Below are 72089 nucleotides of genomic sequence, written 5' to 3' on the forward strand. Positions count from 1 at the left end.
AATGGGCGTTTCGTGGGCAAAGGGACTAAGAATAGGTTGGAAGTGGACAAATGGGCGTTTCGTGGACAAAGGGACGTAGTTTAGGTTGGAAGTGGACAAATAGGCTCTTCGTGGACAAAGGGACTAAGAATAGGTTGGAAGTGGACAAATGGGTGTTTCGTGGACAAAGGGACTAAGAATAGGTTGAAAGTGGATAGATAGGAGTTTCGTGGACAAAGGGACTAAGAATAGATTGGAAGGGGACAAATAGGGGTTTTGTGGACAAAGGGACTAAGAATTGATTGGAAGTGGACAAATGGGCGTTTCGTGGGCAAAGGGACTAAGAATAGGTTGGAAGTGGACAAATGGGCGTTTCGTGGACAAAGGGACGTAGTTTAGGTTGGAAGTGGACAAATAGGCTCTTCGTGGACAAAGGGACTAAGAATAGGTTGGAAGTGGACAAATAGGCTCTTCGTGGACAAAGGGACTAAGAATAGGTTGGAAGTGGACAAATAGGCGTTTCGTGGACAAAGGGACGTAGAATAGGTTGGAAGTGGACAAATAGGCTCTTCGTGGACAAAGTGACTAAGAATAGGTTTTTAGGGGGACAAATAGGCTCTTTGTGGACAAATCCAATCCAATCCACTTTATTTCTATAGCACATTTTATAAACAGGAAGTTTCCAAAGTGCTGCACAGAAGATTCAAACATACAGATCAATTAACATAAAAAAAAAAAAAAATTACAAAATAAGCACATCTCAATCCTAAAATACAGTAATACAATAAAACAATAAAAGACATCAGAGGACCACACAACTCACGCGGAGTTAAAAGCCAAGGAATAAAAATGTGTCTTTAGACGAGACTTAAAACTCTCAACTGTCGAGGCAGTTCGAACATGGAGGGGCAGAGCGTTCCAATGTTTTGGTCCCACCACAGAAAAAGCCCTGTCCCCTCGAGTTTTGAGTCTTGTCTTGGGAACCGCAAGCTGGAGCTGGCCCTCCGACCTCAGTGACCTCGCTGGCGCATAAATTTGAATGAGGTCCGCAATATATGTTGGGGCCAGTCCATTTACAGCTTTAAAAACAAACAATAAAATCTTAAAATCAATCCTAAAACGAACAGGAAGCCAGTGCAATGAGGTGAGAATTGGAGTTATATGTGTGCGCTTTTTGGTTCCTGTTAAAAGTCGTGCTGCAGAATGGTCACATAGGTGTCCAGAGGGACGAATAGGGTTTTTGTGGTCACACAGGCGGTAAGGGGGATGAATAGGCTGTTCGTGGTCACATAGGCGATCACTGGGACGAGTAGGCGGTTTGTGGTCACATAGGCGGTCAGTGGGACGAATAGGCTATTCCTGGTCACATAGGCGGTCAGTGGGATGAATAGGCTGTTAGTGGTCACAAAGGTGAGCAAGGGGGACGAATAGGCCGTTCGTGGTCACATAGGCCTTACGTGGTCACATAGGCGGTCAGGGGGATGAATAGGTCATTCATGGTCACATAGGCGGTCAGTGGGACGAATAGGATGTTAGTGTCATATAAGCGGTCAGGGGGACGAATAGGCCGTTCGTGGTCACATGGACGGTCAGGGGGACGAAAAGGCCGTTCGTGGTCACATAGGCCTTACATGGTCACATAGGCGGTCAGTGGGACGAATAGGCCGTTCGTGGTCACATAGGCGGTCAGTGGGACGAATAGGCCGTTCTTGGTCACATAGGCAGTCAGGGGGACGAATAGGCTTTACGTGGTCACATAGGCGGTCAGGCGGACAAATAGGCCGTTCGTGGTCACATAGGCCTTACATGGTCACATAGGCGGTCAGGGGGATGAATAGGTCATTCATGGTCACATAGGCGGTCAGTGGGACGAATAGGATGTTAGTGTCATATAAGCGGTCAGGGGGACGAATAGGCCGTTCGTGGTCACATGGACGGTCAGGGGGACGAATAGGCCGTTCGTGGTCACATAGGCCTTACATGGTCACATAGGCGGTCAGTGGGACGAATAGGCCGTTCGTGGTCACATAGGCGGTCAGTGGGACGAATAGGCCGTTCTTGGTCACATAGGCAGTCAGGGGGACGAATAGGCTTTACGTGGTCACATAGGCGGTCAGGCGGACAAATAGGCCGTTCGTGGTCACATAGGCCTTACATGGTCACATAGGCGGTCAGTGGAACGAATAGGCCGTTCTTGGTCACATAGGCGGTCAGTGGGACGAATAGGCTGTTCGTGGTCACATAGGCGTGCAGAAGGACGAATAGGCTTTTTGTGGTCACATAGGCGGTCAGTGGGACGAATAGGCTGTTCGTGGTCACATAGGCGGTCAGGGGGACGAATAGGCCGTTCCTGGTCACATAGGCGGTCAGTGGGACGAATAGGCTGTTCGTGGTCACATAGGCGGTCAGAGGGACGAATAGGCTGTTCGTGGTCACATAGGCGGTCAGTGGGACGAATAGGCTGTTCGGTGTCACATAGGCGGTCAGAGTGACGAATATGCTGTTCGTGGTCACATAGGCGGTCAGTGGGACGAATAGGCTGTTCCTGGTCACATAGGCGGTCAGTGGGACGAATAGGCTGTTCGGTGTCACATAGGCGGTCAGAGTGACGAATAGGCTGTTCGTGGTCACATAGGTAGTTAGTGGGACGAATAGGCTGTTCGTGGTCACATAGGCGGTCAGAGTGACGAATAGGCCGTTCGTGGTCTATTCGTCCCCCGGAACGCCTATGTGACCTCAACCCTCAGATGCAATGAACTGTGACTCTTCACCCCCATAACACACACGCACACACACACACACACACACACGCACGCACGCACACACACACACGCACGCACGCACGCACGCACGCACACACGCACGCACGCACGCACGCACACACACACACTTTTACAATTGCTGCTCTCTCTTCTTGCATACTGTTGTTCGCACTCTATAATGTAAACATATTTAAATTCTCATGTGCCTGAGGTTTTTCTTTTGTTTGTATTGTATTTTATATATATTTTTAATACTTGTCTGTGTTATGTTGGTGTTTTAAACCATGGGTCTGAGGGAAACTGAATTTCAATCCTCTGTATGTCCTGTACATATAGTAATATAGTAGAACTTAATGTATGTAATTTTATATTCAATAATATATAGATGCATATGTGATCAGATATGGTACTGTATGTGTAATATATTGCAGATGTATTTACTCATGCATTTTAAGAAAAATACATTCAGAAACATGTCATAAATTTCTTAATTTTTTTAATTATATACATTATATTCATATTTTAAAGCTACTTATCAAAAGCACAACAGTATGTTTGTACCGCAGTATAAAACAATAAAATTAGTACTATACTGATGTGAATAATGCGATTAACTTTAAATACAGAGATTAATATCTTGATGTGAAATAGGCCAATTTCACCCGAACCACAGGCTCGACTCTTCAGTACAATGGTAACCCCAAAATATCAGACATTCCAGAAAACCTTTTAAATTCCAAAATAATAGAACATTAAACACTAACAGATCTCCCCTGTATATTAATATTGAGCAAAACACATCAAATAACACTTAATTTTAACATTTGCTCTCCTTTAACAGTCTGAAGCAAAGCATGATGGGAACTAGATATCTGTTGTAACTCATTTAAAAAAATATGGTTAAAATATTACACGTAATCTTTTTGAGCAGTTAAGGCTTGATTTCTGTCATGGAATCTACCTAAATAAATCATGTAAAATGTCCTAAATTATTTAGTCTATGACACAATGAATTACATATTTTTAGTGAAAGACTACAAATCACACGGTTGATGTCGACTGAAGACTACCAATCAGTGACCAGAGATGCTGGGCTGTCTAGTGTATTCAGTTTGGCCTTCTGATTGGCCGAGAGTAGTTGACTCCGTCTGTAGACTACCAATCACACGGTCGATGTCGACTGTAGACTACCAATCAGTGACCAGAGATGCTGGGCTGTCTAGTGTATTCAGTTTGGCCTTCTGATTGGCCGAGAGTAGTAGACTCCGTCTGTAGACTACCAATCACACGGTCGATGTCGACTGAAGACTACCAATCAGAGACCACAACCGCTAATTCTGATGTGATTTGACATCTATCAGTTACGAGCGCAAGCATATTATCAAGTTGGATCGTAATTCTTTGTTTCTGCCTCTACAGACGGAAAATCTAGTGTGAAAAGACATTCAACACAAAAGTGAGAAAAAGGTAAGTCAGCTTCTGTTAATTGTCCACATCACATCTAGCTAGTAAATTGATGATGGCAGACAGTTAGCTACAGGCTAGGTTTGCTTTCCTTGTTTAAGGTGAAATAAAAAAGGGAAGATATTTGAAATGCTATCACATTGTGTAGCTACTATTAATATTAGCAATACAATGTAATATTACATTGTGCTTCTAAATAAACATTGAAGGACACAGTCAAAGTTTAGGTTTTTACAGACTGTAAGGACAATAGTACAAAAGGACCGTGTACAAAAGCTGAATTCAGAATTACTAAAGAATTCAAAACCAAAATATACTTAATATAACATTATACACCGTCTCTGATTTTTGAAGTTAACCTATTGCCAACTATTACATGGATTAGTAAAGCATACTTTAGTAGTTTAGGAATATTTAAATATAAAGATGAATGAGATTACATTAATCATCCTTTCATGATATTTCTATCGATAATAAGTTATTTTAAGTAATGACCTGCACATTACATACCTGTAATTTATAAGGCTTTGCATATGAACATTAGTAATGTTGATGTTTGTGATGTTTATTTATGAGGCTTAACTAATTGGCTGAAAGAGAATACATCGCAGGCTGGTGAATATAGAAATCTTACTATTATGAGTAAAATATAGTTACCTTTAATGTGGTGTTTTTATTTCTGTGTACCTTGATATGTCAACGCTGGTCATCCGTCTTCATAACCCCAGTGCTCCAGAGGGTCGTCAGCAGGCTACATTGGTGATGTTCCTACAGAGAGCGAAGGATGAGTTTTCCTCTGCCCGCTGCTCAGCACTTCAGGCTGATGGGGTCCCAGCAACAACACGACAGAACCAGTCCACTGCACTAGCCCTCGCTGAAGAGCACTTCACGCTGATGGGGTCCCAGCAACAACACGACAGAACCAGTCCACTGCACTAGCCCTCGCTGAAGAGCACTTCACGCTGATGGGGTCCCAGCAACAACACGACAGAACCAGTCCACTGCACTAGCCCTCGCTGAAGAGCACTTCACGCTGATGGGGTCCCAGCAACAACACGACAGAACCAGTCCACTGCACTAGCCCTCGCTGAAGAACACTTCACGCTGATGGGGTCCCAGCAACAACACGACAGAACCAGTCCACTGCACTAGCCCTCGCTGAAGAGCACTTCACGCTGATGGGGTCCCAGCAACAACACGACAGAACCAGTCCACTGCACTAGCCCTCGCTGAAGAGCACTTCAGGCTGATGGGGTCCCAGCAACAACACGACAGAACCAGTCCACTGCACTAGCCCTCACTGAAGAACACTTCACGCTGATGGGGTCCCAGCAACAACACGACAGAACCAGTCCACTGCACTAGCCCTCGCTGAAGAGCACTTCACGCTGATGGGGTCCCAGCAACAACACGACAGAACCAGTCCACTGCACTAGCCCTCGCTGAAGAGCACTTCACGCTGATGGGGTCCCAGCAACAACACGACAGAACCAGTCCACTGCACTAGCCCTCGCTGAAGAGCACTTCACGCTGATGGGGTCCCAGCAACAACACGACAGAACCAGTCCACTGCACTAGCCCTCGCTGAAGAGCACTTCAGGCTGATGGGGTCCCAGCAACAACACGACAGAACCAGTCCACTGCACTAGCCCTCGCTGAAGAGCACTTCACGCTGATGGGGTCCCAGCAACAACACGACAGAACCAGTCCACTGCACTATCCCTCGCTGAAGAGCACTTCACGCTGATGGGGTCCCAGCAACAACACGACAGAACCAGTCCACTGCACTAGCCCTCGCTGAAGAGCACTTCACGCTGATGGGGTCCCAGCACCAACACGACAGAACCAGTCCACTGCACTAGCCCTCGCTGAAGAGCACTTCACGCTGATGGGGTCCCAGCAGCAACACGACAGAACCAGTCCACTGCACTAGCCCTCGCTGAAGAGCACTTCACGCTGATGGGGTCCCAGCAACAACACGACAGAACCAGTCCACTGCACTAGCCCTCGCTGAAGAGCACTTCACGCTGATGGGGTCCCAGCAACAACACGACAGAACCAGTCCACTGCACTAGCCCTCGCTGAAGAGCACTTCACGCTGATGGGGTCCCAGCAACAACACGACAGAACCAGTCCACTGCACTAGCCCTCGCTGAAGAGCACTTCACGCTGATGGGGTCCCAGCAACAACACGACAGAACCAGTCCACTGCACTAGCCCTCGCTGAAGAACACTTCACGCTGATGGGGTCCCAGCAACAACACGACAGAACCAGTCCACTGCACTAGCCCTCGCTGAAGAGCACTTCATGCTGATGGGGTCCCAGCAACAACACGACAGAACCGGTCCACTGCACTAGCCCTCGCTGAAGAGCACTTCACGCTGATGGGGTCCCAGCAACAACACGACAGAACCAGTCCACTGCACTAGCCCTCGCTGAAGAGCACTTCACGCTGATGGGGTCCCAGCAACAACACGACAGAACCAGTCCACTGCACTAGCCCTCGCTGAAGAGCACTTCACGCTGATGGGGTCCCAGCAACAACACGACAGAACCAGTCCACTGCACTAGCCCTCGCTGAAGAGCACTTCACGCTGATGGGGTCCCAGCAACAACACGACAGAACCAGTCCACTGCACTAGCCCTCGCTGAAGAACACTTCACGCTGATGGGGTCCCAGCAACAACACGACAGAACCAGTCCACTGCACTAGCCCTCGCTGAAGAGCACTTCACGCTGATGGGGTCCCAGCAACAACACGACAGAACCAGTCCACTGCACTAGCCCTCGCTGAAGAAAACTTCACGCTGATGGGGTCCCAGCAACAACACGACAGAACCAGTCCACTGCACTAGCCCTCGCTGAAGAGCACTTCAGGCTGATGGGGTCCCAGCAACAACACGACAGAACCAGTCCACTGCACTAGCCCTCGCTGAAGAACACTTCACGCTGATGGGGTCCCAGCACCAACACGACAGAACCAGTCCACTGCACTAGCCCTCGCTGAAGAACACTTCACGCTGATGGGGTCCCAGCACCAACCCGACAGAACCAGTCCACTGCACTAGCCCTCGCTGAAGAGCACTTCACGCTGATGGGGTCCCAGCACCAACACGACAGAACCAGTCCACTGTACTAGCCCTCGCTGAAGAGCACTTCACGCTGATGGGGTCCCAGCACCAACCCGACAGAACCAGTCCACTGCACTAGCCCTCGCTGAAGAGCACTTCACGCTGATGGGGTCCCAGCAACAACACGACAGAACCAGTCCACTGTACTAGCCCTCGCTGAAGAACACTTCAGGCTGATGGGGTCCCAGCAACAACACGACAGAACCAGTCCACTGTACTAGCCCTCGCTGAAGAGCACTTCACGCTGATGGGGTCCCAGCACCAACCCGACAGAACCAGTCCACTGCACTAGCCCTCGCTGAAGAGCACTTCACGCTGATGGGGTCCCAGCAACAACACGACGGAACCAGTCCACTGCACTAGCCCTCGCTGAAGAGCACTTCACGCTGATGGGGTCCCAGCAACAACACGACAGAACCAGTCCACTGCACTAGCCCTCGCTGAAGAGCACTTCACGCTGATGGGGTCCCAGCACCATCACCACAGCAGTGTCTGGGCAAGCTGGTACTCACATTTGGCCAATACCTCAATGCCCCATTTCACTGGCTTTTGTCACATGATGTGGGATAGATGAAGTAGTAAGCATATTTTATTTAAGCTAAAGTTTTATTTAAGCTTAAAGGGTTAGTTCACCCAAAAATGAAAATGATGTCATTAATGACTCACCCTCATGTCGTTCCAAGCCCGTAAGACCTCCGTTCATCTTCGGAACACATTTTAAGACATTTTAGATTCAGTCCGAGAGCTTTTTGTCCCTCCATTGAAAATCTATGTGCGGTATACTGTCCTTGTCCAGAAAGGCAATAAAGACATCATCAAAGTAGTCCATGTGACCTCAGTGGGTTAGTTAGAATTTTTTGAGCATTGACAATACATTTTGTTCCAAAAATAACAAAAACGACGACTTTATTCAGCATTTTATTCTCTTCCGGTTCTGTTGTCAATCCGCTTTCATGAGTCCGCTGACGTAAGACGAGCTGACGTGTTATCTGGTGCGCCAGAGCTTCGTTTACAGTCTGAGGGAGACGCACGCTGTAAACAAAACAATCTTTGCAAACATGTCTAAGGATTTCCACACAGGGGAAGACTTGCATTTTTAACCAGACATATTTATTTGAACCCGAATACACAGATGCACCAGATAACACGTCAGCAGCGTCTTACGTCAGCAGCATCACTGGCGTCGCGAACGTGGATTGACAACAGAACCGGAAGAGAATACAATGCTGAATAAAGTCATCGTTTTTGTTATTTTTGGAACAAAATGTATTTTCGATGCTTCAAAAAATTCTAACTAACCCACTGAGGTCACATGGACTACTTTGATGATGCTACATTATGTTACATATTTATTTTGTGTGAAAACTTGCGCATTAGTTACTTATGGATTAAAAAGTACCGTTAGTGCTGCGCGAGCTCTCTCACAAACACAGACCGCGCGCACAGAGAGAGAAGAGAGAAGATAATTGTAAATTTACGGGCTAAGTTTAAATTTTTTTTCTGTCAAAATGTCAGAAAGCATTGTGTATTATCCATCCGTGTTTTTAAAATTCGTTAAAATTCGTTAAAAGACAGACGTTGTACTGTTAACACAACCCCATATTTCGGATTCATCTAAACTTATACTTGATATTCTTTTTAGAATAAGTGATTCGTTTTGCTATTATTGGTCATGTGACAGGACTCCTGTCTATTAATTGTCAACTATTTTCTAGAAATATGTTTGTATTGGCTAACGTTTATTCAGCTAATGCGTGTCCTGTTTAAAGGAGCATTTCACCCGTGGGAACATTCATCTTTATTGAAAGTGGGTCATATATGTAGTCGAAATATAATAACATTTTCGAATTTGGTGCCTTTTTGACCGAGTAAAGACAGAAAGTAAATTTAGGGCGCATTTGTAATTGATGCACCAGATAACACGTCAGCAGCGTCTTACGTCAGCAGCGTCACTGGCCTTGTGAACGCGGATTGACAACAGAACCGGAAGAGAATATAATGCTGAATAAAGTCGTCGTTTTTGTTATTTTTGGAACAAAATGTATTTTCGATGCTTCAAAAAATTCTAACTAACCCACTGAGGTCACGTGGACTACTTTGATGATGTCTTTATTGCCTTTCTGGACAAGGACAGTATACCATACATAGATTTTCAATGGAGGGACAAAAAGCTCTCGGACTGAATCTAAAATATCTTAAACTGTGTTCCGAAGATGAACGGAGGTCTTACGGGCTAGGAACGACATGAGGGTGAGTCATTAATGACATAATTTTCATTTTTGGGTGAACTAACCCTTTAAGTGATTATAAAAAAATAAATAAAGGTGAAAAGGAAATAATATTTTCATCTTTCCAAAGTTTCAATGCTAATTTTGCAATTGATCTATTGCAGTTTAGTTGACAAGCATAGAGAAGAACTCTGCAACAAACATGTAAAAGGTCAAAGTGCCTGGATTAGAGACTTTCTGGCAGAGTATGCAGAGAGCTTTCCACAACTGTCATCTGTCCTGGAGGCCAACATCCACCAATGTGCTTATGAACAGAAAGGGTTAGAGAACCATACTTTTCAGGAGATGTGGGATCTCTATAACCAGCATTCTGTCCAGAAGGCCAGGCAAGAGGATTTATCTTTGAGTGAGAGGGATTTGGTCAGGAAGGCTTTCAGCTCTGTCAGCCGGTGGCTCGATACACCTGTGACCAATATCACTAGTGTACAATTGAAAAGATTTAGGAAGTTTGTTTATGACAAGAATAATCAAGTAAGGTGTCTGAATCACAACATTAAATCAGTGTTTTAAAATTATTACAATTTCAGCACATTACTTCTTTCGTGATAAAAAAATGTTAATCAGGATGTTTTTGACTTTGTTACACAGAAATCAAGCTCTTCCATAAATGACCCCTCATGGCTGGATGGCACTCACTTATTAGAGGTAATAAAATCTGAGTCCACATCATCCTCAAAGACGTCCTCATCTACAGCATCATCTACAGCCACACACAGCATCATCTACACCATCCTCAAAGACATCCCCATCTACAGCATCATCTACACCATCCTCAAAGACGTCCTCATCTACAGCATCATCTACACCATCCTCATAGACGTCCTCATCTACAGCATCATCTACAGCCATCTACAGCATCATCTACACCATCCTCAAAGACATCCCCATCTACAGCATCATCTACACCATCCTCAAAGACGTCCTCATCTACAGCATCATCTACACCATCCTCAAAGACGTCCTCATCTACAGCATCATCTAAAGCCACACACAGCATCATCTACACCATCCTCAAAGACGTCCTCATCTAAAGCATAATCTACAGCCACACACAGCATCATCTACACCATCCTCAAAGACATCCCCATCTACAGCATCATCTACACCATCCTCAAAGACGTCCTCATCTACAGCATCATCTACACCATCCTCAAAGACGTCCTCATCTACAGCATCATCTACACCATCCTCATAGACGTCCTCATCTACAGCATCATCTACACCATCCTCAAAGACGTCCTCATCTAAAGCATCATCTACAGCCACACACAGCATCATCTACACCATCCTCAAAGACATCCCCATCTACAGCATCATCTACACCATCCTCAAAGACGTCCTCATCTACAGCATCATCTACACCATCCTCAAAGACGTCCTCATCTACAGCATCATCTACACCATCCTCAAAGACGTCCTCATCTAAAGCATCATCTACAGCCACACACAGCATCATCTACACCATCCTCAAAGACATCCCCATCTACAGCATCATCTACACCATCCTCAAAGACGTCCTCATCTACAGCATCATCTACACCATCCTCAAAGACGTCCTCATCTACAGCATCATCTACACCATCCTCATAGACGTCCTCATCCACAGCATCATCTACACCATCCTCAAAGACATCCTCATCTACAGCATCATCTACACCATCCTCATAGACGTCCTCATCCACAGCATCATCTACACCATCCTCAAAGACATCCTACTCTACAGCATCATCTACACCATCCTCAAAGACATCCCCATCTATAGCATCATCTACACCATCCTCATAGACGTCCTCATCTACAGCATCATCTACACCATCCTCAAAGACGTCCTCATCTACAGCATCATCTACACCATCCTCAAAGACGTCCTCATCTAAAGCATCATCTACAGCCACACACAGCATCATCTACACCATCCTCAAAGACATCCCCATCTACAGCATCATCTACACCATCCTCAAAGACGTCCTCATCTACAGCATCATCTACACCATCCTCAAAGACATCCTCATCTACAGCATCATCTACACCATCCTCATAGACGTCCTCATCCACAGCATCATCTACGCCATCCTCAAAGACGTCCTCATCTACAGCATCATCTACACCATCCTCAAAGACATCCCCATCTATAGCATCATCTACACCATCCTCAAAGACGTCCTCATCTACAGCATCATCTACACCATCCTCAAAGACATCCCCATCTACAGCATCATCTACACCATCCTCAAAGACGTCCTCATCTACAGCATCATCTACACCATCCTCAAAGACGTCCTCATCTACAGCATCATCTACAGCCACACACAGCATCATCTACACCATCCTCAAAGACGTCCTCATCTAAAGCATCATCTACACCATCCTCAAAGACGTCCTCATCTACAGCATCATCTACACCATCCTCAAAGACGTCCTCATCTACAGCATAATCTACACCATCCTCAAAGACGTCGTCATCTACAGCATCATCTACACCATCCTCATAGACGTCCTCATCTACAGCGTCATCTACACCATCCTCAAAGACGTCCTCATCTACAGCATCATCTACACCATCCTCATAGACGTCCTCATCTACAGCATCATCTACACCATCCTCAAAGACGTCCTCATCTACAGCATCATCTACAGCTTCATCTACAGCCACACACATTATCATCTACACCATCCTCAAAGACATCCTCATCTACAGCATCATCTACACCATCCTCATAGACGTCCTCATCTACAGCATCATCTACACCATCCTCATAGACGTCCTCATCTACAGCGTCATCTACACCATCCTCAAAGACGCCCTCATCTACAGCATCATCTACACCATCCTCATAGACGTCCTCATCTACAGCGTCATCTACACCATCCTCAAAGACGTCCTCATCTACAGCATCATCTACACCATCCTCAAAGACGTCCTCATCTACAGCATCATCTACAGCTTCATCTACAGCCACACACAGCATCATCTACACCATCCTCAAAGACATCCCCATCTACAGCATCATCTACACCATCCTCATAGACGTCCTCATCTACAGCATCATCTACAGCCACACACAGCATCATCTACACCATCCTCAAAGTGTTCCGAAGATGAGGACTCATCCCCATCTACAGCATCATCTACACCATCCTCAAAGACGTCCTCATCTACAGCATCATCTACAGCCACACACAGCATCATCTACACTATCCTCATTAAAAAATGCTCATCTACAGCATCATCTACACCATCCTCATAGACGTCCTCATCTACAGCATCATCTACACCATCCTCAAAGACGTCCTCATCTATAGCGTCATCTACACCATCCTCAAAGACGTCCTCATCTACAGCATCATCTACACCATACTCAAAGACGTCCTCATCTACAGCATCATCTACACCATCCTCAAAGACGTCCTCATCTACAGCGTCATCTACACCATCCTCAAAGACGTCCTCATCTACAGCATCATCTACACCATCCTCAAAGACATCCCCATCTACAGCATCATCTACACCATCCTCAAAGACGTCCTCATCTACAGCGTCATTTACACCATCCTCAAAGACGTCCTCATCTACAGCATCATCTACACCATCCTCATAGACGTCCTCATCCACAGCATCATCTACACCATCCTCAAAGACGTCCTCATCTACAGCGTCATTTACACCATCCTCAAAGACGTCCTCATCTACAGCATCATCTACACCATCCTCATAGACGTCCTCATCTACAGCATCATCTACACCATCCTCATAGACGTCCTCATCCAAAGCATCATCTACAGCCACACATAGCATCATCTACACCATCCTCAAAGACATCCCCATCTACAGCATCATCTACACCATCCTCAAAGACGTCCTCATCTACAGCATCATCTACACCAGAGGTCTTCAATCCTGCTCCTGGAGGGCCACTGTCCTGCAGAGTTTAGTTCCAACCTGCTTCAGCACACCTGCCTTTGTATATTCAAGCGATCCTGAAGAGCTTGATGAGCTGATTCAGGTGTGTTTGATTAGGGTTGGAACTAAACTCTGCAGGACAGCGGCCCTCCAGGAGCAGGATTGAAGACCTCTGATCTACACCATCCTCATAGACGTCCTCATCTACAGCATCATCTACACCATCCTCATAGACGTCCTCATCTACAGCATCATCTACACCATCCTCATAGACGTCCTCATCTACAGCATCATCTACACCATCCTCATAGACGTCCTCATCCATAGCCAAAGTTATCTTTCCTCTGCACAACCGTCTCTGAGTGACTCCCCGGTGAGTAATATTAGTATTAAACATAAATTATTATATGCATAATGTCACTGATGAAGACATGGTGCAGCTTCACCACGTCCGCAGGGTCACACTTGGTGCTCAGGAGACCTTTAGGCTTATCCAGATAGACATTGATGAGCTCAAAGGTCCTGCTGGGCTCGATGAAAGGGGAGTCAGCCTCTTCAAGTCACCAGGTATAGACAGTTGGTACTCAACCTGAATAATACTTTTATTAAAAGGAACTTAAATCGGGGTGTATTTGCTGCCTTTTACCGCTAAGAGGCGCTACAATCACAGACTTTGAAAAGTGTCAATTTATTCTCTCTATTGCGTAATCTGCCGCCGCGCCGCGGCTCATTCAGAGCGATTGAAAGCTGGTAGCAGATGAATTCAAGTGAAACATTGTAGTTAAACGAATTCAAAATCACAATACTGAAATTACTGAAATTAAATTGAATAAATAATGAAAACATTTCAACATAAAACATTGCAATAGAAACATATTAGGCTACATCAGTGAGGCTTTGCAAGAGCATAAGACGTTAACTTAACAGCGTTCAGACGTTAGCTCTGTGGTCAAAGCAACAACATGAGCTTCGCGGAGCTTCATGCCATCCGAGATCGAATCTCATTGTAGCCGACATGCTGTTAATCGATGACAGCGTTTATGTTTTACCGTTCTTGATGCTTAAATTGGTAACCGTTTATTAGCAAGTATATTAACTGTTTATTTATTTAAAGGAGCCGTATGTAGGATTGTGGCCAAAACTGGTACTGCAATCACTTTCAAATTACTGTAGAGCGTTTGATCCCCTTCCCCTCCTCCCTGACACGAGGTTGCCAGATAGGATGCAGGATCCAGCAGGAACGTAGGCTGCTACAAGAAGCTTCCAATGGCAAGTGACAAGTCCTACACAGTACGTTTTTCTTCTGTTAATTATGTTTATGCTTCAAATGAGAGATGTTTTGTAATTATATATCGCAAAAATTTACTAATGGCGAATTGGCGATTAGCCAAATATAATAAGTAAGTAAAGTACATTTATTTGTCCCTGTAAGGAACATTTGTTTGCATGGCTATCAAGTAGGCATTTCAACATACATCCTATTTCATACACCAAAAAGAGAACCTTTAAAAATACAAAGACACATACTAATACACTTAACACATATTTCCCCATACCCCGCACTTTACTACCGATTAAATTAGGCATACCAAACCAGCTGAGTATCCTACCTATTTAACTTACATGTTTAAAAACTTAATTGCTTGAGGCACAAATGAAGATTTAGATCTATTTTTGGTCAACAGAGGGAGGCAATATTGTCGCCCAGATGGCAGCAGTTCGAATGAAGGGGGTGCCTCTTGTCTCCCACAATAGTTTTTGCCTTGTTCATTACTCTTTCCCTGTAAACGCATTCCACACTTGGTAACTTGATCCCTAATAGTTTACTGGCCGTTTTTACTGTTTTTCTTACAGACTTCTTCTGTGCCTCAGTAGCATTACCAAACCAGCAGGTGATGCAGAAAGCCAAAACACTTTCAATAAAAGAACAATAGATCATCTGCAGCATTTTGTTGTGGACATTAAAGGATAACAGGTTCTTTAAAAAGTACATTCTTTGTTGTGTCTTAGTGCTGATGAGGTCAGACCACAGATCCCATTTAAGCTTCGTATCGTAAAGATGTACGCTCGTATGTGACAGTACATTGTTAGAACAGTAGCTGTTTGTATAACTTGTAACGGTAGGTATCTGTCATTAACGAAAGTACAAGCACAAGCCTCGGTCACTGTGTGTAATGGTTATCAAAGATAGCCTACAGCTATTCATTTAGCTGACGCTATAAGTGAAAGCGACCAGCTGTATTTTTTAACTTACCCTGCAGTACACATCCATAACGCTAAAATATGTGATGTGAAAGATTACATGTCATTCTATTATTTTTGGCTGTGGAACTTGCATGATAAACAAGTAGGCTGCAAAAGAAATAACTAGAAAAAGTTATTTTACCGTGGAATTGTGCCTAGTGCTTCTAATTCGATGACCCACCTCCTCCATATGAGCTAACGTAACGTTACTTTGCACGAACATGCATAACTTTGTTCGACTGTCATGAATATTTGAAATGTCCATTTACATCAACTACAAGTTAGCCAAACATAGATTAATCTTACCTGTCCAGGAGAAAATTAGCAACGTTGCCGTCTGTCTTCAAATTCTTCTCCGTTTTCAGCCGTTTCCATCTTTCAAAGGCATCTCCTATACAGATCCTTGTTTTATTTCGGACTCGAAGTATTTCTGATTCATAACAAGTTTTTTTTTTTGGTTTCGCAACGTTAGACATTTTTTTTTTATCCAATTCCGACACGTTTGTAGCTGCAGCTGTGGTAACTAGAGCAGAGCTGGCAGCCCGGATGCCGCAACACTACTGACTTCGTGATTGGTAGATAGGTGGAGGGTGGCGCATCAGACCAAAACACAACATGACAACATCAACATCAGTTGAGGGCTGCAACTTCACTTTTTAAATGACAATATCCTGGCCGGACTACTGTTGTCAGTGATATAAGTATTTGAAATGAACATGATTTCTTAATGTCTAGTGACATATCAGGGCCATTTTATGATTAATTGAAATAAATTTCTTACATACAGCTCCTTTAAAGTCAAGTGTTATGTTTAATTATCAATGGCACATTACAACATACATTTGCAACATTCCTGTAGAGCCGCTGCACAGACGACAAAACTGATGAAGGAAGACTGTCAGCCGATCGCGTCAGAAAATGAGAATGAAGAAGCTCGTCTTTAATCTGCTAAATTATTGTTTTGGGAATCATTCAGGAAATTGAGATGACTGACAGTGATACCCGGCCATAGCAACGGAAGAACTTTTTCAAAACAGGTCCATACATTGAACAAATCAGAAAAAGACTGATTTTGTTGACTTGGCTGCACAAAATAACAGACTAACTAAATAGTATTGCTTTCAATATAAAAACCAATGAAAATGTAAAAGAACACTAAAATTAATGAAGTTTGAAACCCCATCGCACATTTGAAGGTTTAAATAAAGTGTCGGGACAGTTTATTTATTTAAAACAGGGTTGCATCGAGTTTAGAGTTTATTTCCTTTGCGATGCAAAATAAGAAACACAGAATCTTATTCTTGCAATATTTTAAATTTGTATTGCAAAAGAAATTGCACCTAAATTAAACAATTAAATAGTCCAAAATGAAAATAGTCCAAAGGAACATAAATTAAGAACATGTGTTTTTCTTTGCCTCTCTCTCGCGCTGGATCTCTTTTTAGCAAGTTTATTCTGTCTCCCTCACTGCGCGCGCCGGGTCTCTCTCGAAATTAAACATTTCAGGGTAAAAACACATCATACAGCTGATAATACTGTATATGGCGCTGCGTGTCATCCATACAAATCATGGAAAAAACTGTAACAAATTATTTAGCCTTTGTTACTTCAAAGACACAGCATGCCTAGTTGAATTCACCTTACAATAAAACGAGGTTGATCGCGAATTAAAGAGCACTGTTTATACTACTATATATATTGTATATATTACACTGCTCACTCCCATTCGCATTTTGACCGCAAAGTACGGTGGTACGATTTGTCACTCTAAACTACGCAAAAACCTGATGACGCTTCTGTGCACGCGCAGTCCTCAAATCAAGCAACAGCAAAAGAAGTGGAGTTCGACCAATCATATATCAAGCAGCGATAATTGACAGATGCGTAAGGCCTATCATTAAAAAGAGACTGAAAATCGACAGCAATAAAGAATCCCGCTCAATCCTCTTCCACTCCCGCGGCCCGCAGATTGACTGAGTTCATCAGCAAGGACAGTAGGCCACAGTAGTCACAGCACTTCTGACTACTGAAGGTAAATGGGCTTGGGTGGATGTGGAAAGCTGAAATATTGTCTTTAGTTAACTTAATCTGGATTCGATGATCTCACGGGAGTGATCGCATGGATTATCTTAAAATACTCCGTCATTCACGGTCACTCAGATAAGAGGAAAACATCCTTCAGCCATGCAAATTATAAAATGCTTAAGCATTGATGAACAATAAATCTAAATAAAATTAAAATCGCTGTGGCTTAGTGATTATGAAAGTTCTGTGACTTGTGGATTACTGATAAACGTGAGGTGTTTATTTATTCATTCTCAGTGTTGAGAAACGTAGCCTGCATGTTACGTTATTGTGTTAATAATAACTAAAGTTCCTAATTATGTTACATAATTATTTTGTATGAAAACTAGCGCATTAGTTACTTATGGATTAAAAAGTACCGTATCAGTGCTGCGCGAGCTCTCTCACAAACACAGACCGCGCGCACAGAGAGAGAAGAGAGAAGATAATTGTAAATTGACGGGCTAAGTTTAACTTTTTTTTTTCTGTCAAAATGTCAGAAAGCATTGTGTATTATCCATCCGTGTTTTTAAAATTCGTTAAAAGACAGACGTTGTACTGTTAACACAACCCCATATTTCAGATTCATCTAAACTTATACTTGATATTCTTTTTAGAATAAGTGATTCGTTTTGCTATTATTGGTTATGTGACAGGACTCCTGTCTATTAATTGTCAACTATTTTCTAGAAATATGTTTGTATTGGCTAACGTTTATTCAGCTAATGCGTGTCCTGTTTAAAGGAGCATTTCACCCGTGGGAACATTCATCTTTATTGAAAGTGGGTCATGTATGTAGTCGAAATATAATAACATTTTCGAATTTGGTGCCTTTTTGACCGAGTAAAGACAGAAAGTAACTTTAGGGCGCATTTGTACTGAAAACCACAACTCCCACAATGCACCACATTGCACAGCTCCGCAAGCCACTCGCACTAATCCAGAACAACGCTGAGGAGGTATCCGCCTATCAGATTCAGAGAAAGCACTCTACCGTCTACAAGGCTGGGTGCCGCCAGAGTTTGAAATTCATTTCACAGAAAAAAAAATCTAGTTTGTTGCCGAAATCATTATTGAATTACTCCTCGTTTCTATTTATGTTGAATGTTCAGTCCGAACATTGTAATGCAATTTGGATTTGCAAAATAAGAATAAAAATATGTAGGCATGACCATTTTTGTTATCTATTATCATGTAAGGTAACAGTAGGTTAGTAACATTAGTTCCACTGATGGAATGTTGGTCGTCCAAATTTATTTAACATACACGTGGAATAAAACACTAATAAGGAACACAACGTAAATGTGATTATGTGAACCATTTATTTCAATAATGATATCAACAAAAATAATTATGTTAACAATAAAAGTTCAACAATACAATAGTAACAACAATAGTTCCTCCTGAGCTTCCTCAACTTACTGGTGCCGGCAGTACTGGCAATCTGGAGCTGGATATTTCAGTCGGATTGCCGACACGAGCGGGTAGAATGCGAAACTTACTTGTGCCGGCAGTACAGTGCCGATGCAGAAGACCTCCCTGTTACGGACGATACAGTTTTGAACGATGTAGGCTACTCTACTCTTATGTGTATGACCAAAAAATTACGGAGTGATTCAACGTGATAACGTAGTTCCCGGCACGTTGCAGATCAGCTCAGTCTGAACAATTGTACTTAAAAAGTATGTATGTGTATATGTATATATATATATATATATATATATATATATACACTGTATATATATATTTTTTTTTTAAATGACCTATCGTTTCGCTAGATAAGACTCTCTTCCTCAGCTGCGATCGTGCACAGCATGTGTTGAAGCACTTCAAAGACCTTTGAAACTGTATTGATTTGGACTTCAACACTCTGGTTGCCATTGAAGTCCATTATACAAAGAAAAATCCAGAAATGTTTTCCTCAAAAAACTTGTTTTCTCTTCCAATGAGGAAAGAAAGACATGGATATCTTGGATGGCATTGGGGTGAGTAAATTATTTTAAAAAAATCATTTTGAGGTGAACTAATCCTTTAAGAGGGACAGTGATGGAAACATTATTTACGGCAGGCCCAGATCATCCCGAAAACAAGCAGGTCAGATTTTTTTAAATTCATGTTAATTAAAATGTAGACTTTATCTCCAGATCTAGCTTTACATCTTGGAATGGTATACAACATGATCACAAGTCATGGGTCTGAATTAGAACAAATCTGAGGTTATTATTACACACCTGTGCCTAGCATCAGGTAAAGTTTGTGTCATTGAGTGTAAAAAGCAACAGATGTTTTGATACAGCAGGTCCCAGTCACAGCCAGAGTTGGAAGACTGGTGTCTCTCATGTCAGGGCTCCGGAAACCAGTGAGTAAGTGACCAGTGACTTTCCTTCTGTTACTGCAGGTGTGTTCTTTATTTTGACTGCACTGGTTCGAAACAGTATGTTCATTTATTATAAAATGACCATTGTTAATGCCATTCTCTTTTGTTATAATAAACTACTGTTATTTAAATATTGTGCATTGTTTCAACAGAGTCCTTCCTTCAAGAGCTTAAACGCTCACTGGGTGAGGACATACATGAGGATGAAATGGCACTTCAAGCCTCAACAGACTGGTCGACCCGAAAGAGCCTCATATCAGGGTGATGGGAGAAAGAGAGACCCCGACTGGTCAACACCATGGTGGCTCGACAACATGCGGCAACTCGGATCTGCCAACAGTGTGGAAACGGTCCAGCCGTTATCCGTTGTTGTGACTGCCGACCACACCCATTCTTCTGTGGCCAGTGTGATGTCAGGGTCCACCGAGGTCAAGTGTTCCACAACAGGGATTGAATGACACGTGCATTTTTTCATCCGTTGCCTGCCACAACTCGTGTTGTGGAGAGGGTTCTAACCCAGTGTGGTAAGATGTAGTTTTTGAAAGTCTCATTCTCAGACTTGTTAATTCCAGTTATCACCTGAAAAACTAAATACTGTTTTCTGATAGGTTGATGAAGCCATCAAGTACATCTGGTTTAAAAATAGTTGCCAGTAAATAAATATTTTATTCTTTAATTCTCATCCATGTGTTTTTGTTTTTTTCAAGAGCGTCTTGTACATTTGGAGATGCCAGAGACAATATGTGGTTGTCTACGAGGATCGTCCAGTGTCATCGCAGGGCAGTCCATAGTTGTGGTTACAATGAATGGTAAGAAGAACTTTATGGGTGGGGTGGGGTGGGGTGGGGGTCACTTCTGTAGAAGTGGCTGCAGAATTTCACCCACAGCTATTTGCTGATCACACCTCGTATATACTCCCTCTCACTTTCTGTCACAACCCTTATGAAAATCAACCATGGTTTTACTATAGTAAAACTGTAGTTAACTACGACTGTAGTAACCATGGTATTTTGGTGCGAACAATCGCTCTTAAAAACCATGGTTTTGGTACCATGGTTTTACTACAGTTATATTGTAGTAATACTATAGTAAAACTGCAGTTTTACTAAATTATCTTGAATTACATTTAAGCCATTTAGTTACAACCAGGCCAGCTGACAGTCTTGCCTGGGCCCGGGACAAGATAATCTTAGATGGACCCCCACCCCCCACGATTTATTTTTATTTTTATAAAACACCATATACTTTTACCCAAACTGAATAATAAAAACACGTTTAAATGGGTACATTTTCTATAAATGACTTCATTTTCTTTTCTGACATAGCCTACTACAGTTCTTGTTAAAACACAGACATGCAAAATCTGTGCATTTTGGGCACTTTTTGTGTGAAATCATATTTATTTTTTGTCCATCAAAAGTGTGCTTTCACTTTTAATTAAGCATGAGCAGTGCAGCAAAAATAGACTCGGATCCGGCCCATTATCTGTTCACCGATGATGACAGTGACGCATTTCAGCCGGCTTTTTATTTCTCATCTCCATAAATATTCAATTCAATTCAATTCAAATTTATTTGTATAGCGCTTTTCACAATACACATTGTCTCAAAGCAGCTTTACAGAAATTGCATTTCGGAAATGTACATAGAAAAATACAGTTAGTTAATCATGTATTAATTTATGGCATAACATATCGCCGGCTTTGAGTCGTCTCTTCACAGGCGTCGAGTCGTCTCTTCACAGGCGTTGGGGTATCTGAAGTCTCCGTGAGAGGCTGGATACAAACTGGAGCTGACGAACGCTATTTACCTCGGGACTAGCGTCCCGAGATAACAGCAGAAAGGCAGATGGGAAATAATTAGCATAGCTGATGTTCATAATGTTAATGCATTCGAACTGATTCAGCAGTAGTATCAAAGGTTAAGCATTAAGTGAATGCTTGGTTAAAGAGATGCGTCTTTAATCTAGTTTTAAACTGGGACAGCGAGTCTGAGTCTCGTACAATATCAGGAAGGCTATTCCAGAGTTTAGGAGCTAAATGCGAGAACGCCCTCCCTCCTTTAGTGGACTTAGATATCCTAGGAATGACCAGAAGCCTCGAATTTAGTGATCTTAAAGAGCGCGATGGATTGTATGGCGATAGAAGGTCTGTTAAATACACAGGAGCTAAACCCTTTAGGGCTTTATAGGTCAGTAGGAATACTTTGTAATTGATACGGAACTTAATAGGTAACCAGTGTAGAGATGATAAAATAGGTGTTATATGATCATATTTTCTTGATCTAGTAAGAACTCTAGCAGCTGCATTTTGCACTAACTGTAGCTATATATCTAGTAGTAAAGCTAATGCAAGGGCTGGAAATCAATTAATTCTTTGCTAATACTTCCTCGTCATCATGTAGAGCGCAGTTCGCACCGCTTTCTCCTTTCCACGAGCGCGTGCTCTCCCGTGGCGTCTGTCGTTGCTATGCAACAATGAACTTAGGCGCGCCTGTCAAAACGAGCGCGCCGCGTCGCTATTATGAGCTAATATCCAAAATATTTCCATATGTGGCTCTTTCCTCCTTTCTTATCAACAAGTGGATTTACAGCTACCACATCAGCAGCACCGCCGGTCTCAATGTCTCAGCACTTTTATGAAGAGGACGCAACTGCACGCGCTTCGGGCATGCACGCGCATCAAGTACCGGGTTTGAGAAAACCTGGTACTGTGGCGTGACGTTTAAAAAAAAAATAGTACCGACTTGGTACCGAAGTACCGGGTCTTCGACAACACTCAAAAACGTTGGCTGCGCTGTTTCTTACCTTGCTCTACGTTGACTTTACTAACGTTAGTTCCAGCTTCACAGTCACCACCTTTTTTAAAATATTTGTTTAGGACATCTCAAAGGCCTCTATTTTCTTCTTCTCTTCTTCTCCTTTCTTTTCTTTTCTGAGCACCGGACTTGTGCTGACCGGACATTTTGAGCGTAACGTTATCCTATTGAACTTCAAATCAAATGACAACATCAAATTTTGATCAGTGGCCAAACCATTTTTGTTTTGGGGGTGGGGGGGTTCTTGACCACTATTTCAAGGACAATTAGGAAGAAAACAAATAAAAAGCTTTTATGTAACTCAAATATTAGATATTTTTTCCACAAATATGCCTATTTTATTTATTTTTTAACAATTATTCCATAATTTAATGAGGGCCCAGTTCGGATGAGGCGAAGGCCAGGGCGGAGCAGGACGTGATGGCGGCCATGGAGGTGAAGCCCCTGCAGACGACCATGGCGGCGCAGCCCTCATGATCTCCTCACCGGACCCTTGCCCCCCCCCCAAAAAATACTTGAGGAAATCCACGGGTTCAGGAAAGCCCTCCCGGAGCTTGAAGGGCGCAGGAAGGGCGAGGCGCAGAGGCGGGGCCGGCAGGGCGAGGCGCAGAGGCGGGGCCGGCAGGGCGAGGCATCTGGGAACGCCCTCCGGAGCCTGGCGAGCAAAACGAGTCCTCCTCCTCCTGCGACGGCGCTTCACTGGGCTTGAAACTTTCACTTGGTTGGATTCACTTGACTTGGAACTCGACTCACTTGACTTGGAACTCGACTCACTTGACTTGGAACTCGACTCACTTGACTTGGAACTCGACTCACTTGACTTGGAACTCGACTCACTTGACTTGGAACTCGACTCACTTGACTTGGAACTCGACTCACTTGACTTGGAACTCGACTCACTTGACTTGGAACTCGACTCACTTGACTTGGAACTCGACTCACTTGACTTGGAACTCGACTCACTTGACTCGGCGGCACTCGACTCACTTGACTCGGCGGCACTCGACTCACTTGACTCGGCGGCACTTGACTCACTTGACTCGGCGGCACTCGACTCACTTGACTCGGCGGCACTTGACTCACTTGATTTGGCGGCACTTGACTCACTTGATTCGGCGGTACTTGACTCGGCAGTTGACTCACTTGACTCGGCACTTGATTCACTTGACTCGGGACTTGACTCACTTGACTCGGGACTTGACTCACTTGACTCGGGACTTGACTCACTTGACTCGGTGGCACTTAGCTCGGCGGCACTTGACTCACTTGGCTCGGCGGCACTTGACTCACTTGGCTCGGCGGCACTTGACTCACTTGGCTCGGCGGCACTTGACTCACTTGGCTCGGCGGCACTTGACTCACTTGGCTCGGCGGCACCTGGCTCGGCGGCACTTGACTCAGCGGCACTTGACTCGGCGGCACTTGACTCACTGGATTCGGCAGAGCTCACATGAGGCGCAGGCTCGGCGGGGCAGACGAGAAGTGCGGGCTCGTCGGGGCTCACGTGAAATGCATGCTCGTCGGGGCTCACGTGAAATGCATGCTCTTCGAGGCTCACGTGAAGCGCGGCCTCGGTTGGGCTTACGAGAGGCGACGAGAGCCCGGCAGGTGTCGAGTAGAACAAGCCCGTAATCGAGAAGAGATCATCCAAGGAGCAAGCCTGAGCAATATACCGGTCAAGAGTCCATTCAGTAAAATCCCTCGGCATCCATCGAGCGATCTTATAATCCAGCCCGTTCCAAAACAGGTCCATGAGCTGGATCTCATCTAGCGCTCCCAGATGGCAAATGGACAGAAAATCCTTCGCGTACCTTTGGACGGACTGGCCCTCTTGCAATAGCGTCGACAGGTATTCTCCCAGAGCCCGGTTGCTGACAACTGCTGGATCCATTTCGTGGTGAGTTGTTCTGTAACGTAGTGCTTTAGAAATAGCGATGAGGCTGGATCCAGACGCAGTGTGGCTTTATTAACAAACTTAGACAGGAACAGGATTCAAAGACTCAGAAACAGGACTCAAGGATACAGAAATAACCAACGTTAACATCTATCATACATTCAACAACTCACCAAGACAGGGCAGGAACACAGGGCTTAAATAATCAGGGACAAACGAGCTAACAGGATAACAAGGGGGCGTGGGAAAATCAGAAACACCTGGGAAAACTAATGAACAAGACAGGGAACCAAAGAACATGACAGGACACAAACCCATATCGTGACACCTCTAAAATGTATATAACCTGTAAACACTTGCCCAACACAAGCATGTTTGCAATTTATACTGTACATACATTAACAGGATTACAACAATATTACTTAACAAGAACAATAAATACTATAAATTCAGAAGAAATGAGCAGTTTTTTTAAGAATGTTTTAAATGATATCCACTCACAAGAGATGGAGACATGGAGTCACCTCCACACTTTAAATTCTAGGTGATGCAGCATCCATGCCAGTAGGTGTCAGTTTGAGTCTGTCATGTAGGCCAGTAGGTTACAGTCCGGCTTTGGTTTGGTTCGGTCTTTCAGCCCAAATGGACGCAGGACCTAAAGTGAGAAGAATACACACCACATTAACACACGGCTTGCTGGAATACTCAACTGTTATTGGTCAGTTGCACATCGAGTAGCCATGTGAAAGCCCGACTATCGGTCCAATGGCGGTCTTCCAATAATACAGGTGAAGGTCTCTGCGCGTTACGGTCTTTCCTTTTACGCAACACAAGAAGATTAAATGGAATACATTTCCTCATATGTATTAACTCGTTATTCATCTGACTCCATTAATGAAAAAGGTTTTAATGATATCTGGGCATCATTAAAAGTGAGCGAATGTTTGATTATTCTTTTTTAACTCTTTAATTATGTTTTACCCGCTAAGATTAGGAAGCTATGTCACTCAGAGGTCCTCGCGTCTTCCGATCTCATGATCGCAATCTCGCCAGTTTCGGTCACCAAACAGAGGTAATTGGCTAATATCTTAGTCGGTCGGATTCACCCTTACACAATCAAAAATACTTTTATATAGCCCCCTTGAATTTGTATACACTTAATTTAAAGTAACGTTTGCTTCAGGTAGATCTATGGCCACTATTACAGATATAAATTAACCAACTTTATTCCTAACCAAATAGCTTTGGATTGGCCATGTCGGTTTCCCACATACACTCATCTAAAGTAACATTAAATTAAAACAGAGGTAAAACAGACGCACCCAGATTTAGATTGGTCGAGCAGTATTTTTGCTGCCCTAAACGGAAATAACTCTTCTCTGCAAAACAAGTACACTAATTCAAGTATCACTAATCTGACATAAACTTGCAGGAACATAAAAAAAAAAGGTTTTCTACTGTGATAAGTCACTATGACTTCACTATTTACCTGGCAAACCGCTGATGGTTACACACTCTCTCTTGTCTATATTAAAGAAGATGATAATTAGAAATTATATTTTTGCCATTCACAAGTTGTCCAAAGTCATTAAATGTAATGCTTAAGATCTGTGCATGGGATAGACAATTCTGTGTGGATGTCAAAATATATTAACAACACGGAACAAGATTTTAGATTCAAATTCAATTTGAATTGGTTATAGATCTGCCAGGCTCTCACACCAGCCAATCACTGCTCACTCCCTCTTCCACTTCGGTTCACCTTCGTAACACAAAATAAGATATTTTTAATGGAATTCTGAGTGCTTTTAGTCCCTCCATTGGGAGCAATGCAACTAACACATTCAAGGCACAAAACAATAGGAAAGACATCATTGAAGTAATCCATGTGACTCCAGTGGTTTAACCAATTTTATGAAGCGATGCGGGTGCTTTGTTTGTTTTTGCAAAAAAAAAAAACAATTTAGCACTTTATTTAGGAATCATAGATTCCCAGTAGGGGGAGCACTACAACGCATGCGTATTGTGTTGACTCAAGACCGGAAGTTGTTCTGTGAATGTGCAGATAATATTATTTTGTGAATATAGAGGTAAATTATGTTTGGGGTTTTTGCCCAAAACAAAGCACTTGTATCGCTTCATAAAATTGAGGTTAAACCACTGGAGGGGTAATTTGACTGTGACGTCTTCCACCATGATAATGGGTTGGTATCGGGGGGTAGTGGGGTCTCACTTTCGTAGATCAACATTTCTTGCTCTAGCACGGCTCCTATATCTAATGGACTTTCTGATGCGTCTGCTCCTTGACGGTAAACATCACCAATAAGGTCCCCCATAGCACTGAGAGCTATTTTCTCCTGGCGCGTTATCCCCGTAGCCAAGGCTGCTCGCTCCGCAAACACTGGCAGCTGACTTATCTCACCTTTTATTTTCTGTCGTACCTCCTGCCGTTGGTCTCGTTCCAAATGAATTAGCTGATGGAAACGCGGGTCAAGGTAGCTAGCCGTATTAAGCAGCTTGAAGGCATCTTTGTCTCGACTGTATCGATTGTAGGGGTCCGTCTTTATCTTCGTTTTCATTTCATTGAGTGCTGCCGGATCACCGGTGGATGGCTGAAGATGTGACAAAAGTACATACTTCAGGGGGAGAACAGCTGATGCTGTTGGAAATTGGTCGGTGGATAACGCCTCAGTGGCCACTTTGAATGGCTTAAGCACTGCTCTCACCTACGAAAATACACACAAACATAATTAGAATAACTTTATGGCTAGCAGCTCAACGTAACGCACTTATGCATATGCTGCTATGCCCTCTTCTGTAGGCTATTATTAATGAAACATCTAGCCTATTAATTGGTCAATCAATATCACCTGGTTATGCATACATACATTACGTAGGCCTACATCATTTTTGTTACTCACCTGCTCCATAAGGGTCCGCTCGCTGGTAGTCAACTCGAGATGTCAAGTTTCTTCTCCATGATGACCGCTGCTACCGGAGCTTGTTGCTCGGTTGCCCGACACACCATGTCGTAAGTGCTGTTCCATCGGGTAGCGCAGTCGTTAATTAGCTTCGCAGGCTTAAGACCAAGCAGCTTCTGCTTGGATTCCAAAAGTAGCTGTCGGTAGTGGATTTGTTAAAATGCATTGCTGTGGCCTTCAGTCTGCTGATTGGAGTTTCTATAGCTCGCACTGCCAGCCTTATACTCACAGCCAGGTTAATGGTGTGTGCCATGCACGGGACATTGACGGCCTGCAGGTGCCTCTCGACAGCATTGATATAATTAGCCGCGTTGTCAGTGGTGATGGAAAGCACTGATCGCCTGTCAGGGTGTAACGTTGTCAGGTGTGACCTCAGGTTGCTAGTTGTAGAGTGATATTTCATTCGTACTTTGCATATTCTGCAGATTGCCACTTCTTTATTTGTGATTTTCCCATTTATGGTTTGAAATCCAAACACCTTCCACACATCGCTTCTCAAATTGTCAGGAGTGGTGATCTCCGTTTCGACATTGCTCTCCGCCAATTTGGATTTGCAAAATAAGAATAGAAAATATGTAGGGTTAGGTCATCATTCTTTTTGCTTTAGATTAGAAGATTATATGATATCAAGGGGAATGTCTATACTTAAAAAACCTGGGTGTTGTGACACTGTTTTTGCTTTTAGATCAACAAATAATAACCCAAAATGATTGTCTTGATAATGTCATGCATAAGACATTTATTTCCTGTCCTGGACTCGGTCTTGACTCGGACTCAAACCTTTTTGGACTCGATCTTGTCTTGGACTCGAAGCTCTTTGGACTCGGTCTTGACTTGGACTCGACTAGTCCTGGTCTTGGACTTGTCTTGGACTCGACAAAGGTGGTCTTGAATACAGCCCTAACTAGAGGCATGGCCATGTCTTGGGCTTGGTCCTCTGATTTTCCCATTCAGGATATTTGTGATGCGGCCGGCTGGTCCTCGCCTTCCACATTTATAAAGTTTGCTACTCGGTTACTACCGTAACCTTAGTTCCCTGAGAGTAGGGAATGAGTATTGCGTCGCCAGCCGCACTATAGTAATCTGGCAAGTTGTCGCTTCAGTCATTTAAACCTGCTATAATGGCACTTTTCGGGGGACTAATATAGGTTAAGGCCTCGCCCCTTGGATGTGCAGTTACCGCAGCACAGCCAACGAGTGAGCCAGACACTCGCTGTGCAGCTGCAAAATGTGTTTTACATTTATAGGCTTCAGTAAATCGAGGAAAAGGAGTTTCCCCACTGCGAATAGCTACGCAATACTCGTTCCCTACTCTCAGGGAACTGAGGTTACGATAGAAACCGAGTAGGCACTATTATTGAAAAGGTACAAAACTGTTCTTTGAGGAAGACTATTTCTACCATCGTGTACCTTTTTTTTTCTGAGAGTGAATTTAAAAAAAATTGCTTTATTACTAAAACCATGGTTCATTTGTAGTTGCTATGATTTTACTACAAAAACCATAGTTAAACCATGGTTACTACAAAAAAACACATAGTTTCTACAAAAAAAATACATGGTTAATTTTTGTAAGGGAATTAAGCACATATACGACTCATGAATGTTACATTCATACATGTTACTTTGTGCCAAAAATGCTCTTTATCATGGCTGGAAATCTAGAGGTGTCAATAGGTTGTATGTTGATTAGATTGGCTGGGCCCACCTATGTGGAGGAAAACAATTAAGCTTTGTTTGAATGGGGATAGTTAATTTGCCTGACAAATGTGTGACTTCCAATATAGTGCCTTACAAAATGTTTGTATTATTGTCCTCCTGATCCATGCTTAGTCAAAGGTTCCCATATCAGTTGTCAGAATGACACAGTTTGCGTCTGTCAGAATTAACTTTGAGTATATATTTCCTTCTTTTTCCAGGGCAATATGATCTCAGATTGCCTCAGATTAGATGCAAGGCATGTAAAGCCACTTGGAGTCCTGGAGTGGATGACCTGATCCGTAATGACTACTGGTCTGCCACTTCTCACTATCCAACTGTGTATGTGACAGATATCCTTTTTTCTTTTGAAGAGCTGAAGATGCCAGCTCCAGGGATGTCTAGCCAAGCATTTCTTAGAATGCTGGATCAACGCACTGTTGGCTTTGGCCTTGTAAGTATTTGTGGTAATAATTGCGTAACTCAAGAAATAATACTATGAGGGCATGATGATAATGATAGTACACATGAACATTTGCACTGTTTAGGAAAAAAGTTGTGTTAAATTTAGACCCTTTGTAAACAACCATAAACTCATGTTCTCTCATCAGTCATGCAGTTTGCACTGAGACATTTCTGAAAAAACAGGTCATTCTGAAGATCTCAACTTCAACTCCATTGGCTACAGACTTTAACATCTTCTCCCCAATATCATTTCCTGATCCCAGAAGTGTTCCCTTGGATTAATGGGCCAAACATTGCACAGGCTTACTTCTAAACAATATGGAAGCTGTTGTAGCCCTCTTTGCGTATAGATTTATACTGAATGTCACACAATATCCTGCATGTTTAATGGCCAGTTCTCCCAAATACACCAGTGTATAGTGTGTGAGTGAAGTTTACACATTGTTTATTTCCTTTGATATGTATTCTAAAGAGTGGTTACGAAATTAGTACAAACATCAAGAAATGTATCCATTTAGAGCATTTCTCTTCTTTGAAATAGAGCGGAAACATCACAGCAGACAGCTTCCGCAAAAGCTTCTTAGAGTGGGAGGCTGTCTGATTCGAATTGGACAAATTATGCCAGGAGGACCACTTTGACTGCCCAGCGTGCAGCCCAGACATGCTTGCAGTATCCATTGATGGAAACCTCAAGCACTACAGATTCAAGAGTGCAGCAAGGTACTTACAAATCCTGTGTGTGCATCAAATGAATTTTTAAATGAATATTTAAAGTTACCGTATTTTCCGCACTAAAGGCGCACTTAAAAGCCTTTAATTTTCTCAAAAAACGACAGTGTGATATGGATCTCTCTTATTTAGATCGGAGGAACAAGCCATCTTTGATGGCGTGTTCATCGCGAATGATGATGATGTCGCAAGATTCGTGGATTATGTCCATACCTCAACCAGTCATGTAAACTTGCACAACTTCACTATATTTACCTATAAAACACCACGTCCTAGAGAGGACTTTGTTCGAACAAGTTTGGACTGTTAACTATCTTCCATGTTTTAGGTCTCTGGAAGAGGTGTCTGTGGAGGGCAGTGGTCAGCGGCACGTGAAACGTCTCAGAAGTCCTCAGGAAAAACAGACGAGGAGGGTCTGGAACTCGCTGTATGTGGTCATGGGGTTCTCCTTCGTGCCCTCAATATGTTCAGGGTGGAGATTTTTGCCTACCCCCTGTACTTCCAAAAGCAAATGGCCTGTAAGCCAGTGACATTTTTCGCTATGGATCTGGCATGCAAGTACTTGCCTTACCTCCGGAGAGTGACAGAGAAATGCCCTGAGCTTCAGGATCTCCTCACCATGAGGCCATTTCTCTCTGTTTTTCATGCCAAAGCTCATGATTTCAAATGTGAGGCAAGAAAAAATGATTGTCCATGACATTTTCTTTCCCTAAAAAAACCAGCATAAGGTTGTTGCCACTTAGGTTTTGTTTTTTCTTGTCTTTTTTAAAGGTAAAATGGAGTGGAGCATATCAGGAGGGGGCTGGTTCGACTCTTGGGGAAGAGGTGGAGCAGTGCAACGCCTTCCTCTCGAGGATTGCTGTTACCGCAAAGCACATGTCAAAAGCAGGTAAGGTAACCAGTACATTTTGATCCTGATGACAATGGTGAGCCACTTTGACTCTGAAAATATAAAGCTCAGAATATTCAACACAAATGGATGGATCGATTACAATACCATCATCCTATTTTATTTGCAAGACACATAGACATGCTGACGGTCATGGCCATGCGCTGAAACCAACAAAAGTTTAACAACTTGGCTTCCACCCTTGCCCGCCGATATCGGAAGGTAAAGACTCCAGTTTTCCCTTATGCAACATGCATAGCGATATTGTAAAATAAAGTGGCATATATTAAAAATATATGGAAGACTTGCCCAGATATTCTTCAATACAATTAAATATACGGATGGTTGCATGTGTACTGTCAATTGTATTTTTCAGTGTCTTGATATAAAATATTAAAAGTTCACACCACATATATTGATAGTCCACATATATATATGAATATACTGTATATTTAATCAGTGTTGTATGTGGTTTTCTAATAGTGAAGGTACTTTACAATCCATATCAACAATAGTCAAAGTTGTAGCCTCATTGTCATTTGTGTTTGAAGGCCACAATAGCCCTGCAATGCCAGTTGCATAACCTGGAGGCCGTGAAAACGGAAATGGACATCACAGACAATAAACTGGAGAGCTGGATCATTGATATAATGAGTGGCCAGAAGGTAGAATATACTGTTTTATACTGTTTGATATGGTGCTTGATGTATCACTTCTGACTAAGCTTGGCTGCAATTCCAAAGAGGCTCATTGTAATCGTAGTCAAAAGAGCACATACTCTGATTGCTGATGACGTGTGGAAAAGATGTGGAAAATAAAGAACCTAACTAACCTAACTATACTCAACCTTAGCTACAAGTGTAGCCTCAGTTACAGAGAAATATGAAAAGATTGTTGAGGCTTTATTTTGCTCATACACCAGAAATAATATTTTTTCATGGAATCAAGAATCATATTTCTTATCTCTTCATTTCTTCCTCTCAGCAACAACATCCCCAAATGATGCTGATGTTGCTGCTGTTGGCAGCCGAATTGAGGAGCTGGTGGCAAGTGTTAAGAGGAGGTCCCAGCGTCTTTATAAAGATAGTGACGGATGCATAGGACGTGCCCGGATCCGCCAAAAGATCAGGGAGGAAAAATAAATGTAAATTCTGTAGTGGAAATGTATAACACCTTGGTTCCTAATGCAGAAAAACTGACCTTGGACACCATTCTATCTGAAGAGTACAAGTGTTCAAGTGTACACAATTGCGTTGACTATGTGAAATATTCACATAGTGGCACAAAATCTGTCATGCCTCGATTGTAACCCCAGAAAATCTTTAAATCCTAATCTTAAATACAACCGACTTAAGTTTCATCAATGTATTCCAGACTCTGTAGATCTAAGGACAAAGAGGAAGGCGTTCGACATAGTGATGGCAGTAAGGAGACTTGAGGAGGAGAAGAGGATTCTTATTGCAGAGATGAACAAGCATTGGAAGTTTCTTTGCACCCTTGCAGACACCCTGAAGCAGATGTCATCCCAGCTTTCTAATGTGACATCAGGTATGTATTGGTTATACTTGGCATACATTACAATATTTCTGAAAGTTTCTAATTAATAAAGGCTCAACATGTTTTAACATGTAAGGTGAGACGTGGGGCCTGCTTCAAGATGGTATCCAAGGTCTACGGAGCTTGACGATGAAGAACAAGCAAGCAACAGCCTGGCAAAGCATGCAAATAACTATTATGTTCAAGTCCTGACTGAAACAGAAATTAACTTTGATAGTGATTCTGAAGAATACCATACCAGTAGTGACTCTGAGCAAGATTAAACATGGCCAGAGTCCTTGTTTATGCTGTGGTGTGCGGGGGAGGCAGCATTAAGAAGAGGGCCGCTGGGACAGGCTGGGAAGGAAAGCTGGCTCTGTGTTTGGCATGGAGCTGGAGTTAATCATTTAACAAACCGAGGATCATTTGCAGTAGAAGGCTTCTGTCATGTTCAACATTGAGGAGGTCCTTTGTCCCCAGGGCAAACCAGCAACTCAATGTCACACAGAAGGGTAGGGGAGAAATGGACTTTTCAGCATGAGTCTCTCGCTGCCCCAACCATCACATCACTTTGTCTATTGTCTAGTATCCACTATCCATTTGACTGTCTTGCAGGCTACATGAGAGGCATCTAGCTGTAGCCCCGCAGACTCACTTCTTGCTAGACACCAGTGGCTGGACACCAGTGGATGGACAGCAGACGTCATTTCCGTATCGTCATTCACTTTTCAAATTGACGTCATTTCCATATCGTCATTCACTTTTCAAATTTGACGTAGTTTCCATATCGTCATTCACTTTTCAAAATGACGTAATTTCCATATCGTCATTCACTTTTCAAATTTGACGCGCCATGCAGATGTCAGCGGTAAGAAAAAAATAATAAACTGTCGATGATTTATAGGTCATGTCGGAATTCAAATGCACAAACTAGCTAGTTAAAAAGAATCGTCTTGTTTTCAAGGTACTGTGTTGTGTTTTTTAAAGGTATTAGTGAACTCTGGTGTGCCTCAATTCTAGAGCTAGGTTGCTACAATAGATTTTCCAATTAAATCGTTCTTTGAGTGGTATGATTTAATATTGTAAATGCGTTTTTTTCACTTGGATGTGTGAAGATTGTACCCTGTTAACGAGATCTCATAGAACAGTCTTGGCAGAGAATAGTCTAAAATGCTAGGTTGTCTATGCACACGAGAGTTTGTTAGCTAGCTATGTTTTTTTTGTTTTTTGTTGAAGTAGTACTTTTCCCTATGCCCGTGTAAATGCCTGATGTTTAATATGTTTATGATGATGTTTAAAGCGCTTTGGTGGCCATGGGTCTGTTGAAAGCGCTATATAGCCTAAATGCAGTCCATTTACCATTTTACATATTTTGTATAGGAGAATGTTAACATTTATATAAGTTTTTTTTGGTTTTTCTTACCTCACTATTTTTTACAGTCCATCTACCACACACAACTTTTCACCTACATTGTTCAATTCCTTTTTTTTTTTTGGAAAGTTATTGGATTTTTGTAAACTCTTATGAATTATAAGGTACTACTGGTATTTCATATGTGTCACTATACTTATTACGTAAACAATCTATTAATACTTCCCTCTTCTTTTAGGCAAATCACATTAGTGTGTGTAAAGGGACGGAGCTACCACCAATACAGAAATGCACAGAGTGCTGCAGCCGGTATCACTGCCCGCTGTGCAATTCAAAAAATGTTAAACCCACAGACCGATACCGTGTAATCATTCATTTAAAGGCTCACCTTGCGAGATCTGTAAAATACAAAGGTGGGTACATTTTCTCAATATGACACACCATTTGTATAATGTTTGAATCTGTACACTGCATGAAAAGTGGGATTTTCGTCAGTAAGTGTCACTGTAGATTGCCGTGGAAGTTCAGGTTTACGACTGCACATGGCAATTTGCAGGCAACACCCAAAACTGCCGTGAATTGTCGGAAATTGACGTGGGCCTTGCTTGGCAGTTGTCCCCCCATGACCCCCCTCCTCCTAATTCTAGGGGAGGCTTTAACATGTAAATGAAAATGCTGTGAGCTATACAAATGCAAATGAGGGTAGCAGGGGGAGTTTTACCCCAGGTGACATTTTTCTAAAAGGTATAACTTAATTCTAAGGGCCCGTCCACACGAAGACGCGTTTCGCTGTATACATATACATTTTTTATCGTATTGGCGTTTCGTCCACACGGATACGGCATTTGGGAGAGTGAAACCGCTATTTTTTGAAATCGGGTCCCAAAGTGGATAAATCTGAAAACGACACCCTTGCGGTTTCGTGTGTACAGCCAATCCGTATATTTGGTGAAACGATGATGTCATCACATCACGTGTCGGCGCATGCTCAAAGTCTTCTTCTCCGTGTATAGTGTATCTCTGTGGCACAATTACAGCGCCCCATACTGGTCTGGCATATATACTGCACCGTTTTCAGTCGGTTTCAGTGGTTTCGTGTGGACGCAGATATTTCTTGAGACGACGCCGTGTTTACGGAGTTTTTTTTTAGAACGAGGAAAAAAAATAATCGGATAGGGAACGCACCGGCTTCGTGTGGACGTGGCCTAAGAAAATCTCTGGTAGAAATAGATCAGGCTCAGTATAGCGTAATTATAGACTCTTACATTTAGGATTGATTTTAAAGTATTATTACTGGTGTATAAATCACTAAATGGCCCAGGACCTCAATAATTGCAGATATGCTCACTGAATATAAACCCAACAGATCACTCAGATCATTAGGATCACATCAGCTTGAAACACAGAGGCTTCACTCTAAGCTTGGCGAGTCTGCTTTAGCTACTATGCTGGAACAGCTTCCAGAAGAGATCAGATGTGCTCCTACAGTAGTCACATTCAAATCCAGACTCAAAACACTTCTGTTTAGCTGTGCATTTACTGGATGAGCACTGTGCCACTGTTCGTCCGACTGTTACTGTATTGTATTCTAAACTGTTTTAATTATTTACTGTATTTTATTTTATTATTCTAAATTGTTTTAATTATTCTGATTTCTTTTGATTATTTTAATTTCTTCTATGTAAAGCACTTTGAATTACCATTGTGTATGAAATGTGCTATATAAATTAACTTGCCTTGCCTACATTTTAAATGTATATATTTAATGAAAGTATGCTAGATTAATTACTGCATGTCATTAGCAATGGCCAATATTGTGTAAAAAAGATACACAAAACAATTTATTTCAACAATTAATTTTATTCAGGCTTTGCCACAAAGGTAAAATGTGCATTCCACGCAAACAACATCACAGTCTCCTAGAGCTCAACCACTGTGCATAGTGGCATGACTACAGTGACCTTTTCTTTGGTCTTGCTTAAATGCACAGTGGATGTGTTAACCACACATCTCCCAGCAATGCGCTTGTTGTGGCAAAAATTCTGTTAAACATCATCACTGCGTAAGAGACACTCAGAGTCAAATTAATAAAAAGAAAAGTATTTATTCTTGCAAGAATAGGAGCAGTCTAATACACAGTTGTTACCCTGTGCAGAAGAGTGACACACAACAGGAAGATATGAGACAGCCTTTATACTGTTTTCAAGGTTCCTCCTCACCCGCTGTACCTTTCACCCACTCAGATAAGGTCCTTACTGCTGTTCAGTTTCTACTTAAAGACACAAACTGGTACTGAAATAAACTGGCCAAAACTGACCGTCCCTAAGGTCAGAGGTCCTGTCCCATAATGTTTCTGAAAAGTCACGCACAAGCACGTACACACATATACTTTTATACATTGAATAGGTTCTTTCTCTTATGATACCTGTTTGGGATCAATGACTATTAAAATTTCCACAACAATTCCCCCCTTTTTATCATTCAGATTACCCAATCATAATAATAAAAATAATAGAACAAATTTTAAGTCATTTCATCACACTTATACTCTTATACCTGTTTATCATTACACATCTTGAAACCCACATGGCATTTCAACAGGCTAAGAAATACGAAGAAATAAAAGTAGAATAAAATCCCTCATTTCGACCCCTCTCCTTGTACGTCATCACATAGCGGATAACCACAGCTTTTAACCTTCTGTTCATATCAAAAACATTCATAGAAAGAAAGAAAAAGAAAAGGAAACATACACTTTAACACATGTCACAGTAGCTCCCACTACTTGTATCATCATATTTTGTTCATCCAATTGAACAGACTCCCAGCTTTAACCAGTCTCTGTACTGAGCTGGAAACACATTATAATGCATGGTAAACATAACAATATTGATAATCCTATCGCTGAAATTGGTAGTACAGTACCCCCAACCCCCCCAAAGATTAACCAATCTTATCCATTTACCATCAGTCCACGCCCATTTCCATATATCACCTCCATTTTCCTAACCATATTTTCTTAACTTTTAACTCGATTCAGCCAATGGTTTTACTTAGTAAGCTCTATTTAACACCATATTTAATAAAATCTATCCAGAAAAGGTTTTATATTTTTTTATCCATTCTTTTAACCAATGTAGTTGTTCAAAATTAACTCTAATATTTCAAATACGGACCATCTTTTAGCTTATTACCATACATATTCTCCCATGATCGGCCTTTCTTACCCTTAATGGAAAGCCTAATCAAGTTTCTTCAATAATAATCCCTATAATTTACCTGAAATATTTTCTAATGAATCCTTAACCAATCAAATCATTTGATCTAAGCCCTATTTTGATTTAATCGAATCAAATCCTCAAAATAATCACAAAACCACATTCTTAAACCATTAGTTGGTTCACATCCTCCTCCAGGCGTGTTGATCATCTCGTTCGCCCCATGGACTATGGGATGGTTGTGGCCTGTTGGTGTAGGTGAGAGGCTTGGACCCAGGTGTCACACTCTCCAACCATTTTCTGATCCTTATAAGGTTTTCCCTTAAATCACGACCGCACCCCCACTGGAGTGAACTGTCACCTGTGAATGGAGACCTTAAGTATTTTGTTAGTGACCGCTTGACCGCTCCCCTTTGGTGTGACCTGTGGAATCAACAACCTGAAACATTATCTCCGGATAATTTCTTGCTCACTTAATAGCACTCGGGGTCCTTTTACCCTGAAAAACACTCAACCCCTGTCCTCATGTCCACACAATATTTATACATTTGGAACAGAATTAGTTCTGTTTGATCCAATCCTTCCTGACATTCTGTAAAAGGAAAATCTTAAGTTATGCGCTGCGCAGGTGTAGCACCTTTCTGCCACACTAATAACCCAGGCCAGGACAGTTAGCCAAATTCATCCATAACCATTATTTTAGTGGGCACATTTTGCCCTGTCTCCCAATCCTGCATGCTCTCTGTAAAGAGAAACAGATTTCGAGGTTATTGTCAGATAGTAAAGTACGTAGTTTCTTTTGTCTGCTGTGCTGCCCCGGCCTTCGCTGCTGCATCTGCCCTGGCGTCTCCTGTTGAAACAGTCCTGCAATTTTGTTATCAGCGTGTGCGGCACACTTACAGACAGCAATTTTGTTAGGGAGAAGAATGGCTTCTTGCCAGGCTTTTACCCTATTAAGCCCCTTGTCCTCCCAACATATACCGTCCCTTAATAAACCAAATTTTGTCAATTGTTATCCAAATTGTTACCATCCCCCCTTTTGATGCATGAATCATCTCGTGCATCAATCTAACATAATGGTGTTTGGATAAAGTTTGCCATCAACACTAACCCAAACGTTGTCCCAAAGCACAAATTCCTCCAGACATCTTTCTCTGCCTCTGAAACAAAAATATTACTTAAAGCCACAAACACATCTTCTTATCAGAGTATTTGGAGGGCAACGGCCCTCAGTCTTACAGTATATCCTGCTTTTCAGGCCTGTTGTTTGGTCTCTCAAGTCAGTCATCTACAAACATTTCCAAAGTCATCAATTTTCCCTATCAGGTCAGGTCGTGCTGTGCAGACTTGGTCAATGTCAGTCAATCATTTCTCCCCCTTTGTTCACAATAATCATAAATGTGAGGGGCTCTCTTGATAATTTCATGTTGACTTAGCCAATATGTCACTTTGTTGTTTCCCTCAAATCTACAACATTTTCATTTATCTCAGCCCATGCCAGATGGTGATCTACAACTACACAATTCCAATTTACTGATCTTCAAATCTACATTATGTATGACAAAAGTATTACTACCAGACAGAGCTTGATGGCCAATCAACTTAAAGCTTGTCCCATGTTCTGTATTCTCTCTTCATCAGAATTATCAGCTTCTTTAAAATTTGTCATTTGCCTTAACCCATCTGTAATGATAAACTCATTCCAGAGGTTAATGACGCAATATACACACCATTCAGGCGGAATATTAGTGCCCCAAACTAATACATACAAGACATAAAGTGCTGTCACCATCACACACACACACTCATACTAGACACACATATGTTAACTGCTCATTCTCAATGTTCACTTTTCTTTATATTATTGCTAAAAGATTTAAATTTTAAATAAGATTTTAAACTTCACATTTTACTGTAGCTTCTACCTAATTTTACATGGTATCTTAACCACTTTCAAAGCACGTCTGTTCATTATTCATTTGATTTTTAGACAAGTCAGCTGGGTTGTTTTGTTTCATTATCATTATTTTGCTTCAGCTTGCTCTAGCAGGCAGATAACAGAAAGACAGACACAGTTACCATCCCTTCCTCCAACTCAGGCAGTCTCTCTCACTATAACAAGTAATTTTTCCACCAGCCTCCTAAGGCTGTAACTTAGACAAAATTTGTATTCATTACAATAACCTTTGACCATTCACCTTTGTCATCCAGACTTTCCTTAAATCCAAAGCTGTCTTCATCTTTAGCCACCACCATGTCTAACGACCTTCAAGAGTTAAAACTATGTCATAGACCTATTAGTTCAAAATCAACACTATGATTTTCCTTGCCCATAAGGCAAACCAGTACATAAAAAGTTTTGCTACTGTCTCCACAACAACTAATGGGAATCACTTCATGGCCTCAGCTGGCTCTTGAAAGCCCACTCCTGTTAGTCCTTTATCTATAATCTCCATCAGGGTGTTTTCCCCTGGCATATTTGCAGACGCTTGTCACAATAAAAAAACAAGCCATACAACTAATGCGGTTTCTTCTGGCGAGTGGTATATATAGAGGAGCTTTGCTTTATTGGGGAGACATGCCGTGACTCGTCACCGCGTCATCTCCCCTTAACGGTATAAGGACGCTGCTGGCCTCACAGCTCCTGCTCAACCCTCATACCTGTCTCACATAACACACCTCCATTCAGGAGATGCCCAATGACTTTACGTGATCCACTCTGGCTTAGGTTGCCCCCTGTCTGGCCAAAGAAGGTCTTACCCATCATCGAGATGGTCACTCGTGCCCACTGGTGACCGCTCTTTCCAATCACACAATCAGTTCTCTTCAACAGAACTCAGCTGTTTTCTGGAGCTTAGGTAAGGCACGTTCAAGAGTCACCAGAGCCATTCCGATTGCCTAATAGTGTTCACAGGGAGACAGGTTAATAACTACAGTATTTAATCACTTAAATCCATTAACTATCTTAAAAGCAGCAACCTAGCTACTTAGACTATACTCAGTGAATTTAGATCACAACCGTACATTCAGTGTACTTCATCTGTAGCCGGAGCCATCGGTCCTGAATGGTGGAGACTAAATGAGACAAAGTTGTTACTGGTCCTAAAATACGCTAATCAAAATGTCACCTCTATCGTTTAAGGTCTGCATTATTTTAAAGACTTCTTTAAAGTCATTCAGTTTTACTTTTAACATTTTTAACATTTAAATACAAATTGCCCTCTGAACGGTAATGATTTCTTTTAACATCTCCATGTCTATGATTTTCAACTTAAACACTGTGCTTTACTTATGACACAGGCTCAGATAACAGCTTTTAGCTGACATTGAATCAGAGAGAGACTCTGAGGCATTCAGGACTGGTACACTGCATTGTCATAAAACTTTTAACATTAGACTTTATCTACCATCTTTTAACTCTAGCCCAGCTTAAGGCATCTTTGCCAGAAATTACATGTGTTTTCAAATAAACATAATTTTATAGTTGTCTTTTGCCAATACATCAGGGAATCTAGACTTTACAAATTTCCACTCAGATTGAGTCTCTGTCGCCCTGGCACTTTCAGCCACAGCACACATCAGATTCAGATAAGCGAACTGTTTCAGCCAAATCACAAGCATATCTTTTAAAAGCAAAGCATCAGCTTCTAGCTCTTTCATGGTCAACTTTTCAAGCTGTTTGTTTAATCAGATTCCTTTCAACACATTTTACATTTAGCAACTGTTAATTCGGTAGCCTACTACTTCTGCTTATTTGTTCTTACATAAAAATAATTATTCTAGTTCTCAATAACGTTTCACATTTCTCAATCTCAATTTTAATTGTCAAGTTCTCAACCATAGTTTAATATTTGACTTAAGTTTTCTCTTGGAGTTTATCAATCTCCAATTAGGATTCACACTAATTTTGACAAGGCTACTCTGCATCTTTTGCAGTTATTATAAATCATCTTTGAGATCTGTCTCTCTATATTACCTTTACATATTTTGCAACTCACATTTGTTGGAGTCACAAAAGGATTCACTTTAAGACTTCAATCTTTTGACCTTGTTTTTTTATCTCTTACTCTTTCTCAGACGAAAACTTTAATATCGTTATATAAACACTGATCTACTTTCAAACCTACATTATTACCAGAAATGTGTCACTATATTACACTTTGTTTTTTTACACCTTCTCGGTGGGCATTTACAGTTACATGTTAGATGGTCCTGATGACCACCATTAAAACACTCCCTGTCATCTAGTGGGTTCATGTGTCAGCCTCAACTACAGCATCAGACACCTGTCCTTTACTATAGTTTGATCACTGTGAGCTTGCAAACGGCTCCAACTTACTGCACACCCTTGAAGCAGTGTGTGTCTCATTCAGGAATGTAAACAGAGCCACTGATTAAGCAGTTCTCTGTATTCTTTTACAGTCCACCAGTGGCCGATTTAATCACAATAGCCAAATCATAATCTTCATCACAAACATTGGCCGCACATTAATTTTAATAAGCTGCATCGAAATGCTCAAAATATTCTAAGTTGTTTTCACAAAGTTTTCGTTTAACTTTAGTCATACTTGTCCAAGGAAATTATCCTGACCCATAATTTCATTTATAAAACAGACAATATCTTTTGCTTCAATGACTTAATATCAACAAAATATCCAACATTATACATTATTGATTTTCAGAATTTTTGGTCAAAGTTGTCTTTACATTTTACTAATTTGGTATTATCATCAACAACCCTAATTACAGAACAAGTACTTTTATCTAACATCCGGAAACCGAGGTGAATAAGCAAACCCTGTTGCTGTACCCCCAGCATAGCTGGACCCTAGGTTCAAAACACAATGGTTGTCAAACTAAAACTCATTATTTAAAAAAAATCATTATTTTACCATTAAAATATAGAATTTTCCCCATTTTGCTTAATGAAACATTCCTTATCTTTATATCACATTAATCCCCGTTAATCATACTCAATGCCTTATTTTTATTCTGAAACTCATTTTTCATACCATTTAAACAGTTAATTTGACTTCCATAAATTCTGTCAGACATTTTATTTTCATCACATATAGTTTTCTACTATATTCCTTCTCAATCTTTCCCTACATGCCAGTTCCTTCTGCATCCTCTGTTCTACATGCTAATTCTTTCTTTTCTCTACATGCCAGTTCCTTCATTATCTAACCAGTACATGATTGTTTGCGAACAATCCCCACACACATATCTCACACACCAACCTTTTTGTTTTTCACTTCCCTCTTCCATCAAGTCTCTCACTTACAGTTCCCTCTATTTCACACAGACAGCCTTATTGCTGCTTGCTACTTCAATCCTTATCATGTAAATTTAAGTTCTCAGACATCTAATGTCATGCATCCATTTACTGGATGAAGAAGTAAAAACTTTATTTCTCTCGACAGTTCTTTTTATCTGCCCCTTTAAGACAACAATCCATTGTTTGTCCACATTGCTTACACATGTTGAACACAGCCATAACAACCTTTTTGTTTCTCACTGCCCTGTTCAACTGATTCTCGCACTACTTTCAGTCTAGTTGTGCTCAGTGTTCCCTCCCTGGGGAAATCATGGTATTTTCTCAGTTTTTTCAATATCTAAAACATAAATTTTCCCCCATAATTTTCTCATTTGATAGAAAAACCGGTGTATCAAATTTTGCATGCTTACCTTGAGACTTCCCCATATTGGCTGCTTCTCTGTTCTCTGTGGATTTCTCTTCAACGCGCGTTTTCTTGATCTGTTAGGCGTCCCCAACAGACCCGATTTTTTCTTTTAACCCAAATCGGTCGGGTTGCACTATTAGTGCCCTCCTAATTAAGGTTTACCAAAAACTGTTCTGGTTCCCCCTAATTAGCCTCAGTACCTAAAAACAATTTGCTCCGTCGTGGAACATCTCATTTTCAGGTTACCTATCTGTTTGAAATCTCTTGATCTGTTACAGACCTCAATTAATCTCAGATAATTTCCTCTCGTATCTGTTTGAAACCTCTTGATCTATATATAGATCTCAATTAATCTCAGATTACGTACCACAGAAACAGCCCTCAGCCAATCACTGCGTAAGAGACACTCAGAGTCAAATTAATAAAAAGAAAAGTATTTATTCTTGCAAGAATAGGAGCAGTCTAATACACAGTTGTTACCCTGTGCAGAAGAGTGACACACAACAGGAAGATATGAGACAGCCTTTATACTGTTTTCAAGGTTCCTCCTCACCCGCTGTACCTTTCACCCACCCAGATAAGGTCCTTACTGCTGTTCAGTTTCTACTTAAAGACACAAACTGGTACTGAAATAAACTGGCCAAAACTGACCGTCCCTAAGGTCAGAGGTCCTGTCCCATATGTTCCTGAAAAGTCACGCACAAGCACGTACACACATATACTTGTATACATTGAATAGGTTCTTTCTCTTATGATACCTGTTTGGGATCAATGACTATTAAAATTTCCACAACACGCTCAACAGGCAGAAATGATGCTGGGTATGACGTGTCTGTTCCCTGCAAGCTCCAAACTTCTATTGGCTTTCCATAAAAATATCTGGGTGGGGATGAAGCCAGGAAACTTGCGCAATAACATGTTTGAATGCAGAACCTTTTGACACAACATTAACAACTATAAACTGCTTTACGATGGGCCGTAGTTCTGCTAGAGGGTCAAGGATGGGTTCCTCAAAACGCGCTTCCATAGACCTAATGTCGGATGTGGAAGACGGCATCGTTGGCGGGGTGTCTGGATGGAATGTGCGACCTCCATCTTTTCGCTGCCAGGAGCTCACAGAACTCTGTGCCACACTGCAGTTTAGATCAGAGGCGATGCTAAAATACAGGGCAACGCACCACAGACGTCTGCAAAATGGACCAAATTCGGAAAGAATTACCTACAGCTCCGAAGCTGAAACAGACACTTCATGGTGCTGTAGGATTTTGGGCTTCTTGTGAGCTTCCAATTTGTTGTGTGGGCAGATCTCATATGTTTGTATAGTTTGTGTGTTTGTAAAAATAAAGCTTTTTCTTTGAATAAACAGCATGTCCCTGGCAATTTATTTTCCTCAAATTCATTCGTCCTTGATGGTAATAATAATAATGTTGTCCATAGTATAACAATATATATATACAACATGATAGCATATGATATGAATATATTTATTTATATATAACTAATTATAATTAAATATAAATAATTTATATATATATATGTATATAAATAATTTATATATATAATTATTATTATAATTTTGGGGTTTAAATTTATAATGAGGCAGGGTGACCAATAGTAACAGAGCTGCCAACCAATCACGAGTGATTTTTCTTGTTTAAATGTAGTGGTTCAACCAATACTGAGAGGAAATTCAAGCCATTCTCTGGAAAGGCGCGCGTGCTGCTATTCATATGCTAATTGTAGCCATTTGCACCTCCCTCGAGCTCTCCACATACGTCATGGTTCGTTTCCGTCAATATGTGGTTCAGACGAACGCGACGTTCACATGCTGTAAATTGTCGTTAACTGACGAAAATAATGGAGATTTCCGGCCGTTTACGGGGACGAAAATCCCACTTTTCATGCAGTGGTAGTTAATGTTTTTTTGTGTCTGTTTCCACAGGCTATTGCATGTACAAGTGCAGCCTTGGTTGCAAGGCACAGGCTCACTTTCATTGTGTTTGTAAATCTTTTTTTTCCCATAAGAATAGGTTATTCAATCATTTAAGTAAAAGCCATTGTATAGCACCTGGCAAAGAGCTCCAAACATTACTACCAGGATATACCCTGACAGCGCTTACCAGGAAAGAGGCTGAGACATCACTCACTGGAGATGACGATGGAACAGCGCTTACGAGGAAAGAGGCTGAGACATCACTCACTGGAGATGACGATGGAACAGTGCTTACCAGGAAAGAGGAGTTTTTTCCATGGCTGGTAACTTTTGCAAATATGACATATTTGACAAATATCTAAACCATTCAGTGCACTTTTTTTAAATATTTCATTGTGTTTGTTATAGTGAGTGACATTGAAGAGACACCGAAGGATTTCAAAGGAAGGGTAAACATTGAGGCGTTTTGGAAAGCAGTGTCCCTGGAGATGATTGGACGGGGATTTGTGTCAAGTAATTGTGGATTCAATCCCATATTTCTTTGTATTTAGTTCTAATTTTAATTTTTTTCAATTCAAATGACAAGCTTTTTAAAAAACAAAACTGAAATATTTATTTATACTAACCTTGTGTGTCCAAAGGTAATAATCAGAATCCATTCAAGGTACTCCCCTCCTACCATTTCTGGGCTCCTTGGATTGGGCACAAAACAAGGTCCTCCAATGAGATGCTCAACACAGAATTTGAAAAGATTAAGACTGCTAAGGTGTCTGAAGAGTCCCAAGTCTACCATGTTACAGAAGATAGACTGATGGAGGAGCTCATGAACCAAAAGGTATATTTGTTTTGTATAATGTATTTTTATTATATGTTTTTGTTTAGTTTCACATGCATAAGCTGGTTTAGATCGTACTTATCAGACCGTTACCATTTTGTCTGTTTAAATGGGGAAAAATCAAAGATAACGTCAGTAGACTATGGAGTGCCGCAAGGATCGGTGTTAGGCCCTCTGCTATTCTCAATATACATGCTGCCACTTGGTAATATTATAAGAAAACATGGAATTAATTTCCACTGTTATGCTGATGACACTCAATTATATATCTCATCACGACCAGATGTAAAAACTTACTTATCTAAATTGACAGAGTGTCTAAATGATATAAAATGCTGGATGACGTGTAATTTCCTGCTATTAAATTCAGATAAAACGGAGGTACTACTTATTGGTCCAAAAAACTACCCACAAAATCCCTTACAATACAACTTTAATTTAGAAGGATGTCCTGTTACTTTTGTCAGGAGTCTAGTTTTATTCCTCTGCTTGTTTCTCTCTCTCTCTCTTACGTGTGCTCTCGCACAGCTGAACCCATTCTCAATCAGCGTTTTCTCCTGCTCTTCTCACACCTGTTTCCCCTTGCCCTGATTTTCTGGCTATTTAGACCTCATGTTCTCTTTCCCTCTTGTCGGTTTATTGTTTGTTCATGTCTGTTACTGACGCTTGAGTATTGCTACAGATGAGTTTCTGCCCCGGCTATCCTGTGTCAAGTCTGATTCTCTGTGCTGCGGTAACTGCCTGGTGGACTCTGCGCTTGCCTATTCCTGTGAGTTCTCCCTGACTGCCTTCCTGCATCCATCATCCTGCCTGGTTTCTGTCTGGAGATCGTTTACCTGTTCTGCGTTCATCAAGACTACCTGTGATCGGCAGACAGCCTATGTTGCATTTATCTTCTTTCTTTTCAATAAATCTTTAACCTGCTTTCGCGTTTGGGTCTATTTCGAACTGTTACAGAATAAACCGACCATGACGGACCCAGCGAACGATACTACGATACTACCGCTCAGCCGTTGAACTGCAGGGAGCATTGCTGGGTAGACATTCCGATGAATTAGCCGCCGCCAAGCACGCCGTGGATTCACTCGTTGCCCAGGTGTCGGATCTTACTGGTCAGCTTCATCACCTGCGTCAAGACCAGTTCTCTTCTGGGTCGTGACACACCTCCGAGCCTCATATTAACAATCCTCCCTGCTACTCTGGTGAGCCTACTGAGTGCCGTGCATTCCTCACCCAGTGTGAAGTGATATTCTCTCTTCAACCTGTCACGTATGCCTCCGACCGCGCCAAGGTTGCATATGTGGTTTCCCTTCTCACTAGTCGAGCCCGTGAATGGGGAACGGCTGTCTGGGAGGCTGGAGCTGATTGCTGCGACCAGTTTATATCATTCAAAGAGGAGTTGTCTTCGGGCGCGAGGCCTCTCGTCAGTTAGCTGCGCTTCGTCAAGGAAGACGCTCCGCAGCTGATTATGCCATTGAATTTAAGACTTTATCTGCTACCTGCGAATGGAATGAAGCTGCGCTCACGGCACGCTTTCTGGAGGGCTTGAATGATGAGCTTAAGGACGATATTTTTGCTCGAGAATTTCCCTCCAGTCTGGATGAGCTGGTTGAATTAGCCATCCGTTTAGACAACCGTTTCGACCTACACCGACGTGCTCGTTCTGACGTCACGGGATTCCGGGGAGCCCCACTCACTCAGACTGTGTCACCTGAACCTCACCCTGAATCTGAGCATATGCAGCTAGGGAGAATACACCTCTCCTCTGCTGAACGCCAGCGCCGTATTCGAGAGAGGTTGTGCCTTTACTGTGGTGGCACTGGTCACTTTGCTGCCACATGTTCGGTAAAAGAGAGAGCTCGCCAGTAGTTAGGGGAATATTGGCGAGCGCTACCCCACTATCCCCATCCTTCAGTTCCCGCTCCATGATTTCAGCCATCCTTCGCTGGGGTACCAGTTCTGTTGTCTGCTCTGCTCTTATTGACTCCGGGGCGGAGGGAAATTTTGTTGATGAGAGGTGGGCTATTGAACATGGTTTGCCCCTTCATGAATTAAAGGAGACACCCACAGCCCTCGCCCTGGATGGTCGCGTTCTTTCCAATATTCACCTGGCTACTGCCCTGGTGAGTCTCACCACATCTGGCAACCACCAAGAAAAGATTTATTTTTTTGTTTTTCAGTCCCCTATGGCCCCCATTGTCCTAGGACATCCATGGTTAACTAAGCACAATCCACATGTTAACTGGTCTGATAGTTCTATTGTTTCTTGGAGCTTGTCTTGTCACACCAATTGTCTTGTCTCTGCTGTTCCCTCTGTTTCTTCTTTGTCTGTTTTTCAGGAGGAGTCTATTGATGTATCTGGGGTTCCGGAGGAGTATCTCGATCTGCGAGCGGTGTTCAGTCGATCCCCGGGCCGCTTCCCTCCCTCCCCATCGCCCTTATGATTGTAGTATCGACCTCCTCCCTGGCACCACTCCTCCCCGCGGGCGTTTGTATTCTTTATCCGCTCCTGAACGTGAGGCGCTCGAGAAGTACCTTGATACTTCACTTATGGCCGGTACCATCGTCCCTTCCTCTTCCCCTGCCGGTGCGGGATTTTTCTTCGTGAAAAAGAAAGACGGCTCTTTGCGCCCCTGCATCGATTATCGTGAGCTGAATGACATCACCATTAAGAACCGGTATCCTTTACCATTGATGTCATCAGCCTTTGAGATCCTGCAGGGGGCAAAGATTTTCACGAAGTTAGATCTTCGCAACGCGTACCACCTAGTGCGCACCAAGGAGGGGGATGAGTGGAAGACGGCGTTTAATACTCCGTTGGGGCACTTTGAATATCGTGTTTTACCGTTCGGGCTGGTAAACGCCCCAGCCGTTTTTCAAGCGCTCGTAAACGATGTATTAAGAGACATGCTCAACATTTTCGTCTTCGTGTACCTGGATGATATTCTCATTTTCTCCCCATCTCTCCAGGTACACACCCAACATGTGCGTCGCGTATTACAGCGGTTATTAGAGAATCGCCTCTATGTTAAGGCCGAGAAATGCACGTTTCACCTCCAGTCAGTTACTTTCCTTGGTTCGGTCGTGTCTGCGGAGGGCATAAGCATGGACCCCTCCAAGGTTCAGGCGGTCACTGACTGGCCTGTTCCTGAGTCTCGCTCGGTGCTTCAGCGGTTTTTGGGGTTTGCAAACTTTTATCGCCGTTTTATTAGAAATTTCAGTCAGGTTGCCGCCCCTTTGACTGCGCTCACATCCGCAAAGTGTCGTTTTGTCTGGTCCGAGGCTGCCCAATGTGCTTTTGAGCGTCTTAAATGTTTGTTCACATCCGCTCCCATTCTGATTTCGCCTGATCCTAAGAATCAGTTTATCGTTGAGGTGGACGCGTCTGACGTCGGGGTGGGAGCGGTTCTCTCGCAGCGCTCTGCTCTTGATCAGAAGGTTCACCCATGCGCATTTTACTCGCATCGACTGTTGTCTGCCGAATGGAATTATGATGTGGGTAACCGGGAGCTTCTAGCTATTCGACTGGCCCTGGAGTAGTGGCGCCATTGGTTGGAGGGATCCTCCTGTCCGTTTATAGTCTGGACTGATCACCGTAATCTTGAGTATATCCGCTCCGCCAAGAGGCTTCACTCTAGACAGGCTCGCTGGGCTCTTTTTTTCTGGCGTTTCAATTTCACTATCTCTTACCATCCCGGGTCAAAGAACATTAAGCCTGACGCTTAACGCATCCTACCTGAGGGATGTGTGGTTGGGTCCGTCACCTGGGGGGTGGAACAGCTGGTGCGAAAGGCTCTTTCTCACACTGTCGTTCCCCGTGGGTGTCCTGAGGGGAAGCTATTTGTCACCAAGTACGCTCGTCCGGCCGTCCTTCGTTGGGGTCCTTCATCTAAACTGGTCGCTCATCCGGGGGTGGGTCGTACTTTGGCAGCTGTCCGCCAGCGATTCTGGTGGCCTGCCATGGAACGGGAGGTACGCCGATTTGTTGCGTCATGTTCTGTCTGTGCCCAGCAGAAGTCCAGTAATTCGCTCCCCGATGGTCTGCTTCGCCCTCTCTCTATTCCCTCCCGGCCTTGGTCCCATATTGCCCTGGACTTCGTTACGGGGCTTCCCCCCTCCAGCGGCAATACGGTGATTCTCACTGTCGTCGATCGGTTTTCGAAAGCGGTTCACTTTGTTCCACTCCCCAAGCTTCCGTCGGCTAAAGAGACTGCGCAGGCGGTTGTGGACCATGTCTTTAGAATTCACGGGCTTCCTTCTGATGTTGTTTCGGACAGGGGACCCCAGTTTGTCTCTAACTTTTGGAGGGAATTCTGCAAACAGATTGGTGCTACCGCCAGTCTGTCTTCAGGGTTTCATCCACAAAGTAATGGGCAAGCTGAACGCGCTAATCAGGACCTCGGTCGGATGCTCCGCTGTTTGGCGGCTCATAACCCCACCTCCTGGTGTGAACAATTGACATGGGCGGAGTACGCTCATAATTCTCTGCCTTCGTCGTCCACTGGCCTTTCCCCGTTTTCTTGTTGTCTGGGCTACCAGCCACCTCTGTTTCCCTCTCAGGAACCAGAGGTCACCGTCCCCTCGGTCCAGGCCTTTATTCAGCGCTGTCGTCGCACCTGGCGGAGGGTGAGGTCAGCTCTGTGCCGGACCAGGGAACGCACTTGTCGTATCGCCAATCGTCGCCGTTCCAAAGCTCCCAGGTATGTTTGTGGGCAAAGAGTTTGGCTTTCCACACGGAATTTACCCCTTCAGGCACCCGCTCGGAAACTGGCCCCCCGTTTCATTTGACCTTATGCCATCACTAAGGTCATCAGTCCGGCGGCTGTACGGCTCAGGTTACCACACTCCCTCAAACGTGTCCATCCTGTTTTTCATGTCTCGTGTATTAAACCTGCGCTCCGCCTCCGTTCTGCTATTCCCCCCCCCCTCTTGCTCTTGCTGCTAACCCTCCTGTCTTTAAGGTTAAGAGGCTGCTGGACGTCCGACCCCGGGGACGGGGCTTTCAATATCTTGTCGATTGGGAGGGATATGGCCCGGAGGAGAGAAACTGGGTACCGGGAAGAGATGTGCTGGACCGCTCGCTTATCGACGATTTCCTCCGCTCCCGTCAGTCCTCCTCGGGGGTGCCAGGGGGCGCCCGTTAGGGAGGGGGTACTGTCAGGAGTCTAGTTTTATTCCTCTGCTTGTTTCTCTCTCTCTCTCTTACGTGTGCTCTCGCACAGCTGAACCCATTCTCAATCAGCGTTTTCTCCTGCTCTTCTCACACCTGTTTCCCCTTGCCCTGATTTTCTGGCTATTTAGACCTCATGTTCTCTTTCCCTCTTGTCGGTTTATTGTTTGTTCATGTCTGTTACTGACGCTTGAGTATTGCTACTGTTTCCTGTCCTGTGTGTACGCATATGTCAGATGAGTTTCTGCCCCGGCTATCCTGTCTCAAGTCTGATTCTCTGTGCTGCGGTAACTGCCTGGTGGACTCTGCGCTTGCCTATTCCTGTGAGTTCTCCCTGACTGCCTTCCTGCATCCATCATCCTGCCAGGTTTCTGTCTGGAGATCGTTTACCTGTTCTGCGTTCATCAAGACTACCTGTGATCGGCAGACAGCCTTTGTTGCATTTATCTTCGTTTTTTTTCAATAAATCTTGAACCTGCTTTCGCGTTTGGGTCTATTTCGAACTGTTACAACTTTATCCACTACAGTAAAAGACCTGGGTGTTATACTAGACCGCAACTTGACTTTCGAAAATCATATTTCATATATTGCAAGAACAGCCTTTTTCCACCTTAGAAACATTGCTAAGCTATGTAACATGCTATCTGTTTCTGATGCAGAAAAGTTAGTTCATGCATTCATGACCTCGAGACTAGATTACCGTAATGCTTTATTAGCTGGTTGTCCTGCATCCTCAATAAACAAGCTACAGTTAGTGCAAAATGCAGCTGCTAGAGTTCTTACTAGATCAAGAAAATATGATCCTCAAACACCTATTTTATCATCTCTGGTTACCTATTAAGTTACGTATCAATTACAAAGTATTCCTACTGACCTATAAAGCCCTAAATGGTTTAGCTCCTGTGTATTTAATGGACCTTCTATCGCCATAGAATCCATCGCGCTCTTTAAGATCACTAAATTCGAGGCTTCTGGTCATTCCTAGGATATCTAAGTCCACTAAAGGAGGGAGGGCGTTCTCACATTTAGCTCCTAAACTCTGGAATAGCCTTCCTGATATTTTCCGAGGTTCAGACTCGCTGTCCCAGTTTAAAACTAGATTAAAGACGCATCTCTTTAACCAAGCATTCACTTAATGCTTAACCTTTAATACTACTGCTGAATCAGTTCGAATGCATTAACATTATGAATATCAGCTATGCTAATTATTTCCCATCTGCCTTTCTGCTGTTATCTCAGGACGCTAGTCCCGAGGTAAATAGCGTTCGTCAGCTCCAGTTTGTATCCAGCCTCTCACGGAGACTTCAGATACCCCAACGCCTGTGAAGAGACGACTCGACGCCTGTGAAGAGACGACTCAAAGCCGGCGATATGTTATGCCATAAATTAATACATGATTAACTAACTGTATTTTTCTATGTACATTTCCGAAATGCACTTTCTGTAAAGCTGCTTTGAGACAATGTGTATTGTGAAAAGCGCTATACAAATAAATTTGAATTGAATTTGAATTGAATTGAATTTGTTTGGGGGCACATCAAAATGTATTTTCCTAATCCTACTTTGATCAGGTTGATGTTGTTCGTAAACTGTGCAAGGAATGTGGTCTTGACACAGTTGGATCAAAACTGGACCTCATTTCACGCTTGCGTAGTGAAATGCAAACACGGCACAGCTACGACAAGATTTTCCAGAAAATATGGGGTGCATCAGGTCAGTGTTTTGGAAAGTGTAAATATATGAAATATGCATTTCAAGTCTACATGGTTTGTATTGCTCATCAGTTTTTTTTCTCCTGTATTCATGTAGGTGGTTGAGCCTAAAATTCCTGATTCGAGCTGAGAGCCCACGAGACTATGCAGGTTTACTTCTGTCATGGAAACATCTTCCTAATAAATGTATTTATGATTTTGCGAGAGGTTTGGTTGCACATACAAATGTGACTAGGGCCCCAGACATTGTTCCCTTTCAGCCTTTTGAGGGAAGATTGCTTGAGCCAACTACGGAAAACATCTCCATGGCCAGAGAGGGCAAGATATTTTCCCATCTGTCAAGGCTCCGTGAAAAGAAAGAAACACCAGATGAAAATGGTCATCCTATTACTGGATCTGCTGACCACTTTGTGTTGTACAACACGTTTCATGAGTCCAACACCAAAGACACAAGGGACATCTTGAGGAAGATTTCTCTGGTTCCTGAGCTTGCTGGGAAGATAAATAGCCAAGTTGTGGAACAATTTTTTTTCACAAATGAGGAAAAACAATTATTTCCTGAATAATGCAGCACCAGCAACAAATATATTCCTTTTGAGAAGCATTGTACACCACCACAAACAAAGGACTAACAATGAATTCATCAAAAGAGCCAGAAAGACATTTGTGACAGACACTGAATTCAATGACTATGGCCAGGCAGTTCTATGTACCGGTAAGTCACTTGCAATCTCATGTTTTTACATTCTAGTTGTAACATACTGTTTGATTTCATGGTTTTGTAGCTTAAAATGCACATATTTTTAGTTCATGCATTCATGACCTCGAGACTAGATTATTGTAATGCTATATTAGCTGGCTGTCCTGCATCCTCAATACACAAACTACAGTTAGTGCAAAATGCAGCTGCTAGAGTTCTTACTAGGTCAAGAAAATATGATCATATAACACCAATTTTATCATCTCTACACTGGTTACCTATCAAGTTCCGTATCAATTACAAAGTACTATTACTGACCTATAAAGCCCTAAATGGTTTCGCTCCTGTGTATTTAATGGACCTTCTATCGCCCTACAATCCATCGCGTTCTTTAAGATCACTAAATTCGAGGCTTCTGGTCATTCCTAGGATATCTAAGTCCACTAAAGGAGGAAGGGCGTTCTCACATTTAGCTCCTAAACTCTGGAATAGCCTTCCTGATATTGTTCGAGGCTCTGACTCGCTGTCCCAGTTTAAAACTAGCTTAAAGACGCATCTCTTTAGCCAAGCATTTACATAATGCTTACCTTTTATACCACTGCTGAATCAGATCAAATGCATTTAATATTATAAAACTTGAAGAGTCTGTAGGTTATTTGTATAGGTTGAATAGTATTTACAGTCATTACGTTCCTGTGTATATTGCGTGAATGACGGGTGGTTGGGTAGATATTGTGTTTTGCGGTAGGTGGTATGCCATACGGAACCGTTGCCACTGAACCTGCTTTAACGACGACAGTGGGGCTCGACAGCCTTAGTCAAACGGGTCGGCGCGTATGGTTGGGTTGCGGAGAGATTGTGAGATTGTGGTTGGGTCCTAGCAGCAGGAGGGATGTAGAGGTCAGTAAGCAGGGCTGAGTTGAGTGGGGGACGGAGGGGGGTGACTCTGGGACGCAAGAAACACTGTCTTCATGTTTTTTATCATTTACGCCCGTGTTATGGAAATCATTATGAACGCTAATTATTTTCCCTTTTTGCTTTTCTGCTGTTATCTCGGGACGCGAGTCCCGAGAAAAACGGCGTTCGTCAGCTCCAGTTTGTATCCAGCCTTTCACGGAGACTTCAGATACCCCAATCACAAAGCCTGTGAAGAGACGACTCAACACCGGCGATATGGACCCTCTATGGTGGACGGCACTGATCCTCAACAACTCGTCTCAACACCGGCGTGATTACTTGGACTTCCAAAAGATGGAAATGGATAAATATTCTAAATGTTCCGATGCAATCTGCCTTGTAATGCTGCCCGAATCATAAATCATGCACTGTTCCTTCGTTGGCCAGAGGAGAACTGGCCCTCCGACTGAGTCTGGTTTCTCCCAAGGTTTTTTTCTCCATTCTGTCACCTGATGGAGTTTTGGTTCCTTGCCACTGTTGCCTTGGCTTTTGGCTTGCTTAGTTGGGGACATTTAATATTCAATAATATTATTGATCTGCCTTACTTAAGGTGGACGTTGACGCAATTTTCTTTTAGAAACAAACTCAGTTATATTATTTTCATGTTATCACTGTGAAGCTGCTTTGATACAATCTGTATTGTAAAAAGCGCTATATAAATAAAGGTGACTTGACTTGACATATAAATAATAAAAGATTACACAAATTAGGAAAATATCACCGGGCAAAATCACAGAACTTAAAACGGTTGTTACTTCACATGTCAATGTATTACTCATAGCCCATTAGGGTTCACACATACAGAATAATTGATCTTCACTGGTTTACATAATACATTGTAGCACCCAAATAATTTCATGAGTGTGACCTATCACACACTGAAACACAAAACACAAAATATATCTTGGAATTTATCACATTTCAAACAAATATAAAGCCTGTTACTATTTCTTTATGAATCATAATTTGTTGACTTTGTTCAAAGGTTCTCAACAAACAGATTCAAAAACCGCAACAAATTCAAAAACCGGGCTAATGTTTTATTTATTATTTTAATAATTATCTTTTTGTTCCTGCAACATTAGACAAAAACAAACATGATACTTAAAAAGTGGAGACTTAGTATGTGTATAAGCATAAATTAAAGCATATGTATTTTTAGACCACACATATGCAAAATTGGGTTCTTTACAGATGTTTTGTTATCTGAAAAACGTATGTACAAGGTTAAACTGTTTGTTTATAAAAAATAAATTCATTATGTTCCTAAATTGTAATTGAGTACTCAATGACATGCATCTAGTATGTATTAATGTACACTGATAAATGTATACTCAATCAAATGAGTCAATGTCTTCAACAACATTTATCTAATTTCAGCAACAGAACCTGAAAACCAGTGTGGTGAGCACTGTCAAGAGTTGATTCTACCAGTAAACCTCAAGCCTTCTCGATCATGCTGGACTCTGGGACATCATTCTCTTCAGGAGCAGTTGGTACACATGAACTTTATATCGAACACCTTTCATATGTATCTCACAATCTTTGTTTTGCATTATTTTGTCATGCATAATTTTAGTGTTTTCTTTCAAAACTTTCAGATAAACTATGTCCTGGATCAGAGTAAGCCCGGGAATGAGCTGATTGTGAAAGATGGAGTAACATGCATCACCAGACCAGACTTTCAAACCCTCGGCCTGAAAAAAGAAATGAAATCCACGGTCGGAAACACACAATGAGTACTTGCAGCAAATACACTTATATGAATGATTCGTATAAATAATATATTTCATTTATAGGTCGGAAATGGATGTTTTAGGATCCTCAGAGAGATTCTACAGTTGCAGGTTCGATGTTAAATTTACTGTAAATTTGGAGGGGACAAAAAAATAAATTTCATGGCATTTATCTTATTGGAATGATTGACATTCTGCAGGGAAAAGACGTTTTCATCGTTGATCTCTATGTTCCTCCAACTTGGCTCCTACCCATTAATCAATCTCCCCTTTCCAGTTTTCCGGTAAGAAACAGTTTTCGTGAAATCAGACTGTGAATGTCAGTTTGCTGCTTTATTGGGACACATAGGTTTTGCAAACAGGGTGACACTTGGGCAAATCACTGAGTCCTGTTTGCTCTAGCAACTATGTATGTCGTCTGTATGCTAAATTAAAGTAGAAGTAAGGATGACATGTAAGGATTTCAGTTACATCAACAAAAGTGTTGAGCAGTATTTAACCACCATCATCCTTTTAGTACATGACTGTACAATTTGTTTGCCTCTTGTAATTAGGTGAATTCGCACATGAAAGATGCCTAGATTATTCCATTGTGGACCCCTGGGCACTACACGCTGTTCGTAAGTTATGCAAACTTAGTTCCTATTGTGTATATTACAAGCCATGAGGATAAACATAGGTTTAATATGCTATTGGCCTGTGTTTCATATCAACACATCATTAATTGATAATATCACTTTCCAGGTCAGATGAGATCAGATGTGCTCCTACAGTAGTCACATTCAAATCCAGACTCAAAACACTTCTGTTTAGCTGTGCATTTACTGGATGAGCACTGTGCCACTGTTCGTCCGACTGTTTGTGTAGTGAAGTGCCGCTGTTTGTTGACGTCCTCTCTGTAGAGTGAGACTCCGCCCTAGATGCACGCAGGTGATCGGCATTCAATTCATTGATAATAATTATGGTAATTCCTTCCAAGGGGTATATTAAGGTGACGGTGTTGTCACCAGAGATTGCGTGAATGTGCGACCGCGTTCTAGCACGTCATTATTGTTGCGACTGTCTGGTGCTCTGGCTGAGGTGAGTGTGGCGGCTGGTTTTTATGCTTGAGCCTAGTGAACATTAGATTGAGTGTTACTTTTGTCAGGTTCTGGGCTGTTCGCAGAAAAGCTGAGGGTTGCATGCCTGGCAACACGTGCTGTTTCCGGATACCACCGTTTCGGTATGAATTGCATTCAGCATCGGGGGTGTATTGCTGCTTGACTTCCTGGTAGGTCTCTCTTTGGCCCTTTTGGCTGTATTTAATTAATGAGCGAATAGTTAATATTATGGGGTCTGTGTATTCCAGCGTATCATTGGGCTTTTTCATCTCTTGTCGACTGGGCGAGTGGCGCGATCTCCGCATGTTTGGTATGTGCGATCAATTGTACAACAGTAAATTAATGCTATGCATATTTTAGCTCATAGTCCGGCTTTTGCAGGTGGATCGATTTGCCTTTTTAAGGGCACTTGAAGACTACACTTGCCTGCTCTAGGACTTGTTGTCGCTGCTGTTCTGTTCCTATTAATGTTTTTGTTTGAGTTATTTTGCTTGCGTGTGTAATTCTGTTTTGTTTTTCTGTGTAATTTACCTTTTGTGTTTTTTTGGGGTTTGCTTGTTGATTTATCAGTTTGCTTGGTAATTGGTGTTTTGTTTTCTTAGTTTTGGGTTTTGTTTTGTGTTTTATTTGTATTATAATTACTGTTTATTTTCTTTGCTCACTGTGAGAGTATCCCCGACTGGTCCCAAGGGAAAGAGGGATTGTGAGTGGTAACCGGCCTGGGGAGATTGTTCCTGTTGGCCCGTAGCGATCCATTCACCATCACTGACACTGATGAGTGCAGGTTTGAGTGGATTGCGGAGTGTTTTCTTTTTAGTTACGTATATTATTGTATGTCTCGCATGTTGTGTCCTGTATATGGGTACCCATAGGTGAGGATAATTGTTTGATTTATTTGCTTTGATTTATTTTTTTGTAATTCTTTATTTCTTGTGTTTCAGGCACTGTGAGCCCGGAGCAGGAGGGCTAGTTGTCCAATTAAGGTGGCGGGTCCTGATGAGACACAGTGTGTGGTCTGCAATCCAAGGTGATTGGTCTTGGTTGACGTGATTTGAGTGACGTGTAGTGCACGTGTGGGTGCTCTTTTACCATCGCTGACACTAGCGACGTCTGGCACTAGCTCGTCCTGCTTCGGGTGACCACGAGTCCTGTGAGCTGTTTATTGTGTGATGTTATAATTGAACCTAACTGACTGGCACGTCAGTATTTTATTTTTGTCTAAATAAAGAATATATTTTTGTATTTTTCCATATCCACGTCTCGGAGTATTTATGTAAGGGAAACACCGAACCTGTGTGTCTTTAATAGGACACTTCCCTGGCTTAGCGACCAGGGTGGCGTAGTCGATTTTTCTTTGTCTCTCTCTTACTCTCTCTCTATCCTCCCTCTCTTGTACTGCCTGCCACATTTGCACTGTATTTTATTTTATGTTTTAATTATTCTGATTTCATTTGATTATTTCTGTATTTTATCTTTTATTCTAAACTGTTTTAATTATTCTGATTTCTTTTGATTATTTTAATTTCTTCTATGTAAAGCACTTTGAATTACCATTGTGTATGAAATGTGCTATATAAATAAACTTGCCTTGCCTTTCCTGGTGCTTTATAAATGGAATTTTGAAATGCTCTGCCCACAGCCCTTGTCAACTGGGCAAGGATTTAATCTATACTTGACACAGTTGGTGACTGGTTAACCATAGACAATGAAATAATATTAAAATGTTAATCTTATATTTTGAATTCTAACAATGTAATGTTTGGTTAGAGTTCACTAAATTTGGGAGTGTTAGTCTGCTAGGTCATTGTTGTATTGTCACTATAAGTTATCTACTTTTCATCAAGAGTGCATGTTCTCTATAGGTCTTGAGACCACAACAACAAGAAATGTTGTTACTGGACTCCAAATATCCATACAAACCACAAGGGTTTCAACATGAGGGATATCAAAATGTTATAAGGTCATCTGAGGAATGCATGTTATTTGGCGGTCACGTTCCCCTGACCTATAGATGTTACCTAATGGTCCTGTTCTGCTGACCGTATACAGTATGTTCTGTTTTTGGTGTTTCTGGCCATGTTCCTTGGTCCTTGTGTGTGTGTATATATATATATATATATATTACATTTAAAAAAAATTTTTTAATGCATGATAAAGATTTGTACTCATTTGTACCCATGTTCGACCGTCTGTGAGTATCTTGAATTTATGTATTTAGTAAGACTACATTTTTGATTTTGGTTTCTTAGTGACTTTGCAAAAAGTCGGGTGAATGGGATTTGGACAGAGAGAACTGGCGTGGACATAAAGGTAATAGTTTTTAAGCAGTGTTTTCCAACCAATAAGTGAATGATTTGAATATGTCATGTTTTGGAGCTGATCATGTTTTATTTTCTCTTGAAATAGGGACTTCCTTCACAACCTTACGGGAATGACTGTGGCATCTTCATTCTGATGGTCAGATTTTACAAATGTATCAGTGCTTCGCCTGCTACTTCGGTGGCGCTGCCAGACTAAGACAATTTAAATGCACTGAGACAAAAATGCATTTGCCCACCTATCTAAATGTAGGGGAGACAGTGAATAACCCCAATTTCAAAAAACGGTGGAGTGTTCCTTTAACTGCCTTTTACTGACAATAATCCCTTGCAAAGCAAGTGTGTTCAGTATATCCTGGTAACGCATCCCTAAATTAAAATTCAACTTTATCAAATGCTCTCTATCCATAGCCATTAGCCTGACAAGAAGTGCCTTAAGCGGGTGACAGCTTTAGCGTGCACTTTCTGCTTTGGGGAGAAAAGCTGCTCCATTGTGCATTCTCCTTTTATATACACTTATCTTGAGGCCGCGAGTTACTATCTCAAGGCCACGAGTTAGTATATCTTGAGGCCACGAGTTACTATCTTGAGGCCATGAGTTACTATCTTGAGGCCATGAGTTACTATCTTGAGGCCACGAGATAGTTCTAATTTTTTTTTTTACAAAGTGGGACTAGGGGGGCTCCGTAACAATCTGAAATTTGAGAAATATTTATTTAATAAAAAATGTTTTGAACTGGTTTATTTTTCAGGAGTATCGAGACATCAATAATCGACACTTGAATCTCTATATAGTAGTTCAGAGTTGATCATATTTTTTTTATGATGATGACCTTTTTCACTAAAAAGTGACCAAGATCTTCTTATCTGAGTTTCTTTTGGATTTCTACAATAACAAATATGTATCACAGACACGCAGTTAAAGCAGCCAGAGAAAAATCAGTGTTAAAAAATAAAGGGTCAAGAGCCCAACTAAAGCGAACACTGATCTCCATCATGGTGACATCAAACTTTATTATTTACAATAAAACATCAACGTCTAAACTTCTGTTAATTCTCAATAAGAATGTTAGTATGAAAGAAAAAAAGTAATAAGTGAGGATGCACAGATCTTGAGAGATTTTTTAGTGTTTAATGTTCTGTTGGGATGTAAAGTGTTTCTGTATTGTCTGTTTTGTGTGTCACCATTGTGTTGAAGTGTAGAGCCTGTGCTTCATTCCAGGATGAGCAGAGAAACACTGATGAAATGCTACATGTAGCTTTATTTAACAGACAGTAACTGTGTAGTTGCTGATGCAATGACGTATAGTCACAGTAAATCATGCATGTAGTTAACTGCATGTTTTTTAGTACAAAAATCAGGAAATGTACGTAAAATAACTGTTTTTCTGTTAAAAAGCTTAATGAAGATTTCTTTAATAGTTGTCTTGCACACAAGTCTATGCATAAATGCTAAACCTGTGATAGCACTTTTTCAAGATATTATTTTGTATATCGTTGTCTTTACTAAACGGGCAATATTATTTATCAGGTTTACCTGATTAGTGGAATCGCTCGCTGGAATTAAGACCGCTGTTCTGATGCTGTGTACGGGGTCAAAGGTCGACGCCACAGAACATACTCGGCCGCTCTGATTGAGCACCTCAACACCCGCTGCCAGCAGCTATTTGGAGTGACTGTCTAGGAGAATTTCCGCGCACCAGCTAATGTGACGTCGAATGAGTTACTTGGGTTGGAATACCTGGTCAGTCAAAGCACAGGTGAATCTGGTCCCTCAGTGACATCTTAGAGGACAGAGCCAGTTCAGAGCCTGGCCAGCTTGACCCAGATGAGAATTATGAGGCGTACCACAGTGACACAGAGGCAGATAACCACACAGTGACTGCCATCCCAGCCCACATCACCCTTGCCACTGACGAGACCACTGCAGCTCACTCTCCACCCTATTAGAATTAAATATAAGCATCCTTTTTGCCTGGGTATTATTTTACAATGCAGCTAATCTATACAAATGAAAGCACTTTAACTAAACATGCAATTATTGTACTTGTCAACAGGAGGACGCTTGTAGTCACAACCCACTTCCCGGGTTCCAGCAGTTGGAAGAGATCTGTTCTCTGCTGGTGAATATTTGGCCTGACTGAGGACAAGCTGACCTTAACGACGGAACAGAGAAACAAACCACAAACAGCCACAGAAGTTTCACCAACTGTACAAAACTCACTGGGGAAACATGCTGTACGTGATCTCATTCGTCGACAAGAAAGTCTCATCAACCTGCAGTCGACAAAAATGCCTTCTGCCACCACCCTGAAGACTGTGTCGATCTCCTCTAAAGAGCTGCCTCCAGCACCATGCCAGCCGTCAGTCCTCCCTCCACCCGACTACACGCAGATCGAGTATGAGCACATTCCAAGCAATGCAGGGACAGAGGTTTCAAAAGAAAGAACAGACATTGCGATGCCAGGTCCAAAAGCTCTCTAACAGTTACAACACAGTAAGGCTGCACTGATGCCCCACTTACCACTGCCAGTGAGAGAAACAGTTGTAAGACTGGAAAAACTGTAAGGACTTTAAGAGAGGGCCACTCTCTGAGAAAAAGGAAATTAACATTTGAACTCCCCCTCATGCACTATTGAGACGAAGGTCTCACCTCCCTCATCCTAATCTACATTTCTCTCCCCCATTCTTCACCCTGGCAGAGATCTCCCAAACTCACACAAGAATCTAAATGGTTTAATGTGAATGATTTTCATCAAGGTTTATACATGTTTGGTATTATTTGAAATGTCTCGGTGCGACTGGTACAAATGTCTCATTCTCAAAGAAGTAAAACAAAAGGTAATAAGGTTTTTAAGAGTTTAGGAATAACTGGCACACAAAGGAATGTGGTCTCTAGGCACTCCCAAAGGTGTAAATTCATGAATGCTAATTTCCACTATTCTTAGCAGATGGTCAACTTCTACCCCCAGTAATGGTGGGGGAATACAGTAAATTTCCACTAAACTCAAGTTTTACATATCAAATAAGGTCTGGCTATATAAGGAAAATGCAACGAGAGCTCAGGGCTGTTTTTCTGTATTCAGATTAGCCCGTGTGGTTGAGGGTCTCGCGACTCTCAGCTCACGTAGCCATACAGTGTCGGGTAAAGGATTGTCCTCTTTGTTCTAGAACATTTGATGGTTTGCATTGATTATCTTTCAATTGATTATGGAATTGTAATAATACATTTACCTGACATAATAAATTGTTATATTTGATTATTCTAACAGACTTTGACTTTATTTTCATTGGAGTTAAAGGGAATAGTCAAACATTAACGTATATTTAATGATGCACAGATATCATTGAAAAACCTTTTCATTTTATGGAGTCAGATGAAACGAGTTAATACATAAGATAAAATGTATTGCATTTAACCAAAAATACTTTGCCGCGAGAAAAGACGTAACACGCAAAGACCTTCACCGCTAATTCGAATACCGCCATTGGATCAAGTTAGACGGCCTTACACAGTTGTAACCAAAAGAAAAACATTGCTCACTTCCACCATCACCAAACCTCCACTTAAAATCACTTCATCTGAAATGATCCCAGCCACTTCCACCAACACAACACCAGTGACAACGGACACATCACAGAGCGCTGACACCCTTATATATAAAAGAAAACACACTGGCAGTCTTACAAATGTTGGAGCAAGCTGTCACGTGTACAAAACCTGCCTATTTGTACACGTTGCAAAGGACCAAATCTGGGACACAACAAATACAAGAAGAAGAGTTTGTGCCCTGTCAATATGATGGTAAATGGACTGCATTTATATAGTGCTTTCAACAGACCCATGGCCACCAAAGCACTTAACATATTGCCTCACATTCATTCACCGACGGCAGTGTCAGCCATACAAAGCACCGTCCAGCTCGTCGGGAGCAGCTGGGGTTTAGGTGTCTTGCTCATGGACACCTTTATACTTGGTCAGGTGGAACCAAGGATGGAACCACCAACCTTCTGGTTTGTAGACAACCTAGATGAACCACTGAGCCACTGTCACCCCACCCTGATGTCGTCCTCAAGAGAGCTGAACAATATAAGCCCCTTTCACACAGCGCGTTGATCCCGGGAAATTGCCAGAACACCTTCTGTGTGAACGCAAACACGACCCGGGATTGATGTCGGGATTGATCCCGGGTTGGGGACCTAGTAACATTGCCGGGATCAGTCCCGGAACGTGCGCTGTGTGAACAAAAGCCGTAAACAATGCCGTGTCGTAATGATGACGCTGAAGTGAAGTGAAAGCAGGGTAGTGAAACGGTACATAATGCGCTAGTTTATGATCAAATCAGAGAAAAAAATGCACAAGCGTGGTTTCTCGAGAGAGAGAGAAATCGCAGCTCATAAGCAAACTAGACGCTGCTGAGGCATTACATGTCACATCGATGTCACGTGTCTTCACAGGATTTTTACGGGTTGTGTGTGAACGCACTCTCTGATTCCGGAAAATCACTGGCAGTGTGAATGAACCAAAGTCAAACGAACCCGGGTCAAATCCCGGGTCACTTTATCCGTGTATTTTCCGGAATCTCTGTGTGAAAGGGGCGATAGTTTTTACCAGCTATGAACATTTTTACTCAGTTGTACAGTCTCAGCAGTAAATGTGGCAATGTTTCTTTTTGAAGTCCAAAATAACAAATCTGTCTCACAATGTTAACATTTTAACATTGCTTTTACTGAACATAGGTTTTTATTGATTATTGTAATATATGTATATTCTTAATTAATGGGATAGTTTACCCAAAAAAGAAAATTCGGTCATCATTTACTCAAACTCATACAGGCTTGGAACCACATTAGGGTATTTCTTCTGTTGAACAAACAGTTGACGGCAACCATTGACTTCCATAGTATTTTTTTCCTACTAGAAAAGTCAATGGGTTCTGTCAACTGTTTGTTCAACAGAAGAAAGAAACTAATACAGGTTTGGAACAACATGAGAGTGAGTAAATGATGACAGAATTTTCATTTTTGGGTAAACTATCCCTACAAATATGATCGATTCCATGTAAACTAAAAGGTGAAGGTTTGTTTTATCATAAAAAATTTGTACAAGTTACATGTGCATATCTTCACAATGTATATTTAAAAGGTTTACTTTACTTTAAAAAAACAACATTGAAATGATTATTGCAATATTTATTTTCTTACTTAATATGTTCTATTCTATGTAACTATATAAAGTGATAATTTGTTTTAGCGTTAAAAAGTGTCCTATTATTTATACGTATACATCTTGAAAAACTTTTGAATAATTACATCAAATCAAACTTTTCATCCATTGTAAAAGAACAATTACATAATTATGATGCTATTATATTAAACAATGAGCATCCATAGTAAACTTATATATTTGTTTTATCTAAAATTTGGGTACATAGAAAAATACAACATCACAATACATCATAATATTAGTTTGTATACAGTATACAACAAAGCAACTTTTAAGTATTTCATAGGGATTGCTTTAAGTTATTTAAAAGCAACCTATAAATTCAAGTAAATTAGTAATAGGAAACTTTTTCCAAAGTAATATGGCATATTAATCAGTTGAAATACAATTATTTAAGCTGGATGGATGACGTCATTGTTGTCAGAATTCATGATATCACTGACCTGAGATAAACTTACTCTCGTGACATAATTAAAATATGATAAATCGGGCCCATTTTCATATTCACATGCACTACTGAACAGTGCATCACCTAGAACAGAATCAAACTTGTTAATGCATCAGTATTATAACAAAGTGTTTACTCAGTGAACAATGCAACATAAGTTCATTACATGCAGTTATTTACAACCTAACCATAAGCCCTACTCTTCTGCACAAGGGTAACGATCAAAACTTCAACAAAATAGAAACACTTTCAAATGTCAAACATAACTGAACATTAAACATTAACAGATGTTTCCCTTTAATCAGAAACATAAAATAACACTTCATTTCAACATTACTCTCTAATTCCAGGCCTGAGCAAAGTATGCTGGGAACTAACAATAGTGTCTCTAAATAAAACTGAATAATTGAGCTAGTTCTCTTGAAATAAATAGGTAGCCTTTTTCCCTTAATTTGATCAGCTTAATCGGTTCCTCAATTCAAGCTTCAAAATTGTGTATGTTTCCTGAAAAAAATTAGGAAAATGTATCTCTTGGTTTTATTAGTGCCATGTTCTCAATATTTTCAATACAACACACAATTCTCTTAATGAAATATACACAATATTTTTAATTATCACCTTAATTTTTTAAATAAAAATTACAAGACCCATGATTCATTTTTACAGTGTAGTTTCCCATAAATGGTAAGGGCCCTCGCGAAAAGAATTATATTTCCCAATATATGAATGATCAATATGAAATAACAGTATATCTGAAAATATACAGAATAGTATATTGTGTTAATATATTGAATAATACATAAGGAATTGCTGCTTTTCATATATTAAAAAAGTATGAGACAATATATTTACTAATATATCATAATCGGTGCCACACTACCTTCTAGGGCTGGGTATTTGGCAAGGCAAGTTTACTTATATAGCACATTTCATACACAATGGTAATTCAAAGTGCGTTACATAGAAGATTTTAAAATAATCAAAAGAAATAAGAATAATTAAAAAAGTTTTGAATAAAAAATAAAATAAAATACAATACAAACAGTCAGACGAACAGGTGCACAGTGCTCATCCAGTAAATGCACAGCTAAACAGAAGTGTTTTGAGTCTGGATTTGAATGTGACTACTGTTGGAGCACATCTGATCTCTTCTGGAAGCTGTTCCAGCATAGTAGCTAAAGCAGACTCGCCAAGCTTAGAGTGAAGCCTCTGTGTTTCAAGCTGATGTGATCCTAATGATCTGAGTGATCTGTTGGGTTTATATTCAGTGAGCATATCTGCAATGTATTGAGGTCCTTGGCCATTTAGTGATTTATACACCAGTAATAATACTTTAAAATCAATCGTAAATGTAACTGGCAGCCAGTGTAAAGACCTGCGGACTGGTGTGATATGTTCATATGTTCTAGTTCTGCTCAGAATTCTGGCTGCACATTCTGTATGAGCTGCAACTGTCTTATGGTGTTTTTGGGAAGGCCAGTGAGGTGTCCATTACAACAATCCACCCTGCTGGTGATGAAAGCATGCACAAGTTTCTCTGAGTCTTGACTGGAAACAAAGCATTTAATTCTTGCACTATTTTTCAGGTGATAGAATGCTGATTTAGTTATTGCTTTGACATGACTACTGAAACTAAGGTCTGACTCTAGAAACACAGCAAGATTCCTGACTTGATTTTTAGTTGTTTGACCCCTAGAGTGAAGGTATGCGTTCACCTTGAGAATAGGCAGTTAGTGGTCACATATGCGGTCAGTGGGATGAATAGGCACACACACACACACACACACATGCACGCGCACGCATGCACGCACACACACACACACACACACACACACACACACACACACACACACACACACACACACACACACACACATACACACACACACACATGCACGCACGCACACAAGCACGCACGCACACACACATGCACGCACACACACACACACACACACACACACACACACACACACACTTTTACAATTGCTGCTCTCTCTTCTTGCATACTGTTGTTCGCACTCTATAATGTAAACATATTTAAATTCTCATGTGCCTGAGGTTTTTCTTTTGTTTGTATTGTATTTTATATATATTTTTAATACTTGTCTGTGTTATGTTGGTGTTTTAAACCATGGGTCTGAGGGAAACTGAATTTCAATCCTCTGTATGTCCTGTACATATAGTAATATAGTAGAACTTAATGTATGTAGTTTTATATTCAATAATATATAGATGCATATGTGATCAGATATGGTACTGTATGTGTAATATATTGCAGATGTATTTACTCATGCATTATAAGAAAAATACATTCAGAAACATATGTCATAAATCTCTTAATTTTTTTTAATTACATACATTATATTCATATTTACAAGCTACTTATCAAAAGCACAACATTATGTTTGTACCGCAGTATAAAACAATAAAATTAAAACTATACTGGTGTGAATAATGCGATTAACTTTAAATACAGAGATTAATATCTTGATGTGAAATAGGCCAATTTCACTCGAACCACAGGCTCGACTCTTCAGTACAATGGTAACCCCAAAATATCAGACATTCCAGAAAACCTTTTAAATTCCAAAATAATAGAACATTAAACACTAACAGATCTCCCCTGTATATTAATATTGAGCAAAACACATCAAATAACACTTAATTTTAACATTTGCTCTCCTTTAACAGTCAGAAGCAAAGCATGATGGGAACTAGATATCTGTTGTAATTCATTGTGTTTATTGTAAATTAATATATGGCCATGCATGGTCAATGCATATATTGTATATTGAAAAATATAAGCACTACACTACATTATGTTACTCTTATTTACTTGAAAAATATGGTTACAATATTACACGTAATCTTTTTGAGCAGTTAAGGCTTGATTTCTGTCATGGAATCTACCTAAATAAATCATGTAAAATGCCCTAAATTATTTAGTCTATGACACAATGAATTACATATTTTTAGTGAAAGACTACCAATCACACGGTCGATGTCGACTGTAGACTACCAATCAGAGACCAGAGATGCTGGGCTGTCTAGTGTATTCAGTTTGGCCTTCTGATTGGCCGAGAGTAGTAGACTCCGTCTGTAGACTACCAATCACACGGTCGATGTCGACTGAAGACTACCAATCAGAGACCACAACCGCTAATTCAGATGTGATTTGACATCTATCAGTTACGAGCGCAAGCATATTATCAAGTTGGATCGTAATTCTTTGTTTCTGCCTCTACAGACGGAAAATCTAGTGTGAAAAGACATTCAACACAAAAGTGAGAAAAAGGTAAGTCAGCTTCTGTTAATTGTCCACATCACATCTAGCTAGTAAATTGATGATGGCAGACAGTTAGCTACAGGCTAGGTTTGCTTTCCATGTTTAAGGTGAAATAAAAAAGGGAAGATATTTGAAATGCTATCACATTGTGTAGCTACTATTAATATTAGCAATACAATGTAATATTACATTGTGCTTCTAAATAAACATTGAAGGACACAATCAAAGTTTAGGTTTTTACAGACTGTAAGGACAATAGTACAAAAGGACCGTGTACAAAAGCTGAATTCAGAATTACTAAAGAATTCAAAACCAAAATATACTTAATATAACATTATACACCTTCTCTGATTTTTGAAGTTAACCTATTGCCAACTATTACATGGTTTAATAAAGCATACTTTAGTAGTTTAGGAATATTTAAATATAAAGATGAATGAGATTACATTAATCATCCTTTCATGATATTTCTATCGATAATAAGTTATTTTAAGTAATGACCTGCACATTACATACCTGTAATTTATAAGGCTTTGCATATGAACATTAGTAATGTTGATGTTTGTGATGTTTATTTATGAGGCTTAACTAATTGGCTGAAAGAGAATACATCGCAGGCTGGTGAATATAGAAATCTTACTATTATGAGTACAATATAGTTACCTTTAATGTGGTGTTTTTATTTCTGTGTACCTTGATATGTCAACGCTGGTCATCCGTCTTCACAACCCCAGTGCTCCAGAGGGTCGTCAGCAGGCTACATTGGTGATGTTCCTACAGAGAGCGAAGGATGAGTTTTCCTCTGTCCGCTGCTCAGCACTTCAGGCTGATGGGGTCCCAGCAACAACACGACAGAACCAGTCCACTGCACTAGCCCTCGCTGAAGAGCACTTCACGCTGATGGGGTCCCAGCAACAACACGACAGAACCAGTCCACTGCACTAGCCCTCGCTAAAGAACACTTCAGGCTGATGGGGTCCCAGCAACAACACGACAGAACCAGTCCACTGCACTAGCCCTCGCTGAAGACCACTTCACGCTGATGGGGTCCCAGCACCAACACGACAGAACCAGTCCACTGCACTAGCCCTCGCTGAAGAGCACTTCACGCTGATGGGGTCCCAGCAACAACACGACAGAACCAGTCCACTGCACTAGCCCTCGCTAAAGAACACTTCAGGCTGATGGGGTCCCAGCAACAACACGACAGAACCAGTCCACTGCACTAGCCCTCGCTAAAGAACACTTCAGGCTGATGGGGTCCCAGCAACAACACGACAGAACCAGTCCACTGCACTAGCCCTCGCTGAAGAGCACTTCACGCTGATGGGGTCCCAGCAACAACACGACAGAACCAGTCCACTGCACTAGCCCTCGCTGAAGACCACTTCACGCTGATGGGGTCCCAGCAACAACACGAAGGAACCAGTCCACTGCACTAGCCCTCGCTGAAGAGCACTTCACGCTGATGGGGTCCCAGCAACAACACGACAGAACCAGTCCACTGCACTAGCCCTCGCTAAAGAACACTTCAGGCTGATGGGGTCCCAGCAACAACACGACAGAACCAGTCCACTGCACTAGCCCTCGCTAAAGAACACTTCAGGCTGATGGGGTCCCAGCAACAACACGACAGAACCAGTCCACTGCACTAGCCCTCGCTGAAGAGCACTTCACGTTGATGGGGTCCCAGCAACAACACGACAGAACCAGTCCACTGCACTAGCCCTCGCTAAAGAACACTTCAGGCTGATGGGGTCCCAGCACCAACACGACAGAACCAGTCCACTGCACTAGCCCTCGCTAAAGAACACTTCAGGCTGATGGGGTCCCAGCAACAACACGACAGAACCAGTCCACTGCACTAGCCCTCGCTGAAGAGCACTTCACGCTGATGGGGTCCCAGCAACAACACGACAGAACCAGTCCACTGCACTAGCCCTCGCTGAAGAACACTTCACGCTGATGGGGTCCCAGCAACAACACGACAGAACCAGTCCACTGCACTAGCCCTCGCTGAAGAGCACTTCACGCTGATGGGGTCCCAGCACCAACACGACAGAACCAGTCCACTGCACTAGCCCTCGCTAAAGAACACTTCAGGCTGATGGGGTCCCAGCAACAACACGAAGGAACCAGTCCACTGCACTAGCCCTCGCTGAAGAGCACTTCACGCTGATGGGGTCCCAGCACCAACACGACAGAACCAGTCCACTGCACTAGCCCTCGCTAAAGAACACTTCAGGCTGATGGGGTCCCAGCAACAACACGACAGAACCAGTCCACTGCACTAGCCCTCGCTGAAGAGCACTTAACGCTGATGGGGTCCCAGCAACAACACAACAGAACCAGTCCACTGCACTAGCCCTCGCTGAAGAACACTTCACGCTGATGGGCTCCCAGCAACAACACGACAGAACCAGTCCACTGCACTAGCCCTCGCTGAAGAGCACTTCACGCTGATGGGGTCCCAGCAACGACACGACAGAACCAGTCCACTGCACTAGCCCTCGCTGAAGAGCACTTCACGCTGATGGGGTCCCAGCACCATCACCACAGCAGTGTCTGGGCAAGCTGGTACTCCCATTTGGCCAATACCTCAATGCCCCGTTTCACTGGCTTTTGTCACATGATGTGGGATAGATGAAGTAGTAAGCATATTTTATTTAAGCTAAAGTTTTATTTAAGCTTAAAGGGTTAGTTCACCCAAAAATGAAAATTATGTCATTAATGACTCACCCTCATGTCGTTCCAAGCCCGTAAGACCTCCGTTCATCTTCGGAACACATTTTAAGACATTTTAGATTCAGTCCGAGAGCTTTTTGTCCCTCCATTGAAAATCTATGTGCGGTATACTGTCCTTGTCCAGAAAGGCAATAAAGACATCATCAAAGTAGTCCATGTGACCTCAGTGGGTTAGTTAGAATTTTTTGAAGCATTGACAATACATTTTGTTCCAAAAATAACAAAAACGACGACTTTATTCAGCATTGTATTCTCTTCCGGTTCCTTTGTCAATCCGCTTTCATGAGTCCGCTGACGTAAGACGAGCTGACGTGTTATCTGGTGCGCCCGAGCTTCGTTTACAGTCTGAGGGAGACGCACGCTGTAAACAAAACAATCTTTGCAAACATGTCTAAGGATTTCCACACAGGGGAAGACTTGCATTTTTTTTTA

At 41.9% G+C, this 72089-nt stretch overlaps 1 protein-coding gene across 3 annotated transcripts; it reads left to right on the top strand.

Moving 5' to 3' along the window:
• Positions 1–4074: 4074 nt before the first annotated feature.
• On the top strand, positions 4075–36332 carry LOC143733373 (uncharacterized). 3 transcript variants are annotated; one of them, XM_077225080.1, is made up of 17 exons: positions 4075–4208; positions 4934–7915; positions 9730–9951; positions 10214–10270; positions 20134–20197; positions 20364–20735; positions 20919–21020; positions 29819–30051; positions 30604–30782; positions 30924–31017; positions 31120–31459; positions 31563–31680; positions 31812–31902; positions 32232–32345; positions 32665–32824; positions 33055–33228; positions 33314–36332. In XM_077225080.1, the coding sequence occupies exons 9-13, from the start codon at positions 30724–30726 to the stop codon at positions 31846–31848; spliced, it is 648 nt and encodes a 215-aa protein (XP_077081195.1). In that variant the 5' UTR covers positions 4075–4208; positions 4934–7915; positions 9730–9951; positions 10214–10270; positions 20134–20197; positions 20364–20735; positions 20919–21020; positions 29819–30051; positions 30604–30723; the 3' UTR covers positions 31849–31902; positions 32232–32345; positions 32665–32824; positions 33055–33228; positions 33314–36332. The 3 variants fall into 3 exon arrangements, with proteins under 3 accessions (XP_077081195.1, XP_077081196.1, XP_077081197.1); XM_077225081.1 differs by lacking the exon at positions 20134–20197 and having other exon boundaries at positions 4084–4208; XM_077225082.1 differs by lacking the exons at positions 32665–32824; positions 33055–33228; positions 33314–36332 and having other exon boundaries at positions 4086–4208; positions 9730–10096; positions 20131–20197; positions 29972–30051; positions 31120–31218.
• The last annotated feature ends 35757 nt before the right edge of the window (positions 36333–72089 follow it).

Source organism: Siphateles boraxobius, unplaced genomic scaffold (assembly GCF_051911475.1).
Source record: "Siphateles boraxobius isolate OS27281-9 unplaced genomic scaffold, OSU_SipBor_1 99, whole genome shotgun sequence".
NCBI classification, from domain to species: Eukaryota; Metazoa; Chordata; class Actinopteri; order Cypriniformes; family Leuciscidae; genus Siphateles; species Siphateles boraxobius.

Bases quoted from the DNA above. Each gene is read 5' to 3' on its own strand.
- LOC143733373 (XM_077225080.1), top strand. From the start codon at position 30,724: ATGCTTGCAGTATCCATTGATGGAAACCTCAAGCACTACAGATTCAAG. The intron at 30,783-30,923 runs GTACTTACAAAT...TCTCTTATTTAG, and splicing joins AGATTCAAGAGTGCAGCAAG to ATCGGAGGAACAAGCCATCT. The intron at 31,681-31,811 runs GTAAGGTAACCA...TTTATTTGCAAG, and splicing joins AAAGCACATGTCAAAAGCAG to ACACATAGACATGCTGACGG.